At 39.6% G+C, this 61055-nt stretch overlaps 3 protein-coding genes across 5 annotated transcripts; 1 reads left to right on the forward strand and 2 right to left on the reverse strand.

Moving 5' to 3' along the window:
- Positions 1-25867: 25867 nt before the first annotated feature.
- LOC148725000 (uncharacterized) lies at positions 25868-48811 on the reverse strand. Its single transcript, XM_088731426.1, has 9 exons — positions 48737-48811; positions 46184-46361; positions 43716-43915; positions 42897-43215; positions 39496-42380; positions 35423-35599; positions 34733-34788; positions 33974-34047; positions 25868-27613 (listed from the first exon to the last, which is right to left on the reverse strand). The coding sequence occupies exons 1-9, from the start codon at positions 48809-48811 to the stop codon at positions 27501-27503; spliced, it is 4077 nt and encodes a 1358-aa protein (XP_088587552.1). The 3' UTR covers positions 25868-27500.
- Positions 28499-33926, forward strand: LOC148725001 (uncharacterized). Its single transcript, XM_088731706.1, has one exon. The coding sequence runs from the start codon at positions 28743-28745 to the stop codon at positions 33660-33662; it is 4920 nt and encodes a 1639-aa protein (XP_088587832.1). The 5' UTR covers positions 28499-28742; the 3' UTR covers positions 33663-33926.
- Positions 46292-59120, reverse strand: LOC111330732 (uncharacterized). 3 transcript variants are annotated; one of them, XM_088731699.1, is made up of 9 exons: positions 56195-59120; positions 54545-55475; positions 51473-54027; positions 50937-51064; positions 50644-50764; positions 50165-50247; positions 49623-49778; positions 48737-48798; positions 46292-46361 (listed from the first exon to the last, which is right to left on the reverse strand). In XM_088731699.1, exons 1-7 carry the CDS (start codon positions 59072-59074, stop codon positions 49727-49729), a joined length of 6750 nt encoding a protein of 2249 aa, XP_088587825.1. In that variant the 5' UTR covers positions 59075-59120; the 3' UTR covers positions 46292-46361; positions 48737-48798; positions 49623-49726. The 3 variants fall into 3 exon arrangements, with proteins under 3 accessions (XP_088587825.1, XP_088587826.1, XP_088587824.1); XM_088731700.1 differs by lacking the exon at positions 46292-46361 and having other exon boundaries at positions 48736-48798; XM_088731698.1 differs by lacking the exon at positions 46292-46361 and having other exon boundaries at positions 48736-48798; positions 48869-49778.
- Between the last annotated feature and the right edge of the window lie 1935 nt (positions 59121-61055).

Consider the following 61055-nt stretch of genomic DNA (forward strand, 5'->3'; position numbering starts at 1 on the left):
TCGTGAACGGCGATTCAAATTTGTCGTCTTCAGTAGACATTCACTCCTCATTTCAAGTATAGTTTTCAAACTAGTAAAATACGAACATCCACGTGCTATCAAAACAAAGCAAAAAAATGAACGCCGATGAAAAGTATAAACCCTTAAATCGATCGGCATATGATGAATCTCCAAACACATGTGGCTGATTTTGTGATAAAGAACTAATGAACAAAGATGAAATCGTTTTCAGAAGAAATTAGTTATACCTGATTTTAAGATATCCAGCTCGGCATGTCGCCGGACCCTTTTTTTACAATTGCTTGGCGAATCAATTGAGATGACTTAAAGCAGTCCATCAGGTTGGTCTATTTCGCTTTCGTATGAAGTCCATCTGACCACATACATTTCGAAAATATACTCAGTAAGGAAAAACTACCAAAATATCTTCTTGGTTTCTGAAGCAAAGTACGCAGACGTTATTTGTCATTGGATCAGTGTCCTCCATTTTAATCTGTTTTCGGAATAGGTGAACATTAGACTACAGACTTCGTTTGAAGTTCAAACTTCAAGGTGATCTTTTTGAAAACTTTCTGGATTTTCAGGCTCGTAGAAGTAACCGATCTACGAGTGATTGTTTCATTTTCTGTACTTTTGCTGATTTATATTTGGACAAGAAATCATGTTATCTCTTGTTTTTGGAGGTTTCCTTCTCCACCTCGCACCCGAGGAACGAGTCTGCCTTCTGCCAGGCCTCCTGCAATACTGGTCAGCCTCGTTTCCATGGGCCACGTGTTTCGTGTTAAAAGCACCACCAGTTGTTTTGTAATAAAGATTAATCATTAATATTGAACTGTTGTACTGTTTCAACAAAAAACTGGCGCTTAATGGATTTGGCGAATGATAAATGGAGGTTTGTATGGTTAATCTTCCACACAGCTGTCCGCTTATAAGTAGGTACAAAATTAGAAAGTTATCTCTTATCAGCTCAATGACCATACCTTACTTTAAGTAAAAGATAATAAAATCCAGGCGAGCTTTTGGAAATATTTAAACAATGCTCAGAACTAAACAAGCGATAAATTGCTGGTGCATGCGCCGAGTTTCCACCGAAACGAGTTTACAGACATACATTCAACGTACCAAAAAGAAGAGAAAACCAGGATTAAAAAAAACCGCTTAAATCAAGTGAAATCAGTAAAATAACGACACCAGGAGCCAGCAACACACGTATGGAATAAGGTAAGCCATTTTTATTTAATATTTTCACTTTTAACTATCTCTATGGATATCTTGTAGAAAATCCCATACAAATCCTTATAAATCGATATGCAAATTGTGTTCCTTGTATGGTTCTCAAAGAGAGCTTGGGCCGCCTGTGCTACTACCAGAATCCCTTACGATTTTCCTGTTTTGTGCAAGTTAGAGCGTTAAATTTGTTATATAACGCTTTGTAATTAACAATTTGATATGAAAGGGAAAACGAAATGTATTCAAGTAGAAGTAGTAGATGTAGACGGTTCACAGTCCCCTATTTTTCTGTAAGACCGTCGAGATCGAGCGCTTTGCGTTACTGGCGGCCATCTTGGTTTCATATGTACCGAGGGAGCAGGTGTCGGAGATTTTAGGAGGTAACGCAAAGTCTTCCATCCCGACGGTATCACGAAAAAATAGGGAACTTTGAACAGTCTAAACCGGTTGTAGTAATAATGACGCCATTATGCAAATACCCTTTAGAAAACCGTTTTAAGATAAGAGAATTGTTATTCACTATTAGGACTGTATTAGGGATCACACCTCTCTTCATGTTTTCCGTTTTGTATACACCTACCAAAAGGTTGACCGAATGAAGTTTACTTTTCAGTGAAAATTTGCGAACTACCAAAATATTAAAAAAAAAAAAACATCTTTGTGCATAAATGCCGGAGATAATTAAACGCGCTAGATGGAAGCAACCATAAGTATGTGGAATCGATTATAAATGTAATTAAAATATGCGGTATCAGTAATAAGTTGATTTGGGACGCGGTATTTGGGTATTTGCCATTTTTTCGCACGGTATTGTGGTATTGGGTATCCCCCAATGTCCCCCTCTTTCTACAATCTCGGACGCCTTGAAGCGATTCATACCCCCGCAATGGGGAAATTTATATTATAATTAGATAAAGCTTTCGTTTCAACTGCCACCGCTTCCGTTAAAGTTGAATTTCACTGCTTCCAAGAGAAGCTGCGAAATATTTTCTGTTTTGAGAAGCGCCTCTGTGATTAGTTCCTTTTAGACAGATAATTATAGTTAGCGTTTCAGTTCAGGATAACACCTGGTGTAGACAAGAACGTTTCTAAATATATGACAAGTTAGGCCGTATTAATCCTCGATAAAGTGGTGTCAAGACCTGCGAACGTCGGTAAGCAACAATTTATTTTGTTATTATGTTAAATTGTAGTTGTGATTCAAAGCGAAACTTATCGCTAGTTTTTTTCCTTTTCTTGGTTCTTTTAATTGCCACGTGTTCGTTGCCCAAACGTTAATATTCTTAAAGATTTGATGGCATGATACTTAGGTAATTTCTTCACGTAATGATTTTAGTTGACCACTTCGATAAAGGAACGCCTCAGAATGGAAAAGGAATAAAGAAATAAAAGATCCTATATTGGTTTGGGGTTTATCGCACGTACGCGTATCAACCCGGATATCGAGTGCTAATTCTAACTTGGAAGGAAAAATTTGCATCAACTTTCTGACCAGTTTCAGGTTTCGAGTTACAACGTTCGGGGAGAAAGAGTTAGGATATAACAAAAATTAAATTCGCAAAAAAATCCCTCTCTCCCTCGAAGGGTTATGAAAGCTTAAATCTTAAACAAAATAGTTAGCAAAGGCCTACCCTATAGGTTGTAACATGCTTCCCTTCAACATCCATGTACATTCATCAACCATTTTTGATAAGTTGCGCATTACTACAGGAAAGGAAAAGCGTGCAATGACGGAGTGAAAAATTCATAAAGCTGGCTGAACTTTATTGTGAGTGAGGGCACCAACAAAGTAGAGAAACAAACACAAAATGATATACCATTTTGTAAAAGAACGATCGGTATACAACACATTGACTGCTTCATTGCACGAGATAAACTGATGGAAACAGCTAACTTTGGACTCGCTAGTTTAATAGTTACTTTCGTTGTTTGTACAAGGAAAATTTTCAGCAATCCATCAGAGACAATCCTTGGCCTTCCAAATGCTTCAATCGAAATTTGACAATCTCAGTTACACTGAACTCCTGTCATAAACCCAAACTTTTGACACTGGTTAACTCGTTGCTATTTTGCCACTAATTGTTTCAAAATCAACTTTATACATGAATAGAGACTCGGTGCTTTATGCAGTGAACAATTTAAGAATCATGTCAATGACCCCTGCTTAGCGAACCAGACTGAAATATTAGCTTACGTTGGCAAAAAAAATTTAATGTCAGCTTTTTCGGCGTTACGTTACTGGATTGTTAATATAACAAATATGTGGTTGTGCTGAAATGACCGTGTTCCACAAACGTGGACCGTCCTTAAAATTGAGCAATATGCTCAAGTTGGAACATGGAGTATATTACTGAAAAGAATTTGCTTTCGCCGCTCCCATCATGATCGTGAAGCCATTTCTTAGCAAAGTATACAAAGAAGTCCAGCTGATTCACTCCAACAACAACAACAACAACAATCTTTAAGTATGTAATCTTATTCTTATTCCAGTATGTAATCTTATTCTTTTAATGGTTTTATGAGCAATTTGAATGGACTTGCTAAAGTAAACTTGGAATTTATGTTTGTAAGTGCCCCTATAGCACGAGTTTCTGTTCATTGTTTGATTTGGTAAATAATCTTTTGAGTCACACTAGGTGGCTCGTCACGCGCTCTTAAGTGTAATTCAATTTATTAAAAACTGGATCACTGGATAATGCAATTCAAGACTTTTTATTGGCTTAGTCATTATGGTATATGAGCCGATATACCATAATCTACAAATATGGTAAGCGTGCGCGTCAGCTTAAAATCAAAAGAGAGCTAAAAAATCCGGTTTCTTCTCACAAAATAATAATTTCTTGGTGGCGTTTTTATCAAAACAATTATTCCAATCGCGCTTGTTGGATATGAGATGATTATAGCCAACTCGGCGATACGCGCCTCGTTGGCGAACTATCATCTCATATCCAACGCGCGCTCGTGGAATAATTGTTAAATATTTGATAAAAGGCCCTTTGATCAGTTTTTCAGTAAGCACTGGTGCTCGGAAGAAAAGAAATCAGTAAAGGAAAGGAAGGATAGGTTCAATTGATTTCAACTCTCGCCAGATCCGGCAATAATGTAAGTTTTTGATGTACCTGAAACATTTTGCGTGCCCCTAATTTCTTAAATCAATGTTTAGTTTCACGGTATAATACAATAATAAAGAAGGAGGTGTTCCCAAAGAAGTTTGGTGCGGTACGTTGTATTTGGCAGTAGATTTTGTGCGATCCAGCTAGCGGTGGACAAGCGCCGCTATAGTGTTGATTGATAAGCTACCAACTTTTTTGTTTTTGCGTTGCGAATTCATGACCTCCAACGACATAGAACAACAAAAAGACAAGAACAACTTTAACATACCCTCTTGATAGTGCTCTCCCAGTCGTCTCCTAAACTTTCTAAGCGTTGCAGCGAGTAAGAGTTGTTTTAAACTGCTGTACTTGCAACTATTATTTGCTTACTCAGCAGAAGCTAGCGCTCACATTTTCCGCGTTTCAAATAACGGGCGTGAAGAAATGTTTTGACATGCCTTTCGTCTGTTGTAATAGCACAGGCGTCCCAAGCTTACGTCTCGAGGAGAAACGAAAGATTATTTCTTGAAAGCGTCACGCGTTGTGTGACGCGGTGTTAAGTTACGCGAGCGGCGGTTGAGAATTTGAATGCGTTATAAGGAATAGTATGGGAAACAAAATATGGTCCATTTACAACCCTAAACATTCCGAAATATGAACATTTTACACTTAAGATTGATAAAATGACTCCCTTCTTGTGTTTCCGTTGTGGTTTTTGCCGTTTTCCGCCGTTTTGGGTTTGCTTTGCCATCACTTTTTTTCCTTCTTCTGATCACAGGCTTACCATCTTAAATATCTGTGGTTTCGGGTTTCTATGGTAATGGGTTCCTGTGGTATTTACGTAGCCGTTACGAATGTAGTTCAAGCATATTGCCTCTAGAATCTGTCCCTAGTAGTCAGTCTTCAAAACAAATAAGCTCCGAACAAAGATTAATAGTTCATTACTTGTTTGGAAGTGTTTTTTATTTCTGCCAGCAAGCCTCAAAATCGCTCGTTTGGGGCTTTCAAAGTTTGGCGGTTAATTCGGCTCGCTCTCCATAGTTAAGAAATGCGACAAGGCAGGCAGCTTACGCCACCAGATCCCACACCACCTGGTATTCGAGACAGAAATGTTTTACCTTCTAGGTCTTACTTTCCCACACAAATTCAACAGGCCACAGAAGGATTATCCAGCTGTTACGGTGACTCGGTTTTAAATCATTCCATTCACAGGCAGCCCAAGCTCACTACTAGAGCCTAAGCTCACCACTAGAAAAGCGGATGTGACTCTTACCGTGTTGCGCAACGTTTTATATTTATAAAGGAATCAACAAAGAAAACAACGAGGCAATAAGGTAAGCCCATTTTATTTCAGTACAAGAAATTTGTTTCTCTCTTTTAAGGCAAACCGATAACATCCCATACAAACCTTTATAAATATAAAACGTTGCGCAACACGGTAAGAGTCACGTCCGCTTTTCTAGAAGTGAGCTTGGGCCGCCTGTGTTTCATTCAACGGTTTACGAGAAAATGGAACGCAAAGTCGTAGATTTGGAGCTGGAGCTCTTCCAGGGATCCGGACATGATGGGTTATCAAAGGAATTCCAAACATGCGTTTCGGTTATCGAAAAGGAAAACATATTTACACCGCGTGAATGCCGCAAGCCGAGTTGTTTACTGTTCGTCGATACAGTGGCATTACGTGCACTAATCATGAAAATTATCCGCCGAGAAAAGAAAAAACAGCTTGCAGTGCTAGACACGTGCAACGATCATGAAAATTATACTCAACATTCGTATAGATTTTTCTTTTCGTTATCGCATAAGCCAAGTTTATATCCACAATGTGTCGTGTCATTAGAAGCCATTCGCGAGGTGTGTTGCGTGATGGTTCCCTGTACAAATACAGAACCGGCGTCACGTGACTGTAGCGGCGGATATTTGAAACCTGATACAATCTTTCGGGTCCATATACTTCAAAGAATAACTGTGTATAAACACTGTGTATAAACGGTTCTTTGTTTATGTTTTCTTTAATATAACATAAGCTTTTAATCAATATTCGTGGTCAATTACGATAAGACATAATCCGTTCATGGTTGCATTTTCCAAGCCACACGAGTTATTTTCTTTCCTTTCAATAAAAATGCTTGAATGTACTTACTGTATGATTCACTAAATGTTTTTTGGAAACGACATTGCAACAAAGCTGAACACTGAAATAACATTGCAACTATTTGTTTTGAAATAAAAATATTTATCAAAACGATTGGTTATAAAATCGATTGCTGGAAAAACCACACTTGTTCAACCAAATGACAGCAATATATAGGTATTAGGTCTCCGTTTTCGAGGGTCTTAGTTTTCGTAACACCCGCCTTGTCGCACTTCTTAACTATGGAGAGCGAGCCGAATTAACCGCCGAACTTTGAAAGCCCCAAACGAGCGATTCTGAGACTTTCTGGCAGGAAAAAACACTTCCAAACAAGTAATGAACTATTAATCTTTATTCGGAGCTGATTTTTTTTGAAGACTGACTACTAGGGACAGATTCTAGAGCAATATGCTTGAACTACATTCGTAACGGCCATGTAAATGCCACAGGAACCCATTACCATAGAAACGCGAAACCACAGATATTTAAGATGGAAAGCCTGTGGTCTGATAACATAACGTTATTATAGTGAACCCTATGTAGCTTCGCCTCCTAAAGGGGGCAAGTAGCCACGAAAATGGCGTCCGCGGGGCGACTTTCTTTCAAAATGTTCCGGTCGGATTTTCCGTTCCTTTCCGTTCCCGTTAGTCCTTCTGGAACTCAAAAGGAAAAACAAAAATGTGATAGCGACACAATAAGTTTTCGAGTCAACGATTCCACGATTTTCTAAAGCGATGCAAATTGTGGCTGACATTCCGGGACTTCGAGCGAGGCCTAGCAACAATTTGAAGTTCCAAAGGTCCGGTAAATATTAAGTTTGATTAATGATATGTCAAAAAGTATAGCTTAATAGGAGATTTTGTGTCAAAACGTAGAACTTGAGGATTTTCACTGAACAGAACGCCAGGCAGTTTTTTGGCCGTAAAGTTCAGTAAACAACGATTGAAGCATAACGGGTGTTCATCTACTATGTGGATTCCGTACTCGTAAGAAACTCGTACATTTCGATAAAGACACACACAAATTTGTATATTTACTTTGAAATCCGACCGCATACCTGTTTCCACACATGTGAAGATATTAAGCGATTCTAGTCTTCTCGGATAGGGACGAATAAATGGAGGTCCCGTGTCCTGCAGGGTTAGGGGCAGGAGAAGTTAATTTCCCACACGAGAGATTACTGTATGATGGTTGTCCTCCCCTGGGGTGGGATGGGTGGTATTTATCATCACGGGTTTATTACAAATCAACTTAAGGGCCTGCTCCCAGTTGGCTTGTTAGCTCAATCGGTAGAGCGCTGCACTAGTATCGCAGAGGTCAGTGGTTCGAATCCTGTACAGGCCTGATTTTTTCCAGGTCTGATTTTCGCTATTGCATAAATAGCGCTATCTACTGTGAAGGATCGTGCATCATACGTATTTAATACCGCAGTTCAAAATATATGAGCTTCATATATATTCATTGTATTAAGCGATCTCTTATCTTGATTTCTGAGTAAAAACGTATTGAGCGTCTACGGTTTCTTTCATTGGAAATGAATTACTCAAATGATCTTCTTTCGCTGAAATTTGTTTTTGAAAAAAGATGACTTATAAAAATTTACTGTGCATTGTGTTTACGCTGGACTGTTGTGCGGGAGGTCGAGGGTTCGAGCCACGGCCAGACCAACACTCAGGGTTTTAAAATAATTGAGAAGAATATGCTACCTTTCTATAACATCAAGAAATGGTTAGATATTCTAGTCTTCTCGGATAGGGAGGAATAAATGGAGGTCCCGTCTCCTGCAGGGTTAGGGGCAGGAGACGTTAATTTCCCACACGCGAGATTACTGTGTGATGGATGTCCTCCCCTGGGGTGGGATGGGTGGGTATGGGATGGGTGGGGGAAAAACCCCGTTGATACCAGTGTTTACTACACTGAAGGGTATGGTTGGCGAAATGGTGCAAAATTTAGGAACGTTGTATACATTTACATTCACCAATATATTGATTCACATTCACGATTTATATTTTCATTCACGAACAAAAACCGTCCACATTGAAGATCGCTATATACATGCCATTAAAATTCATTCACATTCAGGAACACTCTATTGAACAATTTTATTTTCATTCAACGATGTCCATTCAGCAACTTCTGCGCAGCAACAGTTGCGCATTACGTCAATAGGCGCTGTCTTTTGGCGGCAATGTACTGAAAAACATTATGCGGCGAGCGGGTCGAACGAGGAGTCGAAGAGACCATAAGAAGACGCGTTCGTGACGAAATGTGTAATTTTCAAGATGGACGAAGCAGAGTACAGAGTCTACTCAATCGAACAAGATCACTGATTCGAACAGCAACATGCAACATGTGAAAAAGGCACACATTTCTAAATATTTCATTTACAACAGCTAGAGTTTCTTGTAGGAAACGGCAAGATTTGTCGAACGGAAAGTATAAGGGTTTCCAGCCTGATGTGAATAGTTTCTCTTAAATCAATATTGCTTGTACCCCACAGACGTTCACATTCATCCAAAAGATCCCATGCTGCTGAAAAGGGTTGTTCCCAGTTGAAGAGAGAGGTTGAAACACTCTCTGCCCGTTCGTCCGCCATCTTCATCAATCGAAATATCGTGGGCTTTGGGAGCCATGCTAATCGTGTAACGTAATGCGCAAATGTTGCTGCGCAGAAGTTGCTGAATGAATATAAAAACTCTGGAATGAAATTGACATCGTTGAATGAAAATAAAATTGTTGAATAGAGTGTACCTGAATATGAATGAATTTTAATGTGCATGTATTTAGCGATCTTGCCATGTGGACGGTTTTTGTTCGTGAATGAAAATATAAATCGTGAATGCGAATCAATATGTTGGTGAATGTGAATGTACACAACGTTCCTGAATTTTGCATCATTTCGCCAACCATAGAAGGGGCTATCCTGTATAAATATAGATGTCCACTCTACTCTAAGTAATCTGAAGCAAAATCTCGTCCCACGAACACACTTCATAAACAATGATTACTTTTGCTCACTGAGTAGATGTTAAAATACCTCGATAAGTTTCGGTACGTCAGCCAAATGCAAACTCGCACAATCCCGCAAAATAAATTACCATGATTCCAAATGTGCTACTGACGAGTAACTAAGCTCTATTTACTTTAAAACAATTAATGTCTAATATGACATGCTTGAACGAGCCAACACACTAGACATGCATGGGTGTAGCTTGTGAAACCCGCGTAATTATCTGGGGAACTTGTCGAACCATTAATTCCTAGGTAATTGAACATTTGATAAAACCTTAACGCTACTCAAAATTTCGTATTCGGGTGTGAAAAAGATTAAGTTAAGAGTTTGCGTATAAACATAAAAAAGGACGAAACGTTCGAGCGTGACTCGCGTTACACAAATCATAGTTGGCGGATCAGAACCTTGATCAAAGGCCCCCCGTACCTCTCCCCTAGATCCGCGTCTGTAACGTTGGTATGAACCATATATAATTTGAAAGCTCCAGCAAACTTTTGGACTGGAATTGGCGGCCAATAATTTCAATTCATTCTATATGACCCTGGTATGGGAAACACGAACGTAAAGAAACATCACCACCCATGTTGTACGTGGATTCGTTTGGTTGGCTCTACTCACAGACGTATCTTGGGGAAGAATATATAGAGGGCAAAGTAGATGAACTAAAAACACTAGCAAAATGGCCCTAATTCAGCCTAAGAAATTCACACAACTCTAAAGAACATCCACTTGAGCGGGGTAAATTTTTTGTTATTAAAAACTAGTCTAGATCTTTTTAATTTTGAGAGTCGGACTGTTCAGTCCCATGCAAATCCTCATATTTTACCAATAGCGCAAAAAGAACGTACTTGCACATTCATGGAGGCTCACTATGTAATCTTCGACTTCTTCTTCTTGTGGTTGGACCTTAAGGACAATAAAAAAACATTTCTCTTTAAAACTTAATCTTCTTAATGCTGTATATTTTTAGCTTTCAATTTCTTTCTTAAAGAAAAAAAAAAGAATAATCAATGGTTTCACAGGTTCCGCAGGTTCTGATCCACAGTCTAATACTGACACCCAACATGTATTACGGTTCTTAGATGTTATCTGATTATGCAATAGAATAGCATTGGCGTAGACCATCGGTATTGAAACTTTATTTTTAGCCTAAAGGACGGTTTGCGATGTCACCACTGTTTTTTTTTTTATGGATTTGAAAGACGACTCCGTCATTTTAAGTAAATGCTGTTAACAGGTCTTGTCACATTTGTGTCAGAGAATAGTTGTGAACAGCCGAGTATGTTTGAAACTAATTCGACCTAAATACTGTTACGTCTTGTCAGGAAAGCAGAAATCGTATTGTCCTTTGCTGAAGCTTTGAAATCGCGAAGCGCCCGCTTATTAGATTGCACAAGCTAGATACTTGATTAAGGTCAGTTAGCTTATCTCGTAATGAGTTTTCAGTTCACATAGTAGCGTATGTTACGTTATGTCATAACATACCAAGACAGGTTACTAGGTCTCTGAAAATTTGGGCGAATAAATACATTTTTCCTTGACGTATCTAACCACAGAAGCGGATTTGAAATTTTCAATTCGGATATCTCATCTTATTTCTATCAATTCCAAAATGATTTTAAATGTTCCCTTGTGATTCAGAGACATCAAACGTTGACCAGCCCGACATGCGACAAGTTGAGTAAATGGAACTCTACCTCATTAACTTCCCATTCGCGAACAGTAAATGTTCGGTGAAAACCACGAACAGTAATTTACATCTGGCTGTAAATCCCATTGGCAATAATTGGGGAGCCCGGTTTACCTCTACGTGGAGGTATTTGAAGAACAAGCTTAGAATCCTAAAAGATAGAAATCATAGAGACATCTTCTTTGCCCTGGATCGCAGTTATGTCAACTGCACTTACAACATCTCAAAAGTCAGCAACCATGGAACCTGAGAAAGACAACAAGATTGCCTTTCTCGACACCTCAGTGACGAGGGAACCAGACGGCCGCCTAGGTAACCAACTCACACTGATCAGTACTTAGCGCAGGAACCACACACCCCCCAAAACAGTAGAGCGCATTATTGTCAATATTTGTTTGACCGGTGAAGTGTCTTGAGTCAAAACCATCGGTCTTTTCTGAGGAAAGGAAACACTTGCCATCAGTTCTTGTTTCCAATGGTTATCTCTCCTTTGTATAGAAGGTCACGAAAACAAGAAACTCCTCCCTGAGAAGAGAGCTTGTGACGTAGTTCAAGTCCACAGTTGTTTTTCTCTATGTAAAAGGTGTATCAGAGCCTCTTCGCCGTATCCTACAACAACAAGGCATCCGCACACCCAGACCTCCACTGTTTCTGAGCGCGCCAACAATTAATTCTATTTCAGCGTAAAAAGTGGTATCGCACCGGTATCGCAGAGGTCATGGCTTCGAATCCCGTACGGGCCTGAATTTTTTTCAGTCCTTATTTTTACTACTGCTTGAGTAGAGTTCGTTACTGCGAAGATCGTTTTCATTTTCAGTGGTTTATCGATCACACCAATCAGATTGCCGCATTTTTCACGTGTCACATACCGATCAGCTTACCAAGTTGTAATTACTTTCTGCGTTGACTTCCTTGTTAAATGTCTGTTTCTTTGTTTCAAAGTCAAGGTAGGCAACAGCCAAATTAGGAGCATACGTTATTATGCTTTGGAATATGACACTTTTCTCTTCGTTCAATCTATTTTCACTTGTTCGAAGAACGGAGACCGCGAAGTATCTTTGTTTAGAGGCTGTTGGACATGAAATAGAGTTTTGATTTGCTTTCCACTGCAAAATTACCTGGAAGTAAAGTTCTGAAGCAGCTAGCTGTAACTGAGTAATTAAGACTTTGTCTCTGACGAAGGAACGGCATTGTCATAGCCTACGAGTCCAAATTAGGGCTGTAGAGGAGACTTATCCAGATTCTGCTCGGCAACTTTTCGGCAACTTTTAAGATTTTGAGCAACTTTTTTGTCGAGAGCAACTTCCAGCAACGTTTTGAAAAACTAGCACTTTTTTGGTAACTTTTGGGCTATTTAACCTATTTTGAACCAAAATGCTGAATACCCCCCCCCTACCCTCTTCTCCAACGAGAACGGAAGAGCCCTGGGAACGAGGCTGGGGCAGCGGACTGTGTGTAAGTAAAATGGCAGCTTTTCGCTTCTGGTAGATCCAGACTGAATCTATGGTTACACTGTTAATTGTTATCGCACGAAAACAACAGTTAGCTAGATTTGTAAACCAGATTGTTACACTTACTGTCTAACTATTTGTAACCAGCAACTTAGATTCAACTAAAGGTTGCCTAATTTGTTGTAGCTAGTTACTTAGTTGTACCTTAATGTTGATTACAAAGCAATTGTTATTAAAATTAGACATGCTGTCTTAAAAATATTTGAGCAACTTTACAAACTTTTTGAGCAACTTTTTCAAATTTGAACAACTTTTGAGCAACTTTTTGGCATATTTCTTAGCAACTTTTTACCTTTTTCGGAGCAGAATCTGGACGCCCCTAGAAGAGACTGCAAAAAGCGCGGTACCAATGCAATTAATAATAGCCAACAATTATTCACACACCACTGACAATATTATAAAACACGTGTATCTGAGTTTATTTCAGATAAATTGTATTACAACTACCCATCGTAGTAGATGGTAATAAACTAGAGAGGGTGTCTAGTGCTTAACTACTGACTGAGTCTGACCATATCGAACAACCTTACATGGAACGAGTATATTGGTGACGTAATCAAGAAAGCGTCAGAGCGTCTGTATTTTTTAGCACAGTTAAAAAGATCAAAAGTTCCTCGGCAGGATATGTCCACTTTTTACATTACTTGTATACGCTCGGTTCTTACGTAGTGGCACCCAGCCTTTTTATGCCCTTGTAAATTACCTAAAAGACAAATTGGTGCGGGTTTAAAAGCAGGCAATGTCTATAGTATGCCCAGGACTACCCTACCAGGAGGCTCTCGAACTGGGGAACATTGTCCCTATTGTAGATTTCGTCACAGAGCTATGTGGTAATACCTTTGACACCATTCTTAAGGTCCCTGAATACCGTCTGAACTGGTAGACTGTGCTCTGAGGTGCAACAAGCGCTTCATCGCACCGAAATGCAAGACTAGTCGTTTTAGGAATAGTTTTATCATAAGATCTTGTATTAACACATATACGTAGATTTTTATTATTTATATATATATATATATATACTTATTTTTATATCCTTTTTTTGTTTTTTTGTTTTCTTTTTTATGTACTTCTATATTTGCTCTACTTAGTCAGTTGTGTTCACAATTTACGGACTCAAGTAATCGCATAATTCGCCGTTCTCTGATAGGCCTCGATGTCTTCATCAAGATCGACCCGGCAAACTTCCTACCAAGAGACATTTCTCCGTTTTGTCAGACACAAAAAATAAATATGTATGAGAAGAATGTTGACTAAAAAGGATTCTGTAGTGATTTGAACAAATTCTTAACGGAGAGAGTTGTCTACCCCTTCTTCTGTTAATACTTGATTACAAATGAAATAACTTCCTAGGTAATTGATCCGCCTATATCTTCTGTAAAAGTATTGTTAGGTTTTATTCTCTCTGAGAGCTCCCGTCGTTATATTAAAAAATAATATCCAATGAAACAAAAACAGAAATGAGGGAGTTGTAAAAAAAACAAAAAAACTTACTACGGAAACGCCAGTGAGCTTCATTTAGCCTCTGACGCACTTTGAAATGGAACATAGCCACCCCGGCAGACTAATAAAAGATGCGTTATTAACCAAGCGTAAGGTCAAGATGGCTGGATATTGGCCGACTTCTTTTTGCGCATTTTAACGGACCGAGACGAAGAAAAAGTCCATAAAAATGCGAAGAAAGAACGAGGCTAATATCTCGCCATCTTGAACGAACAAACTTGGTTAATAAAGGTTTTATTATTTTGTAAAAAGCCGATTTCGCTTTAATAAGAATCAAGAGGGACTTGTTTACTTCGAGAGCCTGGAAAGAAAGCCCACTGTGTTTGTAGCACAGAGGCAAACTCGCAAGAGTCGTTTCTGTTTTCTTTGCTTTGACTATCTTCTGCCACTTTTTGCATTTCCATCGCCGAAATTGTCCAAGAACTACGAATGTCGTTCTAATTCAATTTTTTCCATGCGCGGGATCAATGAGGGCAATCCCGAGCTGGCAAGATGGGCCTATCTAGCCCGCTCGGGTAGCCAATCAGAACACAGGATTTCCTTCATCTTGCCTACAGGCGCAGCGAGCTATGTAATAAATTATTAATAAATAATAAATAAAAAAAGTAATAAATTATCTTAACGTCTAGCACTCGGGAAAAATATCTATCCCTACAAATTGTTTCCTGAGTTTCAGGGAATTGAAGAGGTGAAAGCTGGGGATTTCCCCCATGAACGCTGATTGGTCGAAATATACCGGTTGGCGATAAGACATCCTTCTTCCACAGCAAGAGAAATCTCCCCACCTCGTCGCAAACAGAAAGGTAGCTAGACTTCACTGTAGACTTCACTGTCGATAATTGCCTCTTTCATTTAATTCAGTTTAAAAGAAGTGATCAGACAAACGTTACGCGCATAGTCTAATTAGATCACTAGAATATGAATTTCCTGTTATCTTAACGGTGTATTTTTTCAAATCTATGCTTGCGCGATATGGGCCTTACCAAAAGAAGCCTACTAGACGAGCTACATGGCTAAATTGCCCTAACCTAGCAATCCACTTTACCTTCAGTTGGTCCAGCATATTCACTTTGTCTTAATATTTATCAACAATTTATAAGACTCTTTAACACCTGACCCTTGTTATTGTGCCAGTTTCCTGGACTTTGATATCCTCTACGTCTCTTTTGGACGTTCGCACGATGTTCCTTTTTGTAAAGAGAAAGCACTTTTCGATTATCGTCAGGCAAATCCAAAGCTATCATAAGAGCCACTCAGAACACAACTACACGAGGAGCCAATGGGGGCTCACGGTGAATGAAATCAACTTGTCTAATGCAAGGTCCCGTCAAACCTCATTCCTCGAGAACAAAGTTGCTTCTTACCGCGTGCGTAGATCCCGAAAATAGTAGTTCCCGCATAAAACTTGCCAATTGTTCTTAGGAAACGGCGGAAGTCACTTTCAATTATCATAACAAGATTCGCAATTGTGAGCAGAAACTTACAGGTTGAGAGCATAATATGAAACAGTGCACCAAGAAAGCAGAGTTGATCATGATGCCCCTTGCAGCTATAAAAATCCTCCCTTATTTTTTCTTTTTGAAAAATACAGCGTTAGCTATGAATGATCCAGTTCACTCCAACCATCAGACTGCTTTATCCGAATTCTAAACTCATTTTATCATAAAATACACGGAGTATGTGACCAGTTTTTCGATGGGTTTGCAAAAATAAATTTCACGGCCGCAAGGTTTTTAGTCAAAAGGATGACACGTATTCTCATCGGCGAGTGATACTGGTTGAAAATTTGTGTTCCCCGTTTGTGTTTCAGTTTTTAAGATAGTGATGATCGCATGAATCGAAACGTTCCAGTCGTCAAAGTCTTAATTTGATATCATCCTAAGTTTTCATTAGCACAGTGCTTACCATGGAAGTTGCTGAGATTCAAAAAAATGTCAAGGGCAAAGCCTAGGGGAAAAGACCAATTTTTCACATGCGGCTAGTATAATGAAATATTCCACTTTCGAGGGACACAACAATACAAGGTGATTAGTTGCGTAAATGCTGTTTAGACCAATTTCAGGACTATGTCTGAATTTTAACATTTTCATTCAAAATTAAAATTTGTAGCCATTTGACGAATCCAGTGTTTGAACACTAGTTCGAAGACAAAATAGCTGACTAGCAATTTACGTCGTTACCGAAGAAGTGTTGAGCTAAGATTTTTTATCACCAAATGGAGTGCTCGTTCCACCTGATATCGAGACCACTGAGAAGTTTTCTATTTTCGCTTGTTGGCTTGATAGTGAAATAAGATTCATAATTTCTTGAGTTTTCTATTCAGTCGTTGGCCATATTGTTTTCATTAAACTTCTTACTACACTAATGCGTAAAATGGAGAAATAGAGTTTATTGAAGATCTTAGAAAATTATTCATCACGCCAAAATATTAAAATGTTTCCGACGCATTGTGCAACATCATTCTGGATTGTACAATTATAATTATACTGATAACTTACTTGCACTTTCTGGTCTGATGAAAGTGTGGTAGGCTCAGATAGGTAACTTACAGCTTTCCACCAATTGTCCGTTTAACGTTCCCTATACACGTTGATTGTCTTTTCCCATTATCTTCCCTTGTTTGTGACTTAAAATTAATAGAAAATTTTAGCATGTTATGTCATAATTTGTTTTCCTGTCCCATTCCCCTAACCGTTTGCGCTGGAACAGCGTTTTAGGTATCCCCATACGCGTACCCAGGCGGTGTGCGCACTCCGATTGCATTGCATTGTGGTAGTATTATTTTCAATATGGCAGTAAAAGCGGCAGAAATTGGCAGATTTTGTCCGAACGTTCCGTAAGAAGGAAGGCCGTTTCTTTTTCCTTCCACTATAGGTAAATATAATTTGATATATTCTGAAGGTGTAGAAATATTTTTTGTACGTATATGTTGCGTATTTTATCGTTCTCAAGGATAAAGGCAAGCATTGTTTTCTAGTATGTAATTTGAGACCGGTTTTCGAGAGGTTCAAATTCGTTGTGCGTCGTAGTTTGAAGCCTTTCAAAGATCTGTATGGCCACTTTGATCCTTCTTCAACAGCTCTGATCAGATGCTCTCAAACACTCGCCAACGTTACAAATGTTTTATGCATTTTAAGTGACAATGTTTGAGACCAGTTATGGCAGGGAAAGGCCCATTGCTGCGTTTAGTGTGTTGCGTTACATAGCGTTACTACTGCAAGGACATTTACAATATGTACTCAATCGTGTTGTAAATCTATTTTCCTAAGTGAAGACAAATTAACTAATCGTGAGTGTTGCATGGTAAATCTACTTCCTTGATCACTGAATGAAGGACAGTTTAATTAGAGCAATGAAAAGAGTCACTTGATCCATGAAAACCTCTACCTTGCGTGAGGCGACACGCCGGTAAGCCGGAAAGCAAGAGGCAAAAGGCAGTCGACCTTTGAAAGGTGTTATTAGGCTTGCGCGTCTTCTACCATTCGCTAGCGCTTTTAAATCTTCAACTCTCAAAGGCTAACTCTTATTAGGAGATCCCTTAATGACTTTCCTTTGCGATGTGATAATAAGGGTCAGTTTTAAGGTGTTATTTCCCATCTGTATGTTCTTGAGGTTTGGCAAAGTCTGAGATTGTGTTACAAAAGGCAATATTTTCTTCTGTGCGCGCGCTACTTTCTCAGTTGGTTTTAAAGTATACTTTCTCTCCTGTAGAAATAACTCCAGAGATACGTTTCTCAAAACCATCATCTGGGTTTACTCTACTCTCGAAGCGTATTTTGAAATTCTGTACGTTTTTACTAAACGTGGAGTGAGACAAATTCGTTCTTAGAAGGCTTGGGGCTTCTCCTTTTACAAATCCCGTATTTGCGCTTGGTGGAAAAAGTTCGTGTATTAGAAGGTCTCTGCCATTTTAGTGTGCGTTTGTATGTCAAGGATCGATTCCCTGTTAAATAACTCGCGTCAAGGAATATAATTTCTGATTTTGATATTATCCATCCCGCCATCGGCTGTGAGTGTAATTGTTACCATTTGTGTCGCGATTCTTAGGCAGTGACGTATTTTCTTCTCAGCTGTCCTACCGGCTTCTCTTCGTTCTAGAACTCTCAACTGGTAGGCTTCTAGGTGCAGCCTGCGAGGACACCTCCTTAGTTGTGACCGCTCCTAGAATCTCCGACGGGCAAACTAAATTGAATAATGACTCCGTTTCTCCCTCGAACATACCGCATTACTCTTCCTTTCGTCCACTTTTCACGGTTTTTGCAATCTCCCAATCTCTTGCGACTAGCACAATTGTACCGACTGTCCGGTACTGGGACGATCATCTGGTTATCACGACGGCTCTCCGGTGAACTGTGCAGGCATTCGCGTTTCTATCTCATCTCCATGCGCGCCGTTTCGCCTCATGCAGTCGCTTGTGCAGTCCGGTTACTTCATCATCGTCGTCTACTTCTTTTACTGCATGCGCGTTATGTCTCCACGTCAACACGCTTGAGGTTAGCACTTGCTTCTCCACTGCGTCGCTTTCGAGGTACGTCAATGGGTGGTTGTTGAAGTGCCTCTCGATGTCGAATATTGTCGTCTCGAGCTGTTCCAAAGTCAAAGCGGTCTTCTGTTGCAAAAAAGACAATTCAGCTTTATCGGAGCATGAATTGGGTGGGCTAATTTTAAAATTATCACCAAAAATCAACGCTACCACCAGCACCTCTGTTTAGAAGCTTGGCATGTCAACTCCGCCCGCGCTACTTTAAATCGTGTCGATGGCGGTTTACTACCTAACGCCTATTCAAACCTTGTCAGAAAAAAGGGCAGCTAATAAGTGAACATATAAAAGGACCTCTCGTTGCAACGATCAGATCACCCCTGATGAAGGCACTAGAAAGGTGTAGATCGGAAACGCCCTATTATTTTCCTTTGTTTATTGTTCTTGTTCAAATAGTGCTAATCGTAGTAAGAAAATTGGCGTGGCTTTCTTTGTGTCATTTCGTAACGTTACGTAACGTAGCATGTATTTAAACCGTATTGTTCATCGTTGTTTTTGCAGTTTTGTCCAGTAAGTTCGATTATTGTCATTCGCTTCGTGCAGCTATTTCGCCGCTAGGCAGGGAATCAACAATATCGCAATAAATGTGAGTTGTGCTCTATGTAGTTTTCATCGTTGCTTTCGTTGTAGCTTTCCTAGTGTATTTAGCTTAGTTTCTATTGTAATAGGTTTCGGTCGCTGTTTTATTTGCAGTTTTAACTGTGTCGTTTCGCCTCGTTTGTTTGTCTCCTCGATCTATGCCGGCCGCCGTTATCGGTTATTGCAATTAAACGTTCAGAAGCTCGTGTTGAAAATTGTGCTAGAGTTGTTTGTCCTTCTTAATTAAAGAATCAGTCGCCCATGGCAGTTATAAAAGGAGTGTCGAAACGTTGGGTCGATAAATTGTTATTTCCTTGGTTACATTATATCTGTAAACCAGATTTAGAGTAGCATCAAACCATGTCTAATTGTCCACCTGGTTGTTTTGCGAACTTTAATACACCTTGTTCTGCCTGATTTGTACAGGGTCTTCTTGATGTACTTAATAAATCGCTCATACGTTCCCCTCCACCATGGGGATCTCGAAAGGTTGAATTACCATCTGATGTCTTCTCTCGCAAGTTGCAGCCTCTCGTTCTTGCGCATCTTCTTTACCCAGCTGGCAATGACTTTGAAAAGGGGTTGCGTTATCTTAAGTGATGAGACTCAGTCTTGTCCTTCTGTCAGTAATAAACGAGTTTAGCTTTCTTTGAAACTCGTCCGCCGTCTACGATCTATTTATTTATTTATTCATTTATTTATTTAATCACTTTCACCAGAGTGTGGTGAGGGTCGCACAACAGAGCGAGGCTCCAAATTAAGTGCGCCCAATATGCCACCCATCCCACCCCAGGGAAGGACATCCATCACACAATAATCTCGTTTGTGGGAATTAACGTCTCCTACCCCAACCCTGCAGGAGACGGGACCCCCATTTATTCGTCCCTATCCGAGAAGACTAGAATTATTTACTTATACAATTTCACCAGAGTGTGGTGAGGGTCGCACAACAGAGCTAGGCTCCAAATTAAGTGCGCCCAATATGCCATCCATCCCACCCCAGGGGAGGACATCCATCACACAGTAATCTCGTGTGTGGGAAAATAACGTCTCCTACCCTAACCCTGGAGGAGACGGGACCTCCATTTATTCGTCCCTATCCGAGAAGACTAGAATATCTAACCATTTCTTGATGTTATAGAAAGGTAGCAAATTCTTCTCAATTATTTTAAGACCTTGAGTTACCTCCAAGTGTACAGCTCTCAAGGTAGCACAAGTAAAGATTAGAACGTGGTACTCCTCCTTTGCTATTTCGTGGACCCTTGAAATCTAATTCAGTTATCTCAAGTGGTTGCCAATGTACTAAATGGAAACTCTGCATTCAAAGTCTGCTGTTGGTGTGGATTCATAGGGCTTCGGGCTGAACACCTTGCAGATGTTACATCAGACAGACAGACAGACATCTATATTTATACAGGATAGCCCCTTCAGTGTAGTAAACACTGGTATCAACGGGGGTCCTGTTACCCACCCATCCCACCCCAGGGGAGGACATCCATCACACAGTAATCTCGTGCGTGGGAAATTAACGTCTCCTGCCCCTAACCCTGCAGGAGACGGGACCTCCATTTATTCGTCCCTATCCGAGAAGACTAGAATATCTAACCATTACTTGATGTTATAGAAAGGTAGCATATTCTTCTCAATTATTTTAAGACCCTGAGTGTTGGTCCGGCCGGGGCTCGAACCCTCGACCTCCCGCACAACAGTCCAGCGCTCTAACCAATTGAGCTAACCGGGAGGTTATAATCTTCTTGACTTTGGACCTCAGTCTTTGGATCCATTAGTTATTTCGTATGGTTGTCATTGTTTTTGCCACTCCTAGATTCATTATCTGTTCATCGCCAAATAGGCCACCCTCGATGTATATTGAATTATAATTTGGTATTCTTCCCTTGCACCTCCGGATGTTGCGTGATCCTTGAATAACTGCCAGCCAGGTGCTTGTGGGTTTGGTGGCGTACTACTTTGGACCTTTCTGACCCAACGATTCCTTGCGTTTTTAATCTCCTCCGTTGTCAAGGGCCCCATCATCTTTACAGTGGTTCGACTTTTTGGCAAGGAATTGTTCCGGAACTTCAGTGCCCACGCCGTTACTCCCAGACTTCCAATAGTTGTTTCTCTCTATTAGTGCTTTCCACTCATTAGGCTTGTGATTCTTGGTGTAGAGACTTTCTTCTTTGGTGGTTTTTTTTTTCGTCGTTGACGTCTTTAGTACATTGGAAATCTGGCTGACTGGCCAATGCTTCTCATCACGGAGCCACTCTAGACCTGTTAGCTACCCTCCTGTCTCCATCCTATGGATACTGGCTCCTCCACCTCCCAGACCAGCCAAATTCTCCTCTTTTGGGCAGTACTTCCAGTTGATTCTTGTCTCCTTGGTGATTTTAGCCATCTCCTTCAGCCGGTTTCCTTTGAAAACTTTCCAAGGTTTTCCCGGATGGGTGATCCAATAGAGGGCAACCATACTGTCCATCTATACAGTTGTGGAACTAATAGGCCATCGTTCCAGGGCGTTATGTAGATTTCGGACTATGTTTGCCACCATCTGACCGCTCAGTAGTTCTGGTCTCGCGATAGATAGGGCTCTTGAGTAAACCTTGGACCACTTCTGTCGTGCCCTCGATTGCGGCTATGGCTGCCGCTGAACATGCAACGTTAATGGCGTCAGTGCACGGCTTGCGCTCGATCAGCTCCTCTTGCTAAGCTTTTTGGAACTTTCATGGGCTTCAATTGAGTAGACCATTTGATCCACTTACTCCTTCTCTGAATCCGCGTTCCAACCCGTCATCTCGTCCCATGCATCTCGTTAGATCTGCTTTCCTTTTACAGTTGTCGGTGACATTATTACTAGTGGGTCGTAGATACTTGGCGGATGGCTTAGTAGTCCTCTCTTTATCAGTGGCTGATTGACACGGGGTTCTGGTACTTGTACCTCCAGCTTGTCTTCTCTCTTGTCTCAGAACGTCCCTAGGATCTTAGTAGGGTTTATCGAATCTTCGTTTTCGAGGCACTCAACGTCTGATTCTCACTTGTGGACGGGAAACTTCCTCCTCTCCAGAATACTGGTTGCTTCCCTCTTGAATTCTTCTACTTCCTCCCCTTCCCCTGTTTTTATCAAATTGTCTACGTATGTGTTTCCTCTTAGGGCTCGGACAGGTTCCTGAAATTCTTCACCTTGTTGATCGTAGTGATAGTTTAGGGTAGCACCCAAAAGGAATGAGCTCGACTCTCTTCTAAAGGGAACTCTGGTGAATCCCAGGCGTTTTCTTTACTGTTTATGTTAAACAAGAATCGGAAGGCATCTTTATCTTCCTCCCTTGGGAAAATCTGAAGAAATGCCTTCTGATTATCTGCTAGAATTATGCGAGTGGTGTTATGGAGAGTGACTAAAAAGAAGTATCTAGAAACTTCTAAAATGCTAAGTCATGCTTACTTGCACGCGTGAACTTTGTATGGAACTTTTTGGAACCTTTTCTTTCAAAATATTCCTTTGTATTTTCTGAAGCGGGGTAGTAATTCTCAAAATCCCAACACCCGCAAAACACAAGACAAAAAACTCAAAACAACTAAATTTAAAACTATTCCCAGACGAGATGCGTCTTAGGTAATGATGGGGTGTCAAATCTGTTCGCTTAAAAAAGTCAAAATTTCAGAACTAAAGATTGAAATATTAAAAAAAATTGAATTAAATTTTCTTTAAAATTTAATTTCATCAAAGATGAAGAAAATAAATGCTTTCTAAAGCGCCAAGATATCGAAAATTTCGAAGTTATGCAAATCTGCAGGTGTAATTATTAGGTGTGGCTTAGAAGACAACATGTCAGTCTTATCATGGCTTGTTCAAAGAACCAAACGAAAAGCGTGCAATGAACTGTAACGTTACCTGGATTTCCTTGGTTTTAAGAATTGTCGTGGATTCTATCGATCAGAAGGGCTATTTAGAGCTCTGAAATTTGTCTTCTAATCTTTATTCCGTTGAGTATCACAATGTAATTGGTGTACTGAACTTCAATTTTTTTCCTGACTTGTTCGGCGGGTTTTTCTCGGGCAACCAAGTTTTTAATTTTCCTGAAAAGTGTTTACCCTAACGCAATTTTAGTAAATTTCTGTCTTTTTATGTGTCTTTGTAATGAATTTCTCTTTTATGTTATGTTGTCATAAAGCGTTTTGACCATCTTTAAGAGGCTTTTGCTAATTATTCATATCTTTCCTTTCAATGTATAGTAATCTACCGTGGTCTACGCTCCAACACAGGTCAACAGAAACTGGAGATGATAAAATGTGTTGACCGAGCGGTCGTACACAGAGGTACTTTAAAAGCTTGCGTATGCTCGAAAGCGCCGCAATTATTGAAACCAAATTTTCTGGACTTTTTTTTACGCCTGATTTATCTGAATAGTCGATTTTACAGTTAAATGGGGGGCCTGTGGGGATATCTATGCGACCACTGGCTCAATTGTTATAGATCACCACCGCAAATTACGACGAGTTTAACGACATTATCCATAAACCTGTCAAAGGAAGTGTTATAAGTAAGAATAATTTACATCATGACGAACTCCAATCAAAAGTCAGCAAAATACTACATTTCTTTTTTTTACTTTTACCCTCAGGAAACTATAACTTAATACAAGGGCATATCATTAATCTTAACTATCCTTTGCCAATTCCGTTTTGTTAAATTTTACAACAAGTTTGCTACTTATTTATCACAAGTTCTCTTCTTTGTTATTAAACAATAGAGGGTATGACTATCAAATAAAAGATAAATAAATAAATAAGGCCTTAAAGGAACATATGGGCTGGCCAAGCGTGACTCACAAGGTTAGGCAATAATTGTTTTAGAGTAAAGGTGATCTCCACTGTATTAAAAATAATCACATCTGCGTCTCTTATCTTATTTGATAAAAATGGAATAATTACACTTAGTCAACCTTTTTTAAAGAAAAGGAGGGGAATTCCTAATCACAAGCAACAGATGTGATTGCCTGATGATATGACATGAGGTTCTAGGACGAACCAGAGTCTTGTTTCATAGGCATGGCTCGAGTGATGCACGGCTCTCTAAGGTAATATTGGGCTTCACTTCTAGGTATTATAGGCTTTACTTCTTTAAAGCTGTGCCCCGATGCAGACCTTGGGGTACTCTTACCCTTGGGGAAAAAAGTTATGCCCACAAGCTGGGCAGCGTATTCTGAAAAAGAAAATTAACAGATACATGTTGAAAGAAATCCACAACTACCCACGGTATTAAAATGTTAAAAGAAAGATGTTTTTCACGTCGTCACAAGTGAGGAACAAGGAAAAACGGCTATCATACTCACAATGACTGTCAAGTGACATTTTTTACAACTTAATCAAAGTAAGCGAAGAGCGTTCAGAGGCTGCTTAAAGTTGCATGAGTATCTTTTACGAATGACAGAGAAGCCATAAAAGATTTTACGGTAGTAATGCTTCGCCTGTAATTTGAGTTTGAAGTGGATGGTCATGATTACAGAGACCAGTGACCATGGGAAATTGAAAGCTTAGCTAATAACAAATTGAAATGCTTCAGTTTGGCCATTCAGTGACGATGGAGGATTTCTGAAGCTAGTTGAATCTTAACAAACTTACATGTTGCGCTGAATCAGCCAGACAAGACACTGTAAGTAGACCCTGTAGAAGGGTAAAACCTGTATACCGCTAAATGCGTCCTGCAAATACATTTTACACAATCTCAAAGAACATTGTTTTCACTTAAAAATAGTTATCTTAGGTTCTTGGTAAAAAAGTATCTAATGAAACAATGAATGGCTATTATCTTTTTAAGTTCTTTCAAGTTAAAGTCATGGCACATCCACTTGAAGGGGATAACCCTAACACTCTAGGGAAGTTCTTTTTCCTTGCAATATCTGTACATTTCAATGTAGACAATTGGGAAGAGGCAAGCAGAATATCAACAAATGAATGTTGTTTAAATTGGAAAGAGGAAAGCAGAATATCAACAAATTAATTTTGTTTGATCAATCACCACGTTTTCTTAAAGCTCATATTTACAGAGATCTGTTTTAGACAATGTAGAGAATTTATGTTTTGATCTTAAGGGTGAAACCATTTGACCCTGCAACTAAGGTGAATGATAAGATTTAGGATTAAGTAGAACCATACCTACTCAAAACCACCAGATTAGGGGACAATGAAACAGATACCAAAGACTTTGGAGGTGGGGTTAAAATGTACCTGATATTAAATTACAAGAGTTGGAGTCAGAGAGCAAGGATCTAATGTGTCCTCTCGGCTCAAAAATCATTGATCTATGCTTACTGACAACCAAGATATTACCTGCAGGAAGATGCAACGATCATCATGGCCATTTTGTGGTCTAACCCTGCAAGGTCCACTGGAAGAAAGGCAAATCAAATAAATTTTAAATACAACGGAAAATCGTAAAATGAGCCTCCACTTACAGGTGAATTATTGGAAGATGACATCAATGTTACTGTTTGGGGTTGTGCTGGTTAATTTGCAGTGCTACAAATTAGAGCGTTTCATTACCTGTCAATGAATAAAATTTTAAACTTTTGATGTGTTGGTCATTGTTGTAATTATTAAATGGTGAATTCAAGGTTCAATTAAGGTTCAAGGTTCATTTATTTCACACTATTTGCATAAAATTAACATAGATATATAGAAAAGTAAAATTGCAACAAATGATTACAGAATAAAATAAATAGAGTACAGATTATGAAAATGTGCGTGGTGGTCAAAGTAGCAAAAGCTTTCTAGTTGGCCACCACCTACATTTAGATAAACAAAGAAGTGGCACTGAGCTAGGATTGATGTGCTAGAGAGAATTACGTGTATACAATTTAAAGTATGTTAGAGATATACTGAACCGAGAAAGAAATCTATGCAGGACAAGCTTAATAAGAGAAAAACAGACACACATACAAACAATTAAACAACAGCAACAACAAAGAACGAAAGCAGAAACAGAGACAAAGGAGAGGAAAAGAACAACACATCATCAGCAACAACAGCAGCAGCAGCGGCAACAAAGACCGAAATATAAGCGGACATTTATTATTATTATTAACTCTGTTATCATTATAGTTATTTACATATGGATAGTTACTTACTACATATTTGATCACTAAATAGATATCATATATTATTTGATTAAAGATAAATCAGGTGGGCCATATAAAGTTTCTTACACCTGTTAAATGTTTTTATTTTTTTCAATGCCAAGGGGACAGTTTCCCATATAACAGAGGCAGAGTACTTAAAAGTAAATTTGCCTATGTTAGTTCTGACTTGTGGTCGGTGGAAATTAAGCTTGGCGGATTTTCTGGTGTTATAGGAGTGGACAGCTGTTATGGGTATTAAAAAATTATGGAAAATTGCTGGAACAGTTGTTGGATTGTTATATAACTTGAGTGCGAGTGAGCAGATTTTGAATCTAACATTGTCAAATTTTAAAATTTCAAGGATTTGGTAGTAAGGGAAAGAGGGTTCCCGTTTGTTTGCAAAAGAGATACTTCGGATGCATTTGTTTTGCTTAGTAATGATCTTATTTAAATTAGTCTGATAAGTGTTGCCCCAACACATTGCACCATAATCAAGGTAAGGGTAAATAAGTGCATATTATTACACGACTCGTGCAGTCAGAGGGCCATTAACTAAAATCAACCAATCAAAATGCTCTATTGCCGGTCCAATATTCTCTAAGTATTGGACCGGGCACTGTTCCGAATGGTCCCGAATGATACTGCACTTGTGTCCCTTTGAACTTCAGTCGTATAATAAATCTCTTCTTAACCAAGCTTGCTCGGGACCGTACTGGAAGAATATCGGCCCTCAGTCTTTTTTGTACGGACCTCGCTGCGCTCAGTCCGTACTGTCAAGACCTCAGGCCGAAATTCTCCCAGTACGGCCCTTGTACTTGGTTAATAAGATATATATATAGTTGTCTTAGCATCTTTAAATTTAGGTAATTCTGCAGTTGGTAGAAGATTCCAAGGTTTTTATGTCAGTTTGCTTTGTACATGTGCTATTTGAGTTTTCCAATTCAAATGCTCATCTAAATAAATACCTAAATATTTGATACTAGCTTTGCGATCAATGTTTAAAATATTAATATTGTGTATAGTTGACTTCTGTGGAGATGTTATTATCATAAAATTTGTTTTCTTCATATTAATAGACAGTTTATTGAGGTTACAGTAGTTAATTACTTTCTGAAGTTCTTAGTTCATAAATACCTCGATCAAGATCTTTTGATGTTTTAGTGGCAAAGAAAATATTAGCATCATCAGCAAAAAGTCGAAAGGAAAGCATATCTGAAGAGGTGTCAAGATCATTCATGTAAAGAAGAAATAATAGTGGTCCAAGGGTTGATCCCTGAGGAACTCCACAAACAATCTGGAGATAATTGGATTCAACATGACCTAGTTTCACATATTGAGTTCTATTAGTGAGGTAACTTGTGAACCAATCTAAAGCTTTTCCACGTACTCCATATTTAGGTAATTTCCTTAGCAGTATCTATGGTTGACAGTATCAAAAGCTTTGGAGAAATCTTGAAAGACCCCGCATGTTATGAGATTGTTATCAATTGAGGTTTTAAGAGCGTCAGTTATTTCTAAAATAGCAAGCTTAAGCAGGGGAATAGTCTTTTCTAAACCCAAACTGGTATTTGAACAAGATATTGTATTTGTCTAGAAATGAGGTGAGTTGATCCTTAACAATTTTTTCTAGGATTTTACTAAATGGTGATAAAACTACTATGGGTCTATAATTTGCAGGATCTGTCGCATCCCCAGATTCGAATATTGGAGTTACTCTTGAGACTTTAAGTACATTAGGTACAATACCTTGTATGATTGACTGATTGTAAATGTATGTGAAAGGTTTAGATAATTCATGACTAGCATTAGTTTTATTAACTTATTAGGAATATCTAATGAAGCCTTTCTTTCATTTAGATTTGAAAGTAGCTAAGTCACATATTCTTCAGTGACAGCTGATAAATAGAAGCTATTTGTGGGGCTATTACGTATATATTTAGTGGGGTTATCTTAAGTAGGATTAATTACACTAGCAAGATAAGGGCCAATTGTAGTGAAGTGCTGATTAAATCAGTTAGCAATGTCAAGTTCATTAGTGCAGCGCCAGTACCGGTCAGCGGTATCTGGGTTGAGCTTGCGCTTTGATGGGCTTCTCCTCGTGGCGTCGGCCATATTGTTTGTTACTCGTTCGGGGTCTAGTTTTCCTGTTGTGATTAAAGCCTTTCACTATCTGGACGTGCCTTGGTTCATTGTGTTAACTCTCCTGCTGGCGTGGTGGCAGTGTTCGGTTCTACCCAGGCCATATTTTCGCCGAAGAACGCTATTTTTCGCCTCGTCCACGTGAGCCAAAACAGTGTATCCTTCGCCGTGTCAACACGTTCCAGAGCCCTAAACGTGAAATATGGCTGCAACACACCGTGCACCGAAGCAGTGGTGCCTCTCCAAAGTGGAATCTATCAATTCCTTTGAAAACTGGAAGCAAAACCTCATTTACACTCTTTCTTTGGACAGCAACTTCGCCCCCTTCCTCGCAGATGGATTCACATGGTTAAAAAAGACCAGGGGCCAGCCGCTTCGAGGTCTTCAAAACGATGGCGAATCAGTGCCATTAGCTCGTCGCCTGACAGCCCGCCAAAAAGTTAACTTCCTCGAGCTGATGTTAGGACAGATCGCCAACTATTGTCCAATTATCTCTCGAAATACTCTGGTGAAAAACTCTACATCCTTCGAGTTCATCTGGCAAACCATCAGGCAGCACTTTGGTTTCCAAGTCACCGGGGCTCAGTTCATTGACTTTTCCGAAATACACCTGGCTGCTGATGAGCGCCCCGAAGATCTGTACCAGCGCCTCACAGCATTCGTAGAAGATTCATTGCTACGTGCCAACGGCTTAACCCACAATGGCCAAGCAGTGCAGGAGGATGAGGAGTTAACTCCTACACTCGAAAACTTTGTGGTCCTCACTTGGTTACGCCTCATTCACCCCAGTCTCCCACGACTGGTTAAGCAGCGTTATGGTACAGAGTTGAGATCCCGTACTCTTGCCTCGATCAAACCTGAGATCTCGCAGGCCCTCAATTCCTTACTCGAGGAAATCCGCACGTCGGATGATGCCAGAATCCTGCGTGCTGCTGTTGCAGATGATTTTCGTTGCCCTCGTCAGAGTAACAGGGGTGTTCCTAGAGCCCGTCCCAGACAACCCCGCCAAGACAAGGTCTGTCCTCTATGTAAACAGGTTGGCCGTCCTATGACAAACCACTTCCTCAGTCAGTGTACCTTCCTCCCCGACAGTGACAGGCGTTTCATGGTGAAAGCACGACAGATCGCCGGCATCCTTGACAATGACCAAGAAACTGAGACCAGTCCTGATTCTGATTCACCAGACCCTGACACAACATTGCCAGGCCCGGACATGGTGGCCTACCGTGTGCAGACCCGCCAGTCCCCTTACATGGATGTCTTTCATGATCATCGAGTCGTGCGCGTCACCCTCGACAGCGGTGCAACTGGAAATATGATACGCCATTCAACAGCGAAACACCTCGGCTGTCCGATAATCTCAAGTGCCCAGTCCGTCCAACAGGCTGATGGCTCGTCTCAGCTCCAGGTTATAGGAGAAATTCGTACCACCTTCACCCGGGACCACACAAACTTCGCGTTTGAAGGTCTCGTAGTTGAGAATCTTGATGTTGAGGTACTTGCCGGTACCCCCTTTATGGAGACGAATGACATCGCTGTCCGACCCGCTAAGAGAGAGGTACTACTAGGCAATGGCTCTGTCTACACGTATGGGTCCAAATCTCCACCCAGCCCTCATGCAACCACACGTAGAGCATTTGTCCTACGTGCCCCTGCTCCATCCCAGACAGTGTGGCCTGGAGAGTTCATGGAAGTACGTCTACCAGACGATGCACCTTCTGACTCGGAGTACGCACTAGAGCCTCGCATCGACGCACCCAGTGCACACAATCTGAAGCCATCCCAGTTGTGGCCACAACCTGGTGTCGTTTCCAGCGTTGCCCGAGCCATATGGATTCCTAACCTATCAAGCGTACCCCGCACTCTCAAGCGCCACGAACACTTCTGCCAAGTCATCCCTGTTTTTGAGCCCCCAGAAGTCCCATCATCACCCCCACCTACTACTCAGCGTCCGTTGCCGCCCTCCAGTACAAGTTACTCTGCATCCGTTCAGGTTGATCCAGACAACACCCTCCCCCAAACCGTTCGTGCAGACTTCCAATCACTACTTACAGAGTACGACACTGTATTTGACCCGCAATTCCCTGGGTACAATGGAGCCGCTGGCGCATACAAGGCCAAAGTCAACATGGGTCCTGTTGAACCTCCTCAGCGGAGGGGTCGCCTCCCCCAATACGCACGGGATAAGCTCATCGAGCTCCAGGAAAAGTTTGACGACCTAGAGAATCTTGGAGTCTTCCGCCACCCCGAAGATGTGGGTATCACCATTGAATACCTCAATCCATCTTTCCTTGTAAAGAAGCCTAATGGTGGTTCCCGTCTCGTCACCGCCTTTTCTGATGTGGGCAGATACAGCAAACCACAACCATCCCTGCTACCCGATGTTGACTCCACGTTACGGCTCATCGCCCAATGGTCACACATAATTGTCACTGACCTTACAAGTGCTTTCTACCAGATCCCTTTAGCCAAAGAGTCCATGAAGTACCGCGGTGTCGCCACCCCCTTTAAAGGTGTACGAGTGTATGCCCGCTCCGCTATGGGAATGCCTGGCTCAGAGACTGCTCTAGAGGAGGTTATGTGCCGTGTTCTAGGCCCCTTACTTCAAGATGGAGCCGTGGCCAAGATCGCCGATGATTTATACTGCGGGGGCAACACCCCTCAAGAGTTACTCCACAACTGGAAGAGGGTCCTGCAAGCTCTTCACAAATGCAACCTGCGTTTGTCAGCCCACAAGACCATAATCAACCCCAAGTCAACCACTATCCTTGGTTGGATTTGGTCTGCCGGTACCCTGTCTGCCAGTGCCCACCGCCTCAACATCCTCGCCACCTACCCTGTGCCAAACACCGTTGGTCGTTTGAGATCGTTCATTGGTGCGTACAAAGTCCTGTCTCGTGTTATCCCACGGTGCTCTAGTTATCTAACCCCGCTGGATGCCGTCACGGCTGGACGTACTTCACAAGAATCCATCACCTGGTCTGATAGTCTCAGGGCTGCATTCCATAATGCTCAGAAGGCCCTATCCTCAGCCCTCTCTATCACCTTACTTAGACCTGAGGACCAACTATGGGTCGTCACTGATGGTGCAGTCAAGGACCCAGGAATAGGCGCCACCCTCTATGTGACGCGCAACAACAAGCTACACATCGCCGGTTTTTTCAGCGCTAAGCTGCGGGGCACTCAGACAACGTGGCTTCCATGCGAAGTAGAAGCCCTCTCCATCGCTGCTGCTACAAAGCACTTCAGTCCATACCTCATCCAGTCATCCAATAAAGCCTGTATCCTAACGGACAGTAAGCCATGCGTCCAGGCTTATGAGAAGCTATGCCGCGGCGAGTTCTCCGCAAGTCCTCGCGTATCTACTTTCCTGTCAGTTGTCAGCCGCTACCAAGCCTCAGTGCGACACGTCTCCGGCGCCTCTATCCTCCAGTCAGACTTCGCGAGTCGAAATGCTGCCCCTTGTGAGAATGAAACCTGTCAGATTTGCCTGTTTATCGCCTCAACCAGAGATTCTGTTGTCCAAGCCGCAACTGTCCAGGACATCCTCCAAGGCAATGCCCGCCTCCCTTTCACCAGCCGTCCGGCCTGGTTGGCCATACAGTCTGAATGCCCAGACCTACGCCGCACGCACGCACACCTTGTCCAAGGCACAAGGCCTTCCAAGAAGCTCACAAACATCAAGGACGTCAAACGCTATTTGCAGGTCGCCTCAATCGCAAGTGATGGCCTGCTCGTCGTCCAACGTCATGATCCCTTGTCAACGACCAGAGAGTGTATTATTGTCCCGCGCCAGGCCTTGGATGGCCTCTTGACAGCCCTTCACATTCAGCTCAGCCACCCTTCTTGTCACCAGTTAAAAATGGTTGCCAAACGTTATCTGTTTGCCCTCGACCTGGACAAGGCAGTCTCCCGTGTTTCTGATGGATGCCACTCCTGTGCAGCAATTCAGAGATCACCAACAGCACGAATTGACCAGTCCACTTCGCCTCCACCTGAAGCTATTGGGCAGTCCTTTGCGGCAGATGTCATAAAACGTTCTCGCCAACTTATCTTTGTACTCCGTGAAACAGTGACCTCTTACACGTCCAGTCTCTTTCTTGAGAACGAACGCCACCAAACTTTGCGTGATGCCATTATAAAGCTTTGCGTGGAAATGCGCCCCATGGATGGTCCACCTGCTGTGATCTGCACCGACCCTGCACCCGGATTCAAGGCCCTTGTCAATGATTCACTCTTAAAGAAACACAGAATCACAATTGAGCTTGGCCATGCCAAAAATCCCACCAAGAACCCCGTTGCAGAGAGAGCAGTCCAGGAATTGGAGAATGAGCTGTTACGTCAGGAGCCTCTCGGTAGTTCTGTCTCTACCCTCACCCTTGCCGTAGCCACTTCAGCCTTAAACTCACGTATCCGTTCAAGAGGGCTTTCCTCTCGAGAAATGTGGACCCAGCGGGATCAGTTCTCAAACAAGCAGTTACCCCTCGCAGATGACCACATAATTTCCCTCCAGCATGAGCAGCGCCTCTCCAACCATCCTCGCAGTGAACGTTCCAAAGCTCCTGTGCAGTCAAGGCGTCCTACCCCCCTGATCGATATTGGTGATCTTGTGTACCTTCATTCTGACCTCAACAAGTCTCGTGCTCGTGACCGCTATCTCGTTGTAGCCATTGATCCTCCATTCTGCAACATCAAAAAGTTCATTGGATCCCAGTTGCGAAGTTCATCGTACCATGTCAAGCTATCTGAGTGCTTCAAGGTCCCATCTGACTTGGGTGATCCCTTCCGTGCCTCTCCAACCCTGCGCAAACACGACTCTGATTCTGACGACGAAGATAGTCCTACTACAACGACTCACCCTCCACCCTCTTTGCCTGCCATCCCTGAGGCCATCGCAGCTTCCACACACCCACCAGTTGTCAACCCTCAGTCTTACAGTCCAGCCCCTGCCTCTCCCGTTGACCATACCATGGATGATTTCGCTACACAGTCGCCCTGCCCTGATCCTTCCCCAGTGGAGTATGCAGCCACCTCAGCGGTGCCTTCTCCGCCTGCCCTACGGAGATCATCGCGCACCCGCCGTCCTCCTTCTCGTTTTGCAGATTATGACACTGAACTTTGAACACCGAACTTTGAACACTGAACTTTGACTCGCCCGCGCGTGTCAATTTGTTAGTTAGTCTTAAGTGTATTTTAAATTGTTTTTAGTTCTTGTTTCTCCTTAAAAAAAAAAAAAAAAAAGAAAGAAGTCACGCCAGTACCGGTCAGCGGTATCTGGGTTGAGCTTGCGCTTTGATGGGCTTCTCCTCGTGGCGTCGGCCATATTGTTTGTTACTCGTTCGGGGTCTAGTTTTCCTGTTGTGATTAAAGCCTTTCACTATCTGGACGTGCCTTGGTTCATTGTGTTAACTCTCCTACTGGCGCAGACCTTACTTTTTCTTATGAAGAAGGGTAACTTGATTGAGCTTTGGCTTTCATAACCACACCCAATAAGCTTCTTTGTACAGCTGAAAATATTTGTTATAATATTTATCTTTGGCTTTGGCCTTTATTTTGTTAGGTAGATTGGATTATCGTTTATACTCTTTTATCTTCCTTGAATCTTTGCTGAGAAAATGCGATTTATACATCTTTTTGTTTCCTTTTAATTGATTTTAAAAACCCTTTTGTTTAACCAAGGTTTGTTGAATTGTTTCATTTTAGAATTAATTACTTTTTTTAAAGGGGCATACTTATTGACAAAATATTTCACTTTGTTTATACATGTATTAGTTATCTCATGAAGAACAGTGGAGGTGGAATATAAACCTGGCCAGTTGATTTCGCTGAGGTTAGCTAAATATTGCTCTTTGCAAAAACTACTGTAATCTCTTATAATACCAGTATGTTATCTGTTAGTCTCAGGTTTTAGTGAGTTCACCAGTGTTCATTTATAATTCTACAAATTTCTAGAGAAAGGCACTCCAGGACTAAGTACCTATATTCCTCTAACACAATATAGTGACCTTAAATGGGGCTCAAACCTAGGACACCTTCAAATGAGGTCCAGTGTGCTAGCTGATTTAATTGTTACAGATCAATTTTTTTCTGATTTCCATGCTAATTCTTTTAGCTACTGAACAGTATCAAATTCACAAGTACAGAAGAGCAAAGATGGTTGAAAAATCTAATGTGTTTGGTATCCTTACTTACCAGTACTTGTACTTGAAACAATCTGTACAAATTGCATCCACATCTTGGTTATTATGCTATTAACATAAAAACTACAGTCAACAGAACAATTAAATAAAAAATATACCCTTATCTTAAGCTTGTGACCTTTAATTTAAAATGAACATTCAAGCATTTTGTTTTTAATCCCTATGCTATTTAAGATTTTCAAAAACATTCTGTCTAACATTTTGCTTCATGCTCTTATTTGAAACAAACATCACACAGTAAAGTTTCTTCATAATATTCTCTTGGACAGCCTATTCATAAGATCCAGTATAGACTACATACATCAAATCTTGCCGTTTTTGATAATTTGGAGAATATGTTAAAGGCCTTTGTGTTATGATCTGTTATGATAACAGAGCCTGGTGACCTGAGGAAATTGGAATGTACAGTAACTACAAATAGAAAATGAGATCTATGCAAACAAACCATAAAAACACAAAAAAATTAGCATTTTAGGTCACAGGAGATAGTTCCCTCATGCCTGATTGGTTTGCTCTTCTTGTCTCAGTCAGGTTACAGGAATATTTCTGGTCTTCATGATTTCAGGAGTCTCAAAGCAACAGCTTTCTCTGCAATTTTTGACCATTGCTATCAAAATGACTGATAGAACCTGCCATTCGATTATTAACTCTTCATAAAAAAGAAAGAATGCTAGTTGCTCACCAATCCATTGGCACATGTACAACACCATCTCCCAAACCATGGCCACCTGGATTGAATTCTTGCCACTGCTGCTTTGATCCCTTCTTCAGAAGCCCGATGGCTGTTGTGAGTGGAGTCTAATGACTCCACTACCAAAGTGGTGGTTTGCAGCCCTCTTTCTGTTCTAATTTCCCTCTCCTGCAAAGAAAACATCAATTTAAAACCCAAACCTCCCTTAATCTACCCGAAATCTTTAATGCGAAAGAACAAAATGGTCTCACAACACAGCATCTGACAAAAGAGGGTCCTGGGTCCTAATTGATGTAAATATATAGTCATAAACAGATTTGAAAGTAATATCAGAATCAGTACTCGGTTTGCTACATTTTTTGTACCTTGGATAGATATCTTAATCATATCGTGGTGGACAAGCTCAGAGTCATTGGATGCATTTAGCTATTCATAAATTTGCACCTGCACATTTCTCATGGTCTAGCCAATGAAATGCCCCTAAAACAGTCTCATCTACAAACTACATGTGATTTGGAAATTTTTTTGTCTCTAAGATTGGAAAGGCTCTTAATCTGGCTTCAGCTACAGCCACTACCTTGGTCAAGCTGCCATACGTCTTAAATTTCCAGTTTAAAAAAAAAAAAAGAAAATTCAAAGGCACAGTTATGAGTAACAATGATCTGTATAGAGATTATGCATACATGACATATTTGTGATTGTGGCAACAAAGGTACACTAAATAAACCATATAAACTACGAAGCTCACTCTCACAATACAGTCACTATGCAAAAAGGATGCAAAATTATAAAAAAATGTAAACATAACAATACACAAAAGTATACAAAAAAGTATACTTTTTGTTCACACTTTAGTTCCAAAACTCTATTGAAAACACTCACCAAACAACTCCTCATTACATGCAGACATCTATTTCCTTTGTTGCATGTGGAAAAGGGAGGTCTATGTAACGCTGTAGCTTATCATACTCCAATGCCCCACTGGGTTTCCAGGATCTTGGGAAGAGGCTGTGACAGGCTGACACACGATGCCAATTGTTTGACTAAAATGCTGATTGGTTTTTACCAAATCTGATTTGATAATTTATGGGGTGATTTACGTATTGGCAGGGCTTTCCAGCCAAAACAAAAAAAAAAAACATGTGCAATTTCCAACATTTCTTTCATACTGGTGGACTTCGGTTAGCTGATATTATTTCGTAATTTATGCAAAATTGCATACCCTGCAAGTGGTTGTAGCGAAAACCAAGACCCCTGAAAACGAAGACCGAAGACATAAGACCCGAAAACACAGACCCAAAAACAAAGACCCGAATCTTTTCCCTCCCCTTTTTTTAATGTTTTGCAGCAACCCTAGTTTGTTTAAGAGAAGTTATTTAAAATGGTGGTTTTAAACAATCAACTAAAGAACAACCAAGAGAGAATATGCACCACTATGGTACATGGTCAATAGATGGAACTGATTTATTTCTTCAGAATGCATTAGAGATTAAATGTCTGAAAATGTGAAGCAAATTTGAAATTTTGGTTACACGGCATGAGTTAAACAACCTGAATTTTTAATCTTTTATAAATGACGCTATGGCTGTCAAATTATCTGCTTATTAAAAAAGGATGTTCTTCTCAATAAACTGAGGTGTCCAGGCTGTGAGCTTTGGTTTGCAATTGTGAGAAGGGTGCTGAGAAGTGAATGTTACAATTTGGACTATTCTGACGTGCCTTGAGAAAAATGAATTTTGCGAGAAGGGTACTGAGAAGTGAATGTAAAGTTACAATTTTGACTATTCCGACGTCATAGTTACAAAAACAAGGAATGACCTAAAATGACCTACAGTGATCTATAATGACCTACAATGAGCTACTGAACTATCCCTGTAACGAAGCAAATGAAGATTTTAGAAAAAGGCAATCAATGTGTTAAATGGGGTGGACAGGCCTACATGACTCCCCAGCGCATGTTTAGAGTAGCCTATTCAAAGTTTAGCCCTCACGAGTATGTCTTTGAACGACCGCCCTCTTTTGTTGGATACGAGTGGCAGACTTTTGTATAGTTCGCTCAGTAGTGGTTGTGTTTCTATTAAATGCCAGTTTTCATGAGAATTTGCTTTATGTGTGGTACTGATGGCTGGTATTGTGTAACAAAAGGGAAGATTCGTTGGTTTGTCTTTGGTTTCTGTTGAAGAGCTAATTTCCTGTTTTTGAAATTCACCTCTGAGAGGGTTGTGTTAATGAGGTCCGCTGGGTAGCCTCTCTTTAGCAAATGCGCTTTGAAATTTGCAATTTTCTCCTGGATCATCGTTTGAACGGAGTTTTTTCTGAGAAGTCTAAGGGCCTCCCCTTTTATGAAGCCTTTTTTAACTCCTTGTGGGTGACAGGAGCTATAGTGTGTATACTGAAATGTCTCAGTTTGTTTAAAATGGGTACGCACATCAAGAATTGCATCCTTTTCGAATCGTTCGCCTTTGTAGATGCAGGTGTCCAGGAATGTTGTTTCCTTATCGGAAATTTCAGCCCTAAATTTTATTGTTGGATGATGGTTGTTTGCTTTTTCAATGAAACGTTCTATTCTTGCTTTGTTTGTGCTTCATAGCGAGAAGATGTCGTCTATGTAACGTTTCCAAACAAGCAGTTTGAAAAGGCTTTTGTAAAGGCTGTTGTTTTTGGGTCTGTGTTTTCGGGTCTTAGGCCTAACAGAAGGATAGGGGGGAATTTTAGGGGGTCTGTGTTTTCGGGACTTATGTCTTCGGTCTTCATTTTCGGGGGTCTTCGTTTTCTCTACAACCCCCTGCCAGTGGTACGCTGGAACACAATAAGCGATGACACTACACAGGTATCCCTTTTACACATGCAACGAAGGAAATAGGAGATGTCCGCACACAGGCAAAACCTCACTTGACACTGATGGTTCATTACATGAGACTGTTTAAACATCAGTCACAACTACTAATAATGGCTAGTCATCTCAGGACTGCTGTCATCCCAACAATCACTCCATCAAAAACAAATTTTAACTTGCACTGTTACATGCAATAACATAAAAAACACACAAATGCACTCAACAGCAAATCGTCTGAGATAGAATAAATATATGAAGTTCATATATTTTTAACTGCGGTATTAGATACGTATGATGCACGATCCTCGCAGTAGATAGCGCTATTTATGCAATAGCGAAAATCAGACCTGAAAAAAATCAGGCCTGTACAGGACTCGAACCACTGACCTCTGCGATACTAGTGCAGCGCTCTACCAATTGAGCTAACAAGCCAACTGGCAGCAGGCCGTTAAGTTGGTTCGTAATAAACCCGTGAAAGTGATAAATGAGATAGAATAAATATATGAAGTTCATATATTTTGAACTGCGGTATTAGATACGTATGATGCACGATCCTCGCAGTAGATAGTGCTATTTATGCAATAGCGAAAATCAGACCTGAAAAAAATCAGGTCTGTACAGGACTCGAACCACTGACCTCTGTGATACTAGTGCAGCGCTCTACCAATTGAGCTAACAAGCTATCTACTGCGAGGATCGTGCATCATACGTATCTAATACCGCAGTTCAAAATATATGAACTTCATATATTTATTCTATCTCATTTATCACTTTCACGGGTTTATTACGAACCAACTTAACAGACTGCTCCCAGTTGGCTTGTTAGCTCAATTGGTAGAGCGCTGCACTAGTATCGCAGAGGTCAGTGGTTCGAGTCCCGTACAGGCCTGATTTTTTTCAGGTCTGATTTTCGCTATTGCATAAATAGCGCTATCTACTGCGAGGATAGTGCATCATACGTATCTAATACCGTAGTTCAAAATATATGAACTTCATATATTTATTCTATCTCATTTATTACTTTCATGGGTTTATTACGAACCAACTTAACGGCCTGCTGCCAGTTGGCTTGTTAGCTCAATATGTAGAGCGCTGCACTAGTATCGCAGAGGTCAGTGGTTCGAGTCCCATACAGGCCTGATTTTTTTCAGGTCTGATTTTCGCTATTGCATAAATAGCGCTATCTACTGCAAGGATCGTGCATCATACGTAACAAATTGTCTCTTACCTCCTCACACATGGAGGGTGTTCTTATCCTGTCTGCACCACCAGTCTGAGGGAACAATAAGGAATATTGCGTTTGAGAAATTGGCTCTGGCCTGAAAGCAGCATCACCAATGTATGGTCTGAATTGGTTTGAGTTGGTCAAGTTTATCGTGCTGTCTACAAGCGAAGCTCCTTGAAATGAAGAGTTCTCAGTCAACAACTGGGCATTGGTGTAATACAAACTTTTGTGAAGATTTTCATCCTCTGAGTGTCTTTCTAAGAATGCACTGGCTACTCCATGAGCCTCAGGTCCCGCAACTTGTCGGGGAGCCAGATTTAAAAATGAGGAATAAGGCAAAGAGGGTTCTGGGGATCTTTGCACTGTAGGAAATAGCCTGTCTCTTGGTCTGGCCCCTAAATGCTCCCATTTATTTGACTGATTGCCCACATGAGAATCAGACTGATCTGTTACAGTATCTTTTTGAGCAATGATCCCTGCACCTGTAACACATTGCCTCTGAATTGTGTCTCCAAAGGGAAGACAATCTTGATTCACAATAGTAAAGTCTACCGTCATTATACTTTCTTGGCCTCTATCTGGTAAATTAACTGCACCATCTACAGTGCCATTGAAGTGATCATTAAAATTGAACTGTACATGTCCTTCTGCACCATCATTAGCAGAGGATTCATATGAGCCTTCTCTGTCTCTTTCATCTCGAGCAACACATGCTCCTTTCAGCTCACCACTTTCAAATTCTTTGTCTGCAACTGAAGGTGAAAGAGATCTCTCTTGGGATTCCTCTCCAAAAGTTGGCACATCAAATGACTGAGACAAGGTTGAGGCTGAGTCACATCTCTCCTTTGACAAATCCACATCCACAAAACTTGATTCATCCACAATCTCTGCATGGAAACTAACAGCAGCCACTTCACTATTGCTGTTAAATGAGGGTACATTAGAACTATTGCAAAATTGGACCTCTCCATCAATTTCAGTATTGTCAAAAATTTCTTTCCTTTCTTCCACAAAAGATTGTTTACCATCAACATCAGCCCTTGCACCTGAAGATACTGTTGGGGAAGCATCTGGACGGTAATCATAGGTTTGCATATTAACTGATGAAGTTCCTAATAATCCCAGATTTGTTGTTGAAGGTAACATTGATGAACTGCCACTAAGGTCACTGTTTCTATGGGTAACAGTTGCAGAAGGAGTCATTTCATGTCCTGTGGTCCCTGTCAGGTCAAAAGAAAAACCTGAACCATTGAATCCTGGCTGAGGTGGTTGATTAATTTGCAAACTTGTAAAATGCCCATCTGGTGGTATTTGAGGCTCTTTTGTACCAAGAGCATAGTCATTTACTGAGAAATTGGAATTTGATGTGTTAAAAGCACCTGTTTGAGATCCTGTGGTCTGCATGAAATCAGAGGTCAATCCTGAACCAGTGAACCCTGAATGAAGTTCATCCCTTTGTAAATATGGAAAAGTCCCATCTTGCATTCTTGTACAAGGTGCAAAGTCATTGGCAATAATAGGATTTAACAAGTTAAAGTCAGTGTTTAAGCCATTATTTCCTCCGATGTACACTCCACCAGCCTGATGGAACAATGAGGAATGCGGTTGATTATATGAATCTGGCCTTCTAGCAGATTGACAGTCACCCAGGTTTTGATTAGCTTTGTTTGAGTCCATCAAGTTTTTCATGCCATCTACATGAGAAGCTCCTGGTAATGAAGAATTTTCAGTAAATATCTCCTCAGCATTAGTGTAATACAGACTTTCATGAAGATGTTTGTCTTCTGAGTGTCTTGCTAAGAATGCATTGGCCACTCCTTGAGCCACTGGTCCACCAACTCGAGGAGGAACTAAATTTTCCAATGAATAAAGCAAAGAAGTTTCTGAAGATCTATCTATTTTAGGAGGTCTGTCTCTTGGTCTGGCCCCTAAATGCTCCCATTTGTTTGACTCATTGCTCACATGAGAATCAGACTGATCAACAGCCCTGTCCTTTTTAACAGTGATCCTTGTACCTGAAACATTTTGCCTCTGTGTTGTGTCTCCATAAGGAAGAGAATCTTGATTCTCACCGGTAAAGTCTTCTAGCATTAAACTATGTTGGGCTCTATCTGGTAAGTTAACAGCACCATCTACAATGTCATTGAAATGATTATTAAAATTGAACTGTCCCTCTGCACCATCAAGAAGAGAGGATTCATACCAGCCTTCCCTGCCCCTTTCATTTCCAGCACCACATGCTCCTTTCAGCTCTCCACTTTCAAATTGTTCACCTGTAACTGAAAGTGACTGAGACCTCTCTTCGGATACCACTCCAATACTTGGCACATCAAATGACTGAGACAAGCTTGAGGCTGAGTCACATCTTTCCTTTGACAAATCCATGTCTACAAAACTTGATTCATTTATGATCTCTGCATGAAAAGTAACAGCAGCAACTTCACTATCACTGTTAAATGGGTTTATATTAGAACTGTTGGAAAATTGGACCTCTCCATCAGCTTCAGTGTTGTCAAAAATGTCATTCCATTCTTCCACTTCATCAGCCTGCTTACCATCAACACCAGAAACACTTTCAGACCCTTCATTCTGTTGATTTTTCTCTTGAGATAAATAAGACTCCCCTCTGTATGATTCATCACCACTGTGAAAAGGTACAGCAAGTTTCTCTACAAGATCAAAACGATGGATTCTTCTCAGGAGATCTCTAACAAAGGAACAGGAAAGTTCCCCTTTTCTTTCCAATTCCTCAAACAACTCAGAACCCTCCCTGATCCTAGCAAGTCTAAGGCAATCCAATAAAGGTCGAACAAGGCTCTTGATTCTGCTTAATTCCAATTCTGATAATGAATTTGAGATTTCCTGAAGTCTTTGTTGAAATAAGAAACCTGGAAGAGGAAAGGCACAAAATAGATGCAAGGCAAATGTTAGAAATGCAGCTAGTTTTCTCTCTTATTCATATCAATAACATCTTGGAATAGTATAATGCAAGCATTTATACACATCCAAGAAAGGTGAAATTTTGAGAGCCTTTTTCTCATAGTGGAATTTCAAAAAAAAGGCAAGTGTACATCCTAAATTTTTAGAAACAACTTATCATACTGACTAAATGGCTATTAAACAAGGTTCTAGATTCTGGTAGTATTCACTCCTGCCTTTTGAGGTTCATTAAAGATGAAGACAGAAAGTCATGATCACTACTATTCAAGCATACTTTCTGATTATCATCTTTAAGACATGGTAAGTAATGTACCTCATAGTGGAAATTTTGTAGTAGAAGTAATTTATAACATACAATTAGTATGAATCCTAGGTGGAGCATAATAGCCACAATATTTATTTACTAGGTAAGATAGATGCACATTCCATGTGGTAAAAAGTTTGAAATGAAAAAGAGTCTTTACCTGAGTTGTTTAAAGGACCCGCACCACCAAGCAGTTTAGCCCCCATACCTGAGAAGTCACTATTGCTGTTAAATGAGGGTACATTAGAACTATTGCAAAATTGGACCTCTCCATCAATTTCAGTATTGTCAAAAATTTCTTTCCTTTCTTCCACAAAAGATTGTTTACCATCAACATCAGACAAAATTTCAGATGCTCCCTCTGCTTCATTTCCTTCTTGAGGTGAATAAGATTCCCCTCTGTATAATTCATCACTGTTGTGAAAAGGTACAGCAAGTTTCTCTACAAGATAAAAATGATGGATTCTTTCATAAGATCTCTAACAAAGGAACAGAAAAACTCACCTCTTCTTTCTGTTTCCTCAAACAACTCAGAACCTCCTCTGATCTTGGCAAGTCTAAAGCAACACTGCTTAGTTCCTATTCTGATGAGGCATTTGAGATCTCCTTGGAACAGTACAACCCATGCACATATACTTATCCAAAGAAAGGTGAAATTTTGAGGGAGGGTTTTGAACTTCCAAATGATCAAATTGATTGACACATTTACATTCTACGATCAAACAGAGTGAAATTTTAGGGTTCAAACTGAAAATTAGAACATTCCTTCTTTCTTGCAGGTAAAGATAATCTCAAATCAGTTGTTTTTGAAGATCATTAATGCACAAGACAATTCAATAATCAGTATAATCATGAAAACAATGATTACAGCAGCCAAAAAAATGATGGCAGATAAGTTGGTACAAAGTTTATACTAAGTCTACCACATATCAAGTAGTTTAGCCCCCATAACTGAGAGGTCATGGGATGCACCTCTTACTCTACCAGGCATACTCATCCCACTGGCATGTTCACTGGGGGGCTGATAAATCTTGATGCATCGCTTTTCTTTGCTTTCTAGAAACAACTGTCTCCCTACTTCAGCTTGAAGATCTTGTTTCTCCTTTTCACAGCGCCTTGACAACTTTTTTGCTTGTATTACTTCTTCCATTAGGTTATGATAGCGATCCTTCAACAATACTATGGCAGAAGAGCATAAATATTATTAATAATAGAGTATATAATAATTAACCTGTCCATACCAAAGCTCTTCTTTAACCAGGAGTCATTAGCCCAAATCTATAACAAAACCAGGAGGTGAAGTTAGTTACACATGGTAATTTTACAATAAAATTGCATAAAATCAAAGTGGCTAGGAGCCACTGAGCTCAGATAATGACTAATAAAAGACTAGGAGTGGACTTTTTGCATTAATTCATATCTCAGGGGGTCCACTTCCAGGAAAATTTTTACAATGCATTTTTAAATACTTTGCTCTTTTACAAGCACCCGCACTCTTTTTAGAAGGTTTATTAAAGTTGTATTTTGACATCTTATTCAATGATAAAAGGTGTTCATGTGATAAAGATTATTAAGGGGTTCTTCTTGGTACTGTAATTAAAAATGGAAAGATTACTTCATTTAGATAAACATGGTCCACAGGCTGAGATGTCCAACGTCTGTATATTGTCACCACTCAGGTTGCTTACTGTAGTGATTATAAAGTTTTCTCCTGAATTTGAGTATGGGCAGATGTGACATGGTGGCCAGAAGCCCAGAGAGTAAGAGGTGGTGAGTTCCAGTCCTAGAGTAGACATCTAGTTTTTTTTCTTATTAGTAGATATGTTGTTTTTTTTCTTATTAAGGGATATGATTATGTATGAAAAAATATAGGGAAAGACAGCATTTACCTTTCTGATGCTTATGTTTAAAAATTATCTTAAGCAAATTAATCCTTCAAGAAAGCATCCAGCATGTCAATCAATTTTGAACTCAAAATTCCAAGCCTTTCTCAAGCCCTAAGTTATCACTAGCGTTAGACAGGATTGCTGGGTTCATCATAAACAGGAGGTGTTAACTGTCCAATCAGTAATCAGTAAATAATTATTGTGACAGGTCATCAAAAACATATTGTGACAGCTAGGTAATCAAAAAACAAACTCCTCAAGTAAAAAGTTTTAAGAAGTGGAGATTGAAATGTACCCAGGCAGTCTGACTTTTGCACTTCACAAGTTTACAAAGAGCCAATCCATACTGGGGACCTCTTGTAGTCAGTAAAGACATCTCAGTTAAAAAGCAAATTATATTTTTAGTTCCAATTTTACTAATGGCTGGATGTGTTTAAGTTTTTTTCTACAATGCAGGTGATTTTTTTAACTTTGGCATAATGTATGTGAGCTGCGTTGAGTTTTGAATGGAAACTTACATAGATAAGTTGGGTTTCCCTTTACAAACTATGCAAAATGTTTAGTGATCTCCTGTTTTCTTTTTGTTGTTGTTGTTTGGAATGAAGCTAAGAAATGTACAAAGTTTTCAATGGCAGAGCTGTTACTCTGCTTTTGTTTACCCACATTATCATTACCATTACCATCCTGGCTAACATTGAGATTCCTCAAATACTTATACTATGGGACAAACTTAGTTGTTGTTACTTATTTTAATCAATTGTTATCAAAACAACAAAATACTCGTGTTGCACAAGTAATTAGAGTTTTCGTGCAAGTTCTCTTGGAGTGCAAAGCTAATTTGGTAACAATGACATGAAACAATGTTTCTATTTCGGCACTAAAGGTTCGAATTTCTAAATTTCAGCTAGTTGCTTATGAAATTCCTTTGATAGTCTGTAATAGTTTAAAATATAATACAGGCAAAGATTTTCCTCAATGATCATACAACACACACTAATTCACTCACCAAATATAGGAACAAAAGTCTCCATATGGCATAAAGATATGCCTCAATATATTTCCAAGGACATTATTTGTCCCTAATAATGAACAATTTTTCCAAGGGGGAAACTGTGTGCATTGAACAACAGATAATGTCCAAGGAATTATATTAGAGCATACTTCCTCAAAAGGAAGCTCTTGTGTTTGTTATACTTCAAACATTTTTGCATCTTGCAGGAAAAATATTTATGAATGGCTTACTGTTTTCTGAGTGGGATGTTCACTTTCCAGTGTTCTTTGCAACAACTTTTAGAGCAAACGCATCCCTTTTTCTGTAATAACCAGAAAACCCCCACTCATCTTGGATTTTTAAAAAAAAACTTATTGTATTAGACATAAGGTTTCAACATTTAGGAATATCACTTGAGGTATATTCACAGATGAATTCCACAGTTTTAGTTGGGGCATATTAAGTCACATGTGTTTCAATCATCTGCATACCTGAGCAAAAATATTTGATGGATTAATATAAGCTCACATTTTCCATGGAAACCCATTGCAATGAAAAAAATAATCTTACTGAGCTGCTTGTGCAATTGCTTATTCTCCTCCTTTAGCTTTTCATTTTCCAACTGCACCATGTCCATAGCTTCAAGAGCATTTTTCTGAAAAGTTGTGCTGACATTGTACACAGTTGTTTGCTTTTTCCATTCTTCAAAGGACCCTTCTGTACCAGTATTTGCATACTGTTTTCTTTCCTGATGAAACAAAACCAAACACCTCTTAACACAATGCATAGGGAGGTACAATTACAAAATATTCTGCCCTATAAGTTTGTTCTCTGAAATTCTCAAAGATCATGAAACAATAGAACCGTATCTAATAACTCTACTACAGTAAAAACCCGCGTGTAAGAACCTAGTTTTTTTCATGTCTGGCAAAATAGGTTCTTATGTTTTGGGGTACTTACTGACAACTTTGGCAAAACAGGTTCTTAAAATATCTTTAATGCTGGACGTAATTTTCTATACTATACTGTACAATACACTGTGTACTGAACAATGTACTTAATTATACAGTTTAGAAGTTTATACCCAGGAGTACATTTTTTTTTAACTTCCTTTCATACATGACTGGGGACCATAAATACAGTGGGGAAACTGTGTATTGTGACATGTTTTATGGAAGTATCAAATGTATAGAAAACATTTATTTTATAGTTACAGACATATTTTGCTACAACATCGTTTCATTACCCAGAATGATTCTTCAAATAAGAACCAAGCAGGTTTTGCTGGTTAAACAGGTTCTTATATTTTTGGGTATTAAAATCCAAAATTTTTGCCAAAAAGGTTCTTTGTTACTAGGTTCTTACACACAGGTTTTTACTGTAGTTTTAAACCATCTGGAGACCCTTGTCCAAAAATATAATATTTTGCTCTAGCTGATAGTTTTCATTTTCTCCTAATAATATCCAAAAAAAATTTAACAAACAGGTTACGAGAATTCTAAAACTTATCAGGTAGAAATTGAAGGAAATTGACGTTGGAGTTAATTTAAAGGAGCAGCGACATGTAAAAGGGAGAATAGTTATTAACAATCAGATCCTGGGAATTAAGGCCTTAGTGTGAAAGCAAAAAACACATCAATTTCAATATAAAAAAAATTTGTTCATATCAGTATTCTGTTGTAGGAAAAAGCCAAACAGACATTAGATAACTTAACTGCACATATAACCAGTAAACAGCTGGATACCAATGTTAATTATCAATGTGACTGGTAAATAAATATTTCAGGTGTGTTAAGCACCATTTGCGTTCAAAATGACATTATGGAGAAGAAAAAATACCAAAGTTCTTTTACTAAACATGAAAGTAGATCTCTGAGGATTTTTGACTATCAGCTAGCCTAATACTGTTTACCAAAATGCGATATCACAACTTTCTCATGATCCAGTGTTACTCCAAATCCTATGAACACTGACCGATTGATCTGACTTCAAAACAAAAAACATATCTTTAACTTTTTTTTTAAGTACGGAAAAACGTTTTTAAGTTGATATCTTCTTAAATCTTTATCTATGCTTTTACACTAAGTCTTTGTTATGATTTAAATCAGTCGATATGGACACTTCTTACAAGGACAAAGCGTAGAACAAGTTCCCACATCAGCAAGTCTTTATCTAATTTCCGGTAAACACAGCCCTTTCGGAAACACTTGATTTACACTTAATGAAATATATTGAACTCCCTATCAGTAAATCTCTGGGAAACAATCCACAATAGGGGTAATCGAGGTACTAATTTTTTGAAAGACAATCCACCTTAGGCATGTGAATTGATAAGGATTCCGTTCACTCATTTTTCTCGATCTGTTCATCTACCGCGCAAACCCCAATATTATTGACAAACATTGCGACTTAAATATCTATTTTACCAATGTAATTTAATACGAGGTTGATTTTGGCGAAGATACATATAATGGTGTAGTGAGAATAACTAGGTAACAGTTCCCGTCCATAAAATCTGTATGCATTCTTATCACCGAAGAAGAGTACTAAAGTCCACTCGAACAAAGTCCATGCAATACTTAAGGCCCGGTTCAGACGCCGAACTCAATTCGAATTTGGACGGACCCAAATTAACAAAAGTACGCCTGTTGATTCAAACGCCGTTCTTTTTAGCTGTTCCAAATACAGTTTCAGTAAAACCAATCTAACTGCTTGCAAAGTACATTATTGGTTATGCATCAGGATCGGCACATGAAAAGCACGGCCGTCTGAATCGAAGCCGTTCCAAAGGCAAAATTCTTTGCCAAGCCAGGCGGGAAGAGCGGGTGAGCCGTTCCAGGTTGAAATAGCCGTTCCACATTGATTCAGACGCCAATCTTTTCATGTAGGTACTTCAAGGAATTAGGTTCGGCTCATGAAAAGATCGGCGTCTGAACCGGGCCTTACAGTGTATATCATAGCCTTAATTCGGCATTACGTTTACAATCAAATGTAACAAACCGTAACTACGCTGTGATTACAACCGTAAGCCGTAACTACGCTGTGATTATAACGATACTTGATCGACATGTTACGAGCGAATGTCCTCAACACACGGAACGAAAACAATAACATCACACCTACCTTGGCTAACTGGGTGCTGTGGTTGTCACCTTGAAGCTTGTCCGAGGCTGCTAACGGAGCACCTACGATTGACATAATTTAAATTGAAAAAGAAGAAAACACTAGTTTAGCGATGAAATTTGGGGTCTCTACCTGGATCTTCGTCCCCTAAACTCGTTTCATTATTCGACAACATTTTTTTGCTATTCCCGTCGGTCATCTTCTCCCTTTCGCGAGCTCTGTCGTAGTGGATACGGAGATGACGTCAGGATCAGGAATAGGACAATAAAATCGTGTAAGTGAGGAAATTCACTATGGGAAATACATTGAAACCCCAAAGAGAGGTTTCCCTTCTTTTTATTTTTCTATTCATTCCGACAAACTAGTTTTAGTAGGCACTGTAAAAATTTTCATGAAAAGCTTTACGATACAAATATTAGTGGGAAAATCACGTGGGGGCTAGGCATGGGTGTGTGGGGGGGATGCTTGGGGGCGGTGACTGTTACGGTTATGTGCAGAAGGGCAAAGTCGATTGCAATTTTCCAATCTTTAGAAAAGCCAGAACAACTTGATTAACAATATTTATATTTAATTGAACGTATCTCAAATTTATCAGAATACATATCAAAATACAATGTAACAGCTGAATTCTTCAAAGTTAAGCAAAGATAAATTTCAAACAACGAGATCAAACAACTTCAACAATCAAGTAATTAATTAAATATCATGTGCCTTTTTTTCATTTTAAGAACATGCTCTCTCTCTTTTTCAGACAAAACAAAATTGTTTCCTTGTCAGAGAAGTTCAGCATTCTTAGAACAAAACCTAACTGAAAGCCATTTTTCAACGTACAAATTTGTTTGTATCACGATGCATATTTGTTAAATATGGAGATAAATGTACACACATCAGAAATGTAAAAAAAATTTTTTCCCTGCAGCATGCTTCTTCTTCTGAATGACATGGGAGCCTTGTGCAGCTGACTATCACTATCACCAAAAGCAGCAATTTTCATTCTGGAGCTGGGCTGTACAGTGGGTGTCTACACACTGGGCAGGTACGACTAAAACAGAAACACACAATAACTGATCATGTACACTGAAGTTAACTTATGTAGGTTATAAGACCTACAGTAGAAACCTGATTCCCCACATGTGAGAGAGCAAGGTGCTGAATGGGTTCCTCAATTGCAAGAAAAATCTGACTTGTTTTAGTTGTTGTTTCTATTATTCCTTTCCATTGTCTAGTTGGTGGGACTGTTTATCTAGTTAGTGGGACTGTTTATCTATTCATCGCTTTTGAGTAAAGCAGTTCAAGGAGATAATTATAATAAGTGGAGTAGAGGTATATTGTTTGAAACAGGCAAGCTTATACCATACTCTAATAAGACATCAGAAATTAACAAACAAGGTAAAGAAGTCAAGAAAAAATTATTAAAGAAATGCTTACATTCCATTCTGTATCATGGCTATTGCACATTCCCGGTGAACTTTGTGTGAGCAGGGTAAAATCTGACATCCACTGAAAGCATCCTACATGAAAACCCTCAAAAATTACTATACTTAATTTATGATTGAAGCAGTGTTATTAGATAGCCAAGAAATGAGGGATAAAAAGAAGGTATCAACAAATCTTCTAGTGTATTAACATGTAGTGGGTGACAAAAATTGAACAAAAGTACATTTATATGTCTTTTAGGAAAATAACAAAAAAATTCCATAACATGTAAAAAGTGGTCAAAGAACACAGCTTGTGTGTATGTGATTTTGGTTACATTGGTTTGGGAAGAACACAGTGACACCCATACAGGGTGGGATAACTTAATTAGGAGAAAACTGTTAAGAAAATATCAACTACTGTTACAGTTACAAAAATAATAAAAATGATTTAAAACCTATGATAGGGTATTTTTCAAGTGAACAGCTCACCTCCAAACAGATACAGCACTCATCATGGCCAGAGTCTGGCCTACACTTGTGTTTTCCTTGGAGGCGCTTGTCAAGACAGACATTACACACGTCACAGTGGAATGATTTGTCTTTATGTATGCTACAAAAAAACATAGCAGAATAAGACCACTGCTCCACTTTAAATGATAGAAAAATAAAATCTGGAAAGTTGGCTACAAGGTAAGAAAAACTCAAAAAAACAATTCTATGATTTCGATGTTGTAGGTTGCAAAGGGATGACTTTTGGAAAAGGTTTTTGTTCAGTCTCTTACCGACATATTCCACATTTTTCACAGTGGTATGGATTTTTGTCGATACTGGTGAAGTGTTTACAAATAGCACAGAAGTACGCTGACATCTTTGCTCCACAGCTACGACACTTGGCACTATCTTCAGCAATCTGAAAGGAAATGATTTGGAAAATCATAAGTCTCACAAAGCACATTAGTGCAAATTATCATTGCTGAGTTCTACACAAAGATTGCCTCATTTATCAGAGAGAGAGCAGTGCTCTAAGCTGTGGCCATTGTGGTCACCATGAAAAGCAGGAAACATTTTGGTATTTAAATACATTGAGATTTGTTTTGCCTGTTTTCTTGTTTGTTTGTTTTTAGAAGACAACTAAAATTGTATGTACATTGTGTAGTAACCATTCTGAGATTTTGCATCATAGAATGTGTATCCTAATGAATTACTCACCATAACAGTTTACAAAAATTACTGAAAAAGAGGACAAAGTCATGAATCTCTACCCTGCATTTTTTGTTTCACCCTCAAAAAAAGACACGACTAAAAACCCTTCATTTACCTCTTGTTCATGATGACAAAAGCTGCATTTAAGGTGAGTAGCATGACTTGCTTTGGCTTCCTCATTGTCACATTCTTTGGAGTTGTTATGGCAACGGTGGCAGGAATAGAAGTTCGTACAGCAAGGAAAACGCACTCTACAATGACGTTGGTAATGTTCACAAAGCCACAAAGACTGTCCAGTAACTGGTTCCTGCTGTTGAGGCCATCCTCTGGCTTCCTCTAGCTCTCTTGCTTCTCTTTCTCTCTTCTTCCGTGCTCTTTCTGCTCGTATTTCATGCTCTTTTCTTTCAATTTCCCGACCAAACTCTTCTCTTTCTTCCCTTTCCCGCAGAACTCTTTCCACCATTGCACAAGCTTCCTCAACACGCTGTTCCAATTCAAGCAAGGAGTTATCTGTGGACTCCACCGACTCTGTGCCATAGTTTCTGTTCGTGACTGATTCACCAGTTTGGCCAGGTTGTTGATTAAGACTTTCTCCTGTATTGGTACCAGATATTAACCTAGAGCTTGAAGAATTATGGGCCCTGCTTCCTTCTCTATAATGGGCAGAGGCCAAACAATCACCAGATGTGTTCATTGCATTGCTACTAGAGTTACCCTGACCAGATGTATTCAAAACATCCCTTCCTGTTGTGACTGGCAATAACTGACTACTTCCACTTGATTTTAATCCTGCTGAAAGCTTGCTGTCAAATCCATTAGCCCTTGCACCTGAAGATGCTGTTGGGGAAGCATCTGGACGGTAATCATAGGTTTGCATATTAACTGATGAAGTTCCTGATAATCCCAGATTTGTTGTTGAAGGTAACATTGATGAACTGCCACTAAGGTCACTGTTTCTATGGGTAACAGTTGCAGAAGGAGTCATTTCACGTCCTGTGGTCTCTGTCAGGTCAAAAGAAAAACCTGAACCATTGAATCCTGGCTGAGGTGGTTGATTAATTTGCAAACTTGTAAAATGCCCATCTGGTGGTATTTGAGGCTCCTTTGTACCAAGAGCATAGTCATTTACTGAGAAATTGGAATTTGATGTGTTAAAAGCACCTGTTTGAGATCCTGTGGTCTGCATGAAATCAAAGGTCAATCCTGAACCAGTGAACCCTGAATGAAGTTCATCTCTTTGTAAATATGGAAAAGTCCCATCTTGCATTCTTGTACAAGGTGCAAAGTCATTGGCAATAATAGGATTTAACAAGTTAAAGTCAGTGTTTAAGCCATTATTTCCTCCTATGTACACTCCACCAGCCTGATGGAACAATGAGGAATGCAGTTGATTATATGAATCTGGCCTTCTAGCAAATTGAGAGTCACCCAGGTTTTGTTTAGCTTTGTTTGAGTCCATCAAGTTTTTCATGCCATCTACATGAGAAGCTCCTGGTAATGAAGAATTTTCAGTAAATATCTCCTCAGCATTAGTGTAATACAGACTTTCATGAAGATGTTTGTCTTCCGAGTGTCTTGCTAAGAATGCATTGGCCACTCCCTGAGCCACTGGTCCACCAACTTGAGGAGGAACTAAATTTTCTAATGAATAAAGCAAAGAAGTTTCTGAAGATCTATCTATTTTAGGAGGTCTGTCTCTTGGTCTGGCCCCTAAATGCTCCCATTTGTTTGACTCATTGCTCACATGAGAATCAGACTGATCAACAGCCCTGTCCAATTTAGCAGTGATCCTTGCACCTGAAACATTTTGCCTCTGTGTTGTGTCTCCATAAGGAAGAGAATCTTGATTCTCACCAGTAAAGTCTTCTAGCATTAAACTATGTTGGGCTCTATCTGGTAAGTTAACAGCACCATCTACAATGTCATTGAAATGATGATTAAAATTGAACTGTTGCTCTGCACCATCATGAAGAGAGGATTCATTTGAGCCTTCCCTGCCCCTTTCATTTCCAGCACCACATGCTCCTTTCAGCTCTCCACTTTCAAATTGTTCACCTGTAACTGAAAGTGACTGAGACTTCTCTTCAGATACCACTCCAATACTTGGCACATCAAATGACTGAGACAAGCCTGAGGCTGAGTCACATCTTTCCTTTGACAAATCCATGTCTACAAAACTTGATTCATTTATGATCCCTGCATGAAAAGTAACAGTAGCAACTTCACTATCACTGTTAAATGGATTTATATTAGAACTGTTGGAAAATTGGACCTCTCCATCAGCTTCAGTGTTGTCAAAAATGTCATTCCATTCTTCCACTTCATCAGACTGCTTACCATCAACACCAGAAACACTTTCAGACCCTTCATTCTGTTGATTTTTCTCTTGAGATAAATAAGATTCCCCTCTGTATGATTCATCACCATTGTGAAAAGGTACAGCAAGTTTCTCTACAAGATCAAAACGATGGATTCTTCCCAGGAGATCTCTAACAAAGGAATAGGAAAGTTCCCCTTTTCTTTCCAATTCCTCAAACAACTCAGAACCCTCCCTGATCCTGGCAAGTCTAGGGCAATCCAATAAAGGTCGAACAAGGGTCTTGATTCTGCTTAATTCCAATTCTGATAATGAATTTAAGATTTCCTGAAGTCTTTGTTGAAATAAGAAACCTGCAAGAGGACAGGCACAAAATAGATGTAAGGCAAATGTTAGAAATGCAGGTATTTTTCTCTCTTATTCATTATCAATAACATCTTGGAATAGTATAATGCAAGCATTTATACACATCCCAAGAAAGGTGAAATTTTGAGAGTCTTTTTCTCATAGTGGAATTTCAAAATATAGGCAAGTGTACATCATAAAGTTTTAGCAACAACTTATCGCACTGACCAAATAGCTATTAAACAAGGTTCTAGATTCTGGTGGTATTCACTCCTGCGTTTTGAGGTGCATTAAAGATGAAGACAGAAAGTCATGATCACTACTATTGAAGCATACTTTCTGATTATCATCTTAAGATATGGTAAGTAATGTACCTCACAGTGGAAATTTTGTTGTAGAAGTAATTCATAACATACAATTAGTATGAATCCTAGGTGGAGCATAATAGCCCCAATATTTATTTACTAGGTAAGATAGATGCACATTCCATGTGGTAAAAAGTTTGAAATGAAAGAAAGTCTTTACCTGAGTTGTTTAAAGGACCCGCACCACCAAGCAGTTTAGCCCCCATACCCAAGAAGTCATGGGATGCACCTCTTACTCTACCAGGCATACTCATTCCACTTGCATGTTCACTGGGGGGCTGATAAATCTTATTGCATCGCTTTTCTTTGCTTTCTAGAAACAACTGTCTTCCTACTTCAGCTTGAAGATCCTGTTTTTCATCTTCAGAGAGCTTCCACTTCTCTTTCAGTTCTACCAATTCTTCTCTTAGTTCACGACATTGATCCTGGTAGAAGGCAACTTCATCTTGCAATTCACAAACAAGGCCATTAATGGCAACAGTCCCTTTGTCATTCTCCCTTCCAACTGTAGTGAATGAAGGTCCAGGACTCTGATCAATTTCTATTCCTTGGTCCTCCCTAGACTCCTTTTTGTGGAAGCATGTACCAACCCCTTTAACACTGCAGGCCTCTTGAGGAATTTCATTTGGTAGTAAATTTTCCTTTGTTTCTGGGCTAGGATGATTATCTGCAATTAAACCTTCTTCACAATTTGACTTCTCTGCTGCACACTCAGAGTAGTGACTGTTGAAAAACATTGCCTGTGATGTTGATGGTGAGTATGAAACTTTACCAGTTTCCTTTCCTGGACATGTTTCCTCAATGACATCCTCCAAACATGGCAAAGCTTCTGGCTTAAACTCTGGTTTTTCATTTGTGGCATCACATTGACTTGAAGGCAAACAGTTTAGTGATGAGGATGACCCAGGAGAAAACAGAGAGTTGACATGTTCTTCTGTGCCATCAGTAGTATGTAACTGGTTGTTAATGCCTGAAAGTTCTATATCTAAAGATAACCGTCTGTTTCTCAAAATACACTCCAAAAGTTGTATGCAAAGATCTGTGCCAAGTGTGTCATCAGGGTGGGCAATAAATGATGGGCACTCGGTATCCTGTCAAATGACAAACCATAGTCAATTAAAAGCAAACGAAAATAATACAGCAAGTCATTGCCAATCTTTAAAAACTTAATTTCTGACAGCATCTCCCAGCTATGGCTAAATCAAAAATGATATTCAAACTTTCTTTCAGGTATATCCTGTAAAGAAAACAATTTTACTACACAGGCTGCTGCTGAAAATGGACTCACTTTATACTAGAAATACATGTACTATTCATTATGAATTCTGAATCAGTGACTTTCAGAGTCTGATTTGAGGACAAAGCTCAGTGACCCCAACAACAGCTTGAACCTGGAATACTTGATCCACAGTCCAGTACATTCCTTCATTTTAACTAAACTAAAATTCACCACTTAATTCCTATTCTATCAGTGCATCTTGGAAAATTCTTTAGAATGACAGATGACCCAAAGCTCCAAAAAATGTCTGCTGATTCAAAAACACCTTAAAACAGTGGTTGAGAGGTTACTCTTTAACCAATGCAATGTTTAAGATTATGGGAACAAAACATTTTTTACTCCTTAACTTATTAACTGTAGCCCCCTCCTCTCTCTTCTCTATAGGCAGGCAGAGAAAGACATACATGTATGATTACACCAAGTACATACATATTTATGTGATGCCATAACAAAAATTTATCTGGAGAAGTTTAAGCTTTTATGAGCCAATTTGATGTAATGATTTCAGCACAAAGTAAAATTTTTCATTACCTCATACTGTGACAGGTCAGCAGATGGTTCCTTCTTTAGTATATACGAATCTGGCTCCCAGTTAGTTTGTGGATGTAAATCCAACTTTTGGTCAGAGAAGGAAGACGACTCATTTTGAGAATCCTTACAGCGACCATAGCATTTTGTTCGCTCTTTATCAAATTCACCACCATCCTCCACACATGGCAACCAAAGACTTTGCTCGAAGACTGATCCTGCAACATCAGACTCCAGCACTTCCACAGTGCTCTCCAAAGCACTTCTTACTGAGGAACAAATGCAAGTTGACCCACTTTCTTTTACAGTTCTACATTTTACATGAACAGACCCTTCCTCAACAGCAAGAGACAAAGAGGCACAGATTGGGTCAAAAAAAGTAAAGTGGACTGCACAATTTCTCTGAGAGGGAGAGGGGACCTTCAGAGTTGAAATACTAAGCACCTCAGACAATTCTAGTTTTCTACCTAAACTTGAAATCCATTTGTAAAAAACAAGCAGTGCCCTATCAGAAGAAGAAAATCTGTAGAAAAAGTAAGACACATGTGCCAAAGGCCAAACAGTAGATGCAGTGGGAAAACTATCAATGCTGTCACACTGGTTGTGTGATTTTGATAATTCTAGCTCAACTAAAAGTGGAAGAGAGTCAATTCGGGAAGAGAGAGAAGGTACAGAAGGTGATTGCTCTTGAGTTAGCAGCTTCATGAACAACTCTTGTCCTTCAAGGAAAGTTTTTCTAAACTTGGGTTGTAGACACAGCAGTTTTACACTTTCACGAAAAGAAGAGGTTACGCAGCTTATGTCTCCTGTTTCCAAGACATCAGATGTCTTCCAGAAGAGAAGAAACTGTGGCCCCTTTCCATTGTTCCTGCATGATGACAACAAGTACACATTGTCATAATCTCCTGGTTGCTTCTTTTCCTTGCCACTGTATTTTGATGAAAAGAACTCATCCTCTCCCAGTGGTGTGGCAGAATCAAGAATCAAAGTGAAGTAAACCTGCACATTGGCCTCCAAAATTCTCTGCAATGTACAGTGCACATATTTGCCCAAATAATCTAAAACTGTCAGGAACGTGGAGTCAAGCTCTTCCAAACAGTTGAAAATTTCTTTCATATGACCTCTTTTTTCATCTCCTGTTTTCATACCTGCCAGACTGACCAGAGAAAGAAAATGGGAACAGAGAGAACCTCTGAGGGCAAGGCCATCAGCATCTACCAAATAGAACATTCGATAAAGTTCAGGGGCAATAACCTCGGTCTTCATGGACAAGTCATCCCTTGATGAGAGCTGATGATGTACAAAGAGGAACTCCTCTTCTGCCTCTTTGACTTGACCCAAGGAGTGCAGTAACTGGCCTCGTAAATAGTGGCAGAAGGCAACATCTGGATGATCATGGTGCAAGCCCTGGTGCACAAAGATGTCATTGGCTTTCTTCACTTTGTCCAAAGCTGAATGCACAAATTTTCCTTTCCTCTGCAAAATAGATGCACCTTGAAGATAAGTAAGGGCTGTCTGAAGGGAGACCTTACCACAAGCGGATATGAAGATTTCTAATGCTTCTTCAATGATTAATTTGGCATTCTCAAAATTTCCAGCCTTACTCTCCAGGTCAGCTAACTTCAAAAGGATTTCTCCTACTTCATGGTGGTGGTGATTTAATTTCTCAAATAAGATGCGAGCTTCCTTCAGATGATGATGCACTTCTTTTAGGTTTCCCTTGTGCAAGGCACAGGTACCCAGTAGACTCTGGCATGATCCAACCATGTGATACCCTCTACTAAAGTAGCGGATGAATATTTCCTCAGCTTTTTGGAGAGTGCTCTGTGCTTCACTGGCCTCACAATACTTGACTTTGAAGTGACCAATTTGGTACTGTAAAAAGCCAAAGAGTGGGCCATTTCCACCATAAACACGCAAGAATGTTGCCTCCAACTTGTCAATTAATTGCCTAGCTTCTTTGAGGCACTTAATAGTACAGTACATCTCTGCCAATGTCATAACAGTTGTTATGAAGTCAGCAGTCAGTGGCTGTGCTTTCATGAATACATCTGCAGCAAACAGTTGTAAGGCAAATTCTTCCAGTTCATCATGTTTAATCTTTTCACCTTCATGTTCTTTCAGTTGCAAAGTCATCAGCTGCTTCACGTACTTCAATGCAAAAGCACCATTAATGCCATCAATGTCAAATTTTACAGCAACTCTCAGACTATAATAATAACTTTTGTAGTCTGTGAGTTCTCTAGACAAGCGAGCAAGTCTAAAAACAACTTTGAACATCAACTGAATGTCTGTTAGTGAGGTTCTTGCAGTATCCTGGCACAACTCAACAGCTACATTACAATAAAACTGAGCTTTCTGATAGTCTCCACAGACCTTATAGCAGGCTGCCAAGTTAACAGTAGCAACAACAGTGCCCAGATGATGCTGTTTCTGTTGAAAGTAATTCAATGCACTTGAAAAGCATTGTTCACTATGCTTGTACTTCATCCTCAGATTTAACAATACTCCCACATTCATCATCAAATAACCATCACTTGGAGAATCAAGAAGGTGGCTTGCTATTTTTTCCAAACAAGCAGTGTTTCCTTTTTGAAAAGCCAGGAGACTTAATAGAGAGACCACATTTGATTCATCACAAGAGTCGCTGTGAGGAGGAAGAAAGATAAAGTGGGTCCCAGAACCTTCTAATAACCCTATCACAGTTTGTTCAACATATCTTTGTGCAGCTTTATAATAAACTTGACCTTCATCACAACGATCGATTGCTCCAATGATTCGAGACAACTTTTCAATACTGTTACTTCCATCTGTGATCTTCTCATGGAGAAAATAAAATTGCAAATTTTCAAGAAGCCTGTCACATACAGCTTTATCACTCATGATGAAAGATGATTTGAAGATCAGATTTTTCTCCTTCTCTTTCTTCCTAAAATGAATTAAGACAACAACAAAAATATTTAGCTTCTAATGACACTAATACATCTCATAATATATTACCAGCAAGGGTCATTAAAAGGGAAATATACTAAAATCCATGTCCATGTGTGCATGTATACAACACCATTACACATTCACCTAACGTCAAACTGCAAAACGTAGAGCCAATTACATGTACCGTATTTCAAGCTATAACTGCTTTGCATGGTCACAATGGCCTATAGAAAAGAAATTATGGCAACTAAATTTTCAAATTGGGAACTAGTTTTCAGCCACCGTGTAGGAAGTTGTAACATTTTTAAACTTAGTATTCATACTCTGATGTCAAAGCTGATATTCAATGATACTTCTCCCCACCTAATAATTAAGTCAGTTTGATACGATTATGCATCTACTGTACTGTTGTGCAAACAGTAAAATGAAATCATTGAGTACACTATTTTTAACCAACGATTTCCCCCAAAACATTGCCACAATATTAGTAATTTCTATTTTTACATGTTGTAAAATACAAATTGATAACATAAAACTGACTTTGTTCATCTGAATGTTTCTCCCAATAGTTTCCCACAAAATTGCATCAACTTCACATTGCAAGGTCAAATATCTCCTGAAAAAGAAATAAATGTAACCTTTCAACAGATAACTTTTTACAGTTTCATTACATCATGTCCCTCAAAGATCAACAATTGTAGCCAAGAATGATAAAGAACACCACAATGAGTAAGGTAAGTCTACTGGGTTTAACAAACTTAAAACAACTCCAGTATTGAAGACTGTTGAAAGAAAAGATGGGCCAAACCAAACAAGTCAAGCTACTGAAGAAAACTCTAAGCTTTTCTCTGACTTTCATTCCAATAAGGCAGAACTGTGTGATGAATCCATCCTTCCTTTGAATCCATAACAACAGTATTTATCCACAAAGATTACATTTTTTTAACTTAAAAGCACTGATTATCCTCATCCACTTAAAAATTCTTTTATGGATGAAGTGGACAAGGTTGCCACAGCATAGGTTTTTGGAATTCCCTGCCATTAATGTAGAATTTCCCAGACCAACTACTTTCTGCAAGTCATATGTAAGATAAATAAAGTTACACTTCATTGAAACAACATGGAAAAATAATTAATTTTTAGGAAACCCAACATCAGCTTGTCGTTCAATTTGATTAAACAATATTGTAACCTTCCAACACTTTTTGTGTCCCTGATACTTGATAAAGACAATGAAAATGGGGAGAAGTTTCAAGAACCAACTTGAATGTGGAATATGAGGATAAACAATAACCTTGTCAGGAATCCATAACAACTCCCTGTGACTGGCAAAAAGTGCTAGTACCTTTCATCGCAAAAAGGACCTAGATGAGACTTACTTGAATATTTCACTTTTCCCCAACTACTTTTGAGGATATAAATTTTCCATGAATCAAAATGAAGTTGCCTGACCTTTCCCTGACCAGAGACAACCATGGTAGTATTTTTTTACAGCAAACTTGACAAAAATTGGAAAGCAGATAGACAACAAGACATCAAAAACCCTCACACCATTTGGAGATCAACCCCTTTTGATTTAAGTTGTGTAGAAGAGTCATTAATGTGGTCAGAGTAATACATAAATAATTTGCTCAAAGATATAAATGTTGATTTACAGTTACATCAAGCTAAAACAAAACAGATTTTGCCCCATACTACATTTTGTAACCTTTCCATTGATATATTGCCCCTTTTTGCGATCACACCATTATCAAAACCATTCAAAAAATAAAGTAAAGAATCAAAGAGATAAAAAGAAGATAAATATTTAAACAGTTTCACAAAAACTATGGTCTGTGCGATTTTTTGTGCAGATGTTCAAAGAAAATATTTTACTCAAATTCATAAGGCTTTGTACAGAGATGCCATGTTTGTGTCATCCTAAGAAGCA

This window comes from Stylophora pistillata, chromosome 8 (genome assembly GCF_964205215.1).
Source record: "Stylophora pistillata chromosome 8, jaStyPist1.2, whole genome shotgun sequence".
Taxonomy (NCBI): Eukaryota; Metazoa; Cnidaria; class Anthozoa; order Scleractinia; family Pocilloporidae; genus Stylophora; species Stylophora pistillata.

Bases quoted from the DNA above. Each gene is read 5' to 3' on its own strand.
- LOC111330732 (XM_088731699.1), bottom strand. From the start codon at position 59,074: ATGAGTGATAAAGCTGTATGTGACAGGCTTCTTGAAAATTTGCAATTT. The intron at 55,476-56,194 runs GTAATGAAAAAT...GTCATTTGACAG, and splicing joins CTGACCTGTCACAGTATGAG to GATACCGAGTGCCCATCATT. The intron at 51,065-51,472 runs GTAAATGAAGGG...ATTTCCTTTCAG, and splicing joins TTTGTCATCATGAACAAGAG to ATTGCTGAAGATAGTGCCAA.
- LOC148725000 (XM_088731426.1), bottom strand. From the start codon at position 48,811: ATGTCAATCGTAGGTGCTCCGTTAGCAGCCTCGGACAAGCTTCAAGGT. The intron at 43,216-43,715 runs GTAAGAGGTGCA...TTCCTTTGTTAG, and splicing joins GGATGAGTATGCCTGGTAGA to AGATCTTATGAAAGAATCCA. The intron at 35,600-39,495 runs GTAAGAGACAAT...TTTTCTTTGCAG, and splicing joins CACCCTCCATGTGTGAGGAG to GAGAGGGAAATTAGAACAGA.
- LOC148725001 (XM_088731706.1), top strand. From the start codon at position 28,743: ATGGCTGCAACACACCGTGCACCGAAGCAGTGGTGCCTCTCCAAAGTG.